The sequence below is a fragment of the Lactuca sativa genome, chromosome 8, assembly GCF_002870075.4.
Source record: "Lactuca sativa cultivar Salinas chromosome 8, Lsat_Salinas_v11, whole genome shotgun sequence".
Taxonomy (NCBI): Eukaryota; Viridiplantae; Streptophyta; class Magnoliopsida; order Asterales; family Asteraceae; genus Lactuca; species Lactuca sativa.
In genome coordinates this window covers 126,436,634-126,508,722 of record NC_056630.2, presented here as the reverse complement: position 1 = coordinate 126,508,722, position 72,089 = coordinate 126,436,634, and the positions used below count along the sequence as shown (strand labels likewise).

At 37.6% G+C, this 72,089-nt stretch overlaps 1 protein-coding gene and 1 long non-coding RNA gene across 8 annotated transcripts; both read left to right on the top strand.

The window, feature by feature from the left end:
* Positions 1-8,707: 8,707 nt before the first annotated feature.
* LOC111920120 (uncharacterized) lies at positions 8,708-12,459 on the top strand. Its single transcript, XR_002859715.3, has 3 exons — positions 8,708-8,940; positions 9,696-9,806; positions 12,204-12,459. It is a non-coding gene; the product is annotated as an uncharacterized LOC111920120 (long non-coding RNA).
* An 8,267-nt stretch (positions 12,460-20,726) lies between these two features.
* LOC111920119 (calcium-transporting ATPase 4, plasma membrane-type) lies at positions 20,727-53,569 on the top strand. Of its 7 annotated transcripts, none has more exons than XM_042897148.2 (9): positions 21,575-21,592; positions 29,668-29,775; positions 32,452-32,954; positions 33,038-33,611; positions 49,867-49,921; positions 50,096-52,260; positions 52,338-52,509; positions 52,580-52,878; positions 53,026-53,569. In XM_042897148.2, the coding sequence occupies exons 4-9, from the start codon at positions 33,537-33,539 to the stop codon at positions 53,320-53,322; spliced, it is 3,063 nt and encodes a 1,020-aa protein (XP_042753082.1). In that variant the 5' UTR covers positions 21,575-21,592; positions 29,668-29,775; positions 32,452-32,954; positions 33,038-33,536; the 3' UTR covers positions 53,323-53,569. The 7 variants fall into 7 exon arrangements, with proteins under 7 accessions (XP_023771465.1, XP_023771466.1, XP_023771464.1 ...); XM_052766218.1 differs by adding an exon at positions 49,021-49,314 and having other exon boundaries at positions 21,576-21,592; positions 32,452-33,611; positions 50,099-52,260; XM_042897150.2 differs by adding an exon at positions 49,021-49,314 and having other exon boundaries at positions 21,576-21,592; positions 32,452-33,611.
* Positions 53,570-72,089: the final 18,520 nt, after the last annotated feature.

The following is a 72,089-nucleotide window of genomic DNA, read 5'->3' as shown; positions in this document are numbered from 1 at the left end:
AATTGTTGTTAAACTATTTTCAAAATTGTGTTTAAACTACTTTTCTTTTAAAATATATCTACACTAATATATTTATATAAGTAGGACTTGAAGGGCTTAGGACCGATAGCTCGCCTTATTTCCTGTTCTTGTTTGATGTGGTCTTAGGGTATCAGTTGTCTGTCCGACTGTCGTTGATTTCTTAGTTATATAGCATATATATTTGTGTTAAGATATGAAAGTCTTCATCTTATTCAATACCTTTGTTATTCAAAGGCATGAAATCATACACTCTAGTTAACTATAATAGGTATAGTTAAGACTACTGCTCGTTACCTCTACTACTACTATACTCACTATAACTGCTATTATTACAAGTTAATGCACGTATAAGAGAACACTCTATGTACTATACTAAAAGTCTACTATACTATAACACAAGAGAATACACTAATCCAAATTTTTGTAATTCTGAATATCATTGTAATTTCTTTTTCAGTGATAATACATTTACTATTTTGTTATACTTTTGTACTATTCAATGTATGTTCAATAACTGTGATCCATAATGATGTCGCACAACTCTGCATTTCCGCCGCCGGCCGGGGGTGTAACTGATTGGTATTAGAGCTATTTTTTATAGCGAACTAGTACTTTCTTAGGAAATTACGACTATAGCCTAGGGATTATACTCTTAGGTTAGGTATATTCCTTAACCAATAAATATAGAGTTACATATATAAACTCGAACCCTTGATGAGAATACAACACAAGGTTTTAGGTCAAACACCTTGCCTATGTTTGTTATACATGGGCCGAACCACTACTAAACGTAGACTGATCACCTATATTTAATTACGGTTAGACTCATGCACACCTGAACTTGGATTTGGTAACTGATAGAATAAAACACTTGGAGATTCAAGGAGAATCAAGGAAGATCACAGTTCAAGATACAAAGGAAACACTTAGTAACCTCGAATACAAGTAATCTTTTATACTTATTCATTACATATCCTAATCATTCATAAACATCAATCATGTATGATGTTTACTGCAGAACACTAATTACTCGGTTATAATACTATATGTATATTCCTCTAAGATATTTATGAGTACAGGAAATACGCATGTTTATGGATCGTTACAATTTACGGTTTCATACAACCTCTACACTACAAACCTGGCTAGCGCAAAATGGATATTGTTAATATCATATATCCATATTCACCACCACTACTCATAATCATTCTCTCTGAAAACATGCGAGGGTCAGGTTATTCCACACCCTTATGGAACAGGTGGTTCCACATTCAAAATCTCATTTCCCTACCTCATCAAATTTTTCACCACCCACTCACATATCAATAACCGATAAGGAAGAGCCTTCTAGGAAATAGGTCTTAACCTTGCAAATGACACCCTCGATCATACCAATAGAAATCAAGAATCCCATATCCACTACTACACTATACTACCTTTCTATTGATCATAATGATTCATCCGCAGAGGTGTACTTCATATGAACACACCCAGGAAATAACATGTACGGTCTCACCCTTAGAAGATACCAATCTCATATATTATGAAGGCATTGTTATATGTACCAACACTAAAGATGACCCGACCATTTGGGAAATCAATGAATCACATCCTATAGCGGTGTCATTACAGACTCACCAACCCACCTCTCTCACAAATTGGCCAATGGAGAGCATTGTGCCTCTTCTAGTAACATGTGACGCTCACCTCGACCACTAACTCATATCAGTAAGTAAAAACATAAACACAATCTAAAAGACCACTAGAAGACTAGTTGGTTGGATGTTAAGTATCAAGTTAGACCGCCACCTAGGTGATCATAATCTCCACATCTTACACCATTAAATAAGGGGATACTCAGAAGGGCACTAATACCTTTAACATCAAGGCCTCCAAAATAGCATATATAACTTTTCCATCCCCCACCCCATTAAACATTTTTATTGGCTTTTGAAACATATGTTTATCATTACAAAAACAATGTGTTCCTTTGATATTCAACCTAGATTTCATTGGAATTTCAGCAAAGTTGCTAAGGATGTTACAACTTATGATAATAACAATGCTTACGTATATATAAGAGTGATATTTCACAACCAACAACTACTCTCCTCTAAACAATTTCTAATTGGACAAAACCATGCCTACACCAACACTAGAACCATCACCACCATTAGACTCACACAACATCAAAAGATGATTGCGCAAAAAAAGATTATCGATGTTTTGGTCACTTACAAAACCAACAGAAACATCTTCAAGTACAATGGAGAAGGGAATAACACACATAATAACAATAGGGGAAGTAAAAGGGCATGTACTTACGAAGAATTCATGAACTACAAACCCAGTTCCTTTTACAGATATGAAGGAATGGTTGGTTTAACCAACTGGCCTGAAATATATAGAATCATTATTCCAAATCAGCCTTTGTACGAGGACTGTCGGGTTAAATTTGCCACCTGCACATTTATGGGCACAACACTTTTCTAGTGGAATGACTATACCAAGGCCATATGCATTGACTCATCTTACAAAAATTCCCTAGAAGGAAGTAAACAAAATGCTCATGGTATAATACTGTCCGAGGGACGAGATACAAAAATTGGAGTAAGAGCTCTGGCATCTAACTATGGAAGGAGCAGAAATTGCAACTTGCAACACTCGTTTCAATAACCTCTCAACTATATACCCGGATTTTATAACTTCAGAATACCATAAGATCAAAAGATACATATATGGACTAGCTCCATAGATTCAAATGATGGTTACCACTTCCTGACCCAACACCTACGACGATACCAAGAGGTTGGCTTTCAGTTAACAGAACAAGTAGTATATCAAGGAACCATGGACAAAAAGGATGACACTACAAGGGTTGATATAAACAAAAGGAAACATAATGGTAGTTCTAGGGGAAACTCATAACAATCCTCGTTGAAGAATAAATATTGGTAGCCAAACATGAAAGCAGAGATTGCCACTTGCATGAGCAAATGCTTGAATTATGCTAAAGTCAAAGAAAAGTACCAAAATCCCTCAGGATTATTACAACAACCAGAAATACTCGAGTGGAAGTGGGAACATATTACAATGGACTTCGTAACAAAAATATCCAAGACACCCGGTGGTTATGACACTATTTGGGTAGTAGTTGATCGATTGACTAAGTCCGCCCACTTCCTGCCAATCAAAGAAACTGATAAGATGGGAAAGTTGACCCGGACCTATCTCAAGAAAATTTTCAAATTGCATAGGGTGTCAATTTCTATCATCTCTGATAGATATATTAGATTCACCTCATGATTTTGGCAATCATTATAGAAATCCTTGGGAACACGCCTTGACATGAGCATACCTTACCATCCACAAACAGATAGTCAAAGTGAAGGACCATTCAAACATTGGAAGACTTACTCTGAACGTGTGTGATAGACTTTAGAAGCACATGGGATACTCATCTGCCTCTGATTGAATTTTCTTATAATAACAGTTATCACACCAGCATTAAAGTTCCACCATTTGAAGCCCTATATTGACGCAAGTGTCGATCACCAATATGTTAGGTAGAAGTAGGTGATACCCAACTAGCAAAGAAACATGCAAATGATACACTACTTACTGGCCTATAAATCATACATGAAACGACCGAGAAAATCGTCCAGATACATGACATATTTAAGCCTACACGAGATTATCAGAAAAGTTATGTCGACAAGACGTAAACTTCTAGAATTTCAAGTTGGAGATCGAGTTATGCTGAAAGTCTCTACTTGGAAGCGCGCCATAAGGTTCGGAAAACGAGGCAAGCTTAATCAAAGATACATAGGACCTTTTGAAATTCTTGCAAGAATTGGTCATGTAGCCTACCAACTCAAGTTACCTCTTGAACTCAGTAACGTACACGACGTTTTCCATGTATCCAACCTCAAGAAGTGCTTATCTGATGATGCTCTTGCAATTCCACTCGTCGAAATCCAAATCAAAGTCAAACTTAATTTCGTAGAAGAACCTATTGAGATCATGGACCGAGAAATCAAGAAGCTCAAACTAAGCCGCATCCCCATAGTAAAAGTCCGATGAAACTCTAGCCGAGGACTAGAGTTTACATGGTAACGCGATGATCAATTGAAGAGTAAGTACCCCCAACTATTCAACAATGTTCCGTCCACTAAATAAATTTCGGGACGAAATTCTTTTAACACGGGAAGAATGTGACAAAGTCAAATTAAGTAAACGGTCGTCACTCGCAATCTGACGAACATCAAATGTAATAGGCTTGATTTGTAATATTTGACAATTTGTAATGAAAATACAATATTTTATATTAAAAATATAAGAAATATAAATTGAATTATCTAAAGAGTTAAAAATTTAGCCGCAAATATTTTGTATAAATAATAACCATGTATGTTATACAAGATTGGTTATCGATTATTTAATTGCAGACACGTCTTAAAATAACACCTATTATTTATTTGGTAATTTTTCGTTTTCGGTTACAATAATTATAAAAAAAATAATAAATAAATAAATTATATATTTTATAATTATAGATTTATTAGTTTGATCAACAATTGCGTATTTATTATAAAATAAACGTGCACATATATATTTATATTATGGAAATTTTATTAACTTTAAACAACAATATATGTGTATCACATATATTAAAGGACGAAATGATTTGCATGAATATACGAACATTTGAAGAACTAAGGGAGGCAAGTATTAATTTAATTATTATTAATACTAGGTGTAAGACCCGTGTAATAGACGGGTTTATTAAAAATAAAAATTTAATATCAATATTTAAACATTAAATTTAATATCAATATCAATTTTAGAGCTCTCATTAATTATGACATTTATTGCATTATAAATATATCAATTCTTTTTCAAGGAAACATTTATTTCTCAAAGTATTATAACCGAAATAAGTTATGATATGTGAACAAATAAGAAAATTACATGTGGAAATAAATAAATTCTAAAAATCTATTAAAATGTCATGTGTCCAAATCAATGAGGACATGACATGTGGCAGAAAATGGGTTTTATTTATTAGTATAGATACATATCTTCTCTCCTCTATCCTAATAAATGAAAATGATTTGTGACACATGTCATGTTTTCCATATACTTGGACACATGTCATTTTCTAAATTTTTTTATTTATTTAATATTCCACTTGTCATTAACCTATAATGACACCTAATTAATATTTTTATATAATCAGTTAAATATTCCTTAGTTTTAGCCTATATTGAAAGGAAATTGACTGCAACTTTTAATGCCGCTCAATTTGAAAACTAATACATCGAATTCGAATAAATGTTAGTGTATAATATATGGAATGTTGACTATTATAACGATTTAATTTTAGTATAACTTCAAACTTTGAATTTTGTTTTTCTTCTAATCATGGAATTTTTTCTATTTCAATTGTCATATGCAATTACCTGATTTATCTCTACCACAGTTGTCCTCTGTTTTGTGAATCTTTGTGTATGTGATGTTATATCCTTTTAATCAATCTTTTTGAATGTGTTGTCCGCTAGAGATGATAAACTAAGCTGCCGCTATTCTTGTAGACCATGCTCTCACTTCAAACTTTTTTTGTAACTTAACCCAAGGATGAACCACCAGCAGGTTGTCCTACTTCGATCAGGAAGATGATGTATTATTTATGTTTTCATTTTTGGGGCACTCTCTTTACAATTTTTTGTTTGACGGTCCGTCCTTAAAATCTTCTTACAGACCTAGGCAGTTGATTCATTTTTTTTCTTAAAGTGAATGGAACGAACGCCTCACCATCATTAGAAAGGGATCCTTTCATACTTCATCATCTCCCACAAATGTGTTGATCTCTAATCTTCGTTCCTGGTTTGTTGTTTGTCTCTGTTTCTCCGACAAGAAATAGCTGACCCCTTGCACTTTGTTCATCACTATCTCACCATCTTTTTAGGATGTCCAACACCATCTTTGTCATTGCTGACAACAAGCACGTAAACCCTCCTTACTACATGATGTTTCGATCTATAACTCAGTCCCGAACAATTAATTCGATGATATTAATTTGGATAAATTATATAGAAGTTTGACAAATAATCATATATGCAGGGAAGAAAATAACTGATGATTCGGTTCTTTTCTTCTTTATCACATGTGTTTTTTAAATTGAGAAAGTTTGAAGGTGCCATGGTGGCCATTCATGACAATCTATTATACATCAAGATGTGGTGGATTTTCTTTTTTGCAAATTGATTTTCAATGATGTGAGATAACCTTTAGCATCCTCTAAATAACTTTTACATATAAATGAGGCATTAACATTAGCCATGGATGAAAATGTTGTTTTTTAATCATTATGATCTACATTGTGTTACCTTTTTTTTTCGTAAATAAGTTCTAATGAACCTGATTGCATGGTCTAAATCATAAGATGATGACATCCGAATATCAAAAACCTCTTAAATCTATTTTGACTACAATTTTTTTATTTGAATCCCATTGACACTTTGTGAAGCACTGTAAGCAGCTTTAAAAAAATAGTATAAAAAAAACCCTTTTAATTATATGATTTGCATTTTTGCTCATGGATTGCTTACTATCAATTAAATTGCAAAACTTCCTCCTTCGACGTTGAACTTTTCATCAGTAAGACTATATTGAGTGTATTTATCTCAAAAATGTCCACATTTTTACTTTTGAGAGTGATTAAATTAAATGAGTTTTAATTTTCATAATTACAAGAATGGTACAATTATTTCTAGAAGACAATTTGTTAATATATAAATGGCTTACAAGATTTTTTTTAGTAAGAAGTTAACTTAATTTGTGCAGTCAGTTATAATTATGAATATAATTTATTGATATATAAATGGTTCACAATATTTTTTTAGCAAGAATTTAATTTGCTTTGTGCATTCAATTATAACTATGAATATAATTTATTGATATATAAATGAATATAATTTGTTGATATTTAAATGGCTTGCAAGATTTTATTGCACGTATTTCACTTTCATCCATACTTTTTAGACGTCATGTTAACAAAGCTAATTCATTTGCGTTAGTGTGTTTCTATAGTTTTTCACTATATTTTCGTACATGTAGTTCTGTTGACCTTATTTTTAGGATTGTTAAAATAACATTAAACTACTACCCTGTATGATTGTGTTTGTTATCATAAGTCTATCAAAAATATTATTCTAACTTTTATGTTTTTATCTAATTATTAATGAACTAAAATAAAATTGTTCAAAGTCAGTAATCATTTTAAATCTTATTTATATATAACGATCATAAAGTAATATATATATATATATATATATATATATATATATATATATATATATATATATATATATAAACAAAAACTATGTTGTTGTATGATGCAATTATGTGAAACAAATGATGATGTTAAGGGATATGCAAATATGATGTCGTGTCCATTCATAAATATAAGTAAGTTTTTATTTTGTTGAAAATTAGAATTATGTTCCTAGATATGTTTTCCATATACTTGGACACATGTCATGTTTTCCATATACTTGGACATATGTCATTTTCTGAATTTTTTTAATTTATTTAATATTCCACTTGTCATTAACCTATAATGACACCTAATTAATATTTTTATATAACCAGTTAAATATTCCTTAGTTTTAGCCTATATTGAAAGGAAATTGACTGCAACTTTTAATGCCTCTTAATTTGACAACTAATACATTGAATTCGAATAAATGTTAGTGTATAATATATGGAATGTTGACTATTATAACGATTTAATTTTAGTATAACTTCAAACTTTGAATTTTGTTTTTCTTCTAATCATGGAATTTTTTCTATTTCAATTGTCATATGCAATTACCTGATTTATCTCTACCACAGCTGTCCTCTGTTTTTTGAATCTTTGTGTATGTGATGTTATATCCTTTCAAAGTCAATAATCATTTTAAATCTTATTTATATATAACGATCATAAAGTTATATATATATATATATATATATATATATATATATATATATATATATATATCAATTATTATATAAAAACAAAAACTATGTTGCTTTTATTGGTTGAAAACGCAAGTATAATGGTATGATGCAATTATGTGATACAAATGATGTTGTTAAGGGATATGCAAATATGATGTCGTGTCCATTCATAAATATAAGTAAGTTTTTATTTTGCTGAAAATTAGAATTATGTTCCTAGATATGTTAAAACTATTAATTTTCATATGTTAACAATGCAAGGGCATAATGGTAATTTTTTTAAAAGGGCATAATGGTTTTTTAGTTGTGCTATCATAAGATGAAAATGAAAGTATGATGCTATTATGTGATACAATTGAAAGTATGTTATTATTAATGGATAAAAATGCAAATATGATGTCATGTTCATCTTCTATCCTAATAAATAGAAATCATTTGTTTCCACTTGTGTTCTAATGAAAATTAAATCTTGCCAACAAAGTATTACATTAAAAATTGGTGAATTTTTTCGATTTGATATTAATTCTTTTTAATAAACCCGTGTAATACACGGGTCTCACACTTAGTCTTCTAATAAAACACTCTTAAATTTGCCACTTGTCATCTTTTTAAACCCCAATCCTACCACGTGTCATTCTTTGGGATCCTATACATTATGTTTTCCCGCTCATGTATTCTTCAATCAAATCAAATGTTTCAAAACCCAAAAAATCAGGAATTTATATTCAAAATTTTCAATCATATCTTGCCCCAAATCTCTCCTTAAATTTCGATCACTTGAATCTCTCTACTGTTTAATTTCAAAATCCCAGTTGTAAAATCTATAAAACCTATCTTCTCACAATCTCCATTTTGGCTGCTGCAATATTTGATGCGGACCAAACAACCCCTTCTTCACCATAACCTTCATTTCAGGTACGCTTCATGTTCAATGGCCCTAAGTTACCATCTACGACCCCTTCTTCATCCTTCATTATTTCTCTGAGATGAATCCATCAATCCGACATTGAAATTCTAAGTTTGCAGACATTCTCATCATTTCCCTCTTTTCGAATCCTATCCAGATTTTGATTCGTGGGTGCATAAATTGATGTTGTATTTCATTCACAATATCAGAAGAGGTAGATTTTTGAAAAAAAATATAAGTTCCATTTCTTTTATAAATCAACAGAAGAGGGGCATTCATATGTTTAGGGTTCAAGGTTTCAGATAATCTTTACCAGTTGTGACTAATCTGTTGATTTTTTTTTCTTATTTACCTTCGAGGTAGTGCACTCCAACACAAACTGCGGCCACCTTCTCTTCTTGGACCCCTCTGTAATCAACTTTTTATTTTCTTCTTAAATGGGTTTGTTTCATGGATCCGGTTCTACATTTTTTCACAATAGGGTCTCTATCTCTCTGGGTAAAGTCTGTCTAACAGGGTGTGTGTGTATGTGTGTTTACAAGTCCTTAAAAGGGAAGACATTGAAGATCGAATAGTTGCATCCATGTTTGCTTCTTCACTCCTATGCCTTCTCCTCAATATATCGTTGTCACACTTATATGATTCTGCATGCATCATGTATTAGGCCCTCAAATGATTATATTTTGATTTGATCTATCAGCTATTAATTGATGTTAGTATGTTTTTTTTTTCCAGCAAGCTAACAAGAATGGTTCTACTGCAGGCTTCTCATGCTTAAGTTGAGAATTTTTTTGAAGCAAGACATAGCGAGATTCTTGTGCTTGGATTTTGGAGGTCGTGTTCATTCATATCAGATTACTTTTTCTCAGTGATGGTAAGATTTTGATTATTTATTTGTGATTCTTGAGTAATTTTCCTTCTTTTTTGTTTATTGCCTTGATATTTTTCGTATATTTGTAGGTAGATGCCAAAGAGTTCCAAAGAATATTTTAATTTTGGACTTAAAACTTTAAAAAACAAATTATTTCATCATTATATATTTTTTTTCTCATGGAAATTGCGAAAACACTAGCACGCTAAACCTCAACTTAACAGCTTCCAACAGTAACAATCATGTTTTTAGATTCCTACAGTGATTGCTTAAAGCTGTATGGATATGGCTTTCTATTATTATTATATATTTTTTCCAGTTATCCAACTTTTGATGGTTAGAGTGCCAAACTTTTTAGCTTTACATGAAAGAGCTGTAGTTTTTTTTTCCTTTCTATTTTGGATTCTTTGGAAACCATATTTTGTAATTGTAATATTTTTAGGGGATGCTCAAAACGTGTTTTTGATTATATGTCTAAAAGAATGTGGTTCATGGTCGACCATTGAGTTTTTTTTTTTTTTTTTTTTTTACCAGCAATTTTGAGAAATTTGTTATTATGTGGAATTGTGGATTAAAGGGTAAATAGCGCACTTTGGCTCTCAAAATGTGAAATCTCACAAACTTATCACTAGAACAAGCATTTGGTGACTAATTTAAATAAGTACTTACACAACTATAGTAGTTTGAATAATATTGGATTCTCGATCTTTGATGTATTCAACAATGCAGAGAGTCTTTGGAGTTAAAACTCTCATATTTATGGTACAATAGCTGTTATGCAGGGTAATAATAAGTGACAAAGTTGGATAACAACTCATAAGATGTTTAGACTTTAGACCTTAATGGCGATTGTTAGATCTTGAAGCTATCAAACCTCTATTTCATATTTACCTGTATATATTGGTTTAACGGTTTTTAACCAATACTTTTATGTCGAATTATAAATGAAATATAGTGGTAATTCTGCTATAAGTGCACAATACGTGGCTACTAAAGTTTCAGATAGAAATTTTGGTGTTGCAGAGAATATTTAGAATGCATGTGAAATTATATGTTTGCTAAAGATCATGTGTAAAAGATGTTAAAAGGTTGATCCTACAGAAAGGTTAACTATAGTTTGAAGCTCAAAGTAAGTGTTTGGTTCTTACAAAAGTAGAGATTATAAAATGATGTTGTTAAGAATTTGGATCTGCTCCTGAACTGCATGTTTTATGTGTTTCGCTTTAACTATTTGACAACTTGGTGTTGTTTGAATCTACTGTTATTGTAATCTTTGTTTATGCTTTGAACTCATTGTGTTGGTCCAACTTGCTGCTGGTCTTTGGTTCTTTTTTTTAATCTGTTGCCGTTCCAAAAATAATAATTACTCTTAAAAAGTTGGTTATTATAGCATCTTACTTTCTATTCTTCCTATTCCTGTGTTGTAAATAGTGACAAACTTTAATTAATTATTTATATTATTTCTTTTTTTTTTCACTTGTGGTAAATGAGATGTTTTTGCATGTTATATCAATCATGCATTCTAATTATCGATTAAATTATCTTTTTATTCCTTTTCTTTTCCGGTTGGATTTGCAATAAAGAGCACCAAACATTTTTTTTTTGTTACTTCCTCTAAATAGCTAAACTTTTTATATATTTGTTTTTTTTGCTATTTGTTGTAAATATACACAAACTTTTTATATATTTGTTTATTTGTTTTCTTTTATCATGTAATAAATGAAATAAATACAAAAAATTGTTTTATTTGGATTTTTTTAGTTTTTTTTTGTCTTGCACTAAATAAAATAAATTCCAAAAAGTTTATTTTTTTTATTTGAAATATTAAAGCATCTTACTTGCATTGACTATAATATTTCTTTGTACTTTATTTTGTTGAATATTTGTTATTATAGGCAAATACATCAAAGTATGTCGGTATTTTAGTTGGGTTGCACTTATTTCAAATAAAACTATGTTATTTCTATGATTGATTGTCTTTGTTTTTTCTTGAGTTTAATTAATTTTCCATTTCATTGTCAACATGGTCGTATTAATTTGAAATAACTATATGGTGTAACTCTTTATAATTTATTAATTGTTCTTATTAGGAAAATATGAAATATAATGCCCGGCTATATTTAAGTAGATCTTTTGAAAAACAATGGTATAATAGGAAAATATACAGTATGATGTCTGTCTGGCTTAAATGCAACAAATAGAATGTTGTAATAGAAACTAATGAAAGTAGGATGCTATAATACACAAATAAATCAAAGTGCATTGCTATATATGTCATTTAATATATATATATATATATATATATATATATATATATATATATATATATATATATATATATATATATATATATATGTATATATGTATATAAACTTAATTCTAATAACAAATTGTGATTAGGTGTATAATAATGGTTCATGGGAAATCGGAGTTGTCTATGAGGATTCTGTTTTTTCTCCACCAATTCATGATTCACAGCCGACATGCCCACCTTCATTGGTCATCAGAGTTTTATTTCATTTCACTTTGTGAACCGTGTTTTCCACGATTTTTATAATTTATACATTATTTTACTTTGTGAACCGTGGTTTTCACGGGTTATAACCTAATATAGTATACGTATAAATAAATGATAATTAGAGAAGATATTTTGAAATAGTAGATAGGTAAGAAAGTATCTTTGTATAAGGATAAAAAATTTGAGGGTAAAATGGATGCCATGATACGTGGTCATTTGTTGTAAATTACAAAGCAATTACTGGACAATTAATATCTTAAAATTGAGTATAAATAGAAACACATCTTACAAATTTTAAACGATACCATTTTATAGAAAATAATGAGAAAACATATATAATAGTTGCAAGACATCAATTTCAAATAAAAAAAAAGATCAAGGAACAATCGTGGGAACTTTTGCTTCGAGGGTGTGTTTCATAGCCTCTTTTTCGATATTTTATCAATTTTAGAGGGGAATACATGTTAACTTATTATATATCGTTATTATTCTTACGATATAAACATTGTTGTTATTTATGTTGTTATTACATCCATTTAAAATGGACAATATTTATATAATGAATTATTTTTTATACTATGTCGTTACTCGGTCTGTTTAAAATATATTATTTTTATACTACGTTGTTATTCTAAATGGATAATATTATACAATGTCGTTACTCTACATGTTTAAGAATGAATAATTTTCATATAGTGCATCACATTTAATTTTTAAAAGATAATTAAACTCTTTAATTATATATTAATATAATTGCACAACGAAACATTGGTCTAGCAACTTAAAATCTTAAAGTTAAGACTACAATAATTATGACTATGTAAATAATGGTTGAATGAGACATATTCATCATCTAAATTTAATACTTAGCCAAGACCTCTGCCCATAATCGTTAAATCTTAAGTAAGCGGGAGAGTCATGTATAGATCTATACGGGTTGACACCCCCACCCGCGGTTGCTAGCTACAACCATCGACGGTTAAGTCACGTGTGATACCTATCTAAACATTACGACGTCCGATGAAGCGTCGTGAGGGGCAATAACTAGTCAACAACTTGATCATGGGAACTTATTGTAACCTTGATAGTTACGTTTTAAGCAAACAATTATATAAGTTAAATTAATACTTATATACATTAAAACGTACTTTTGTCAAGAAAGAACTCTTTTAGCAAACATACTTTCGGTATAAAAGTACACTTCCAGTGAACATATTTTTATATAAAAGTATACTCTTTATATACATACTTTTGGTATAAAAGTACTCATTTAGTAAACATTTGTTTGATATAAAAATACATATTCAGTAAACATACTTTTGTTATAGAAGTACTTTTGATACAAACGCTACAAACTTGTGAACTCACCAACATTATGTTGACGTTTTTAAAATCACATATATTCCTAGAGAAACAAAAAATGGAAGCTTGCACTCGGAAGTCAACTCGTGAAGTCAAAACTACACATAGATCAATGATGCAGTTTTATTAAGTAGCCTACTGTTTAAGGTTCAGATTTTTGTAATTATGAATATCATTGTAATTTCTTTTTCAGTGATAATACATTTACTATTTTGTTATATTTTTGTATTGTTCAATGTATGTTCAATAATTGTGATCCATGATGATGTCGCACAACTTGACGTTTCCGTTGCCGGTCTGGGGTGTGACATTAGGTGTGAGCCATTAGAAGCACGAGATTTCTGGTGCTTGCTTTTCGAAGCTTGTTCAATAAGGAATTATTGATTATTTACAATCATAATCAAAAGATATGTAAAACCTTATCCCTTTATTATTTTCGAAAATAGTGGAGTACTCATAGGGTTCTTGATGTTCATTTGTTTGTTGCGTTGCAAATCAATAGTGAAAACATAGATCTTTTAGGTTGCATGTGAACTTAGTGTTAATTTTTTTCCGCCCCATATTTTTTTTGTAACCTATAAAACATATTAGCTCTTAATTTTGTGATTGGGATGTCGGGAATCACAAACGAAATGTGAATAACCATGCAAACATGCTTGACAACCTCGATGCCATTTATCATCTCACATTGATGTGTCGGTTAACCACACACACTCCATCAACAACAATAATTTTCGAGTTGTGTCATCAATTGAACTTTATAGTCCCGTATTAGTGTACCGGTTAACCACACACGCTCCACTGATTACTCATAAGGAATGATATGCGTTTTCATCGATTAGCATACTTTTCATATTTTTCTAAAGTAACTAGTGGGAATTTATAAGAAGGTTCTAGTACTTAATATCATTATACTTTTAATGATGTTATGTCCTATTGAACCCGTTCGACAAACGACTCTCCACCACACAGAAGAACGGTGGGTGAAAATGACTCCCATTCAATGGTCATTTTATAGGTCGTTTCCCCTCTTTATAACATGGTTTTGTGAGTGATGCCTACTATTGATTCAACTGAATTTTCTTATACATATAATAATGAACTTTTAATAATATACAAAATGTATTTTAAACTTTTTAAAATACAAGGTTTTAACTTTTAAGTATGTAAATTGAACTTTTAATTAATTAAATTTAAACTAATTATCATTTAATCTCTATCTTTTAATTAACTTTATTTAAATTAATTTAAATCATTTAGGGATTAAATATTTATTTTTTATTAAACAATTAATAAAATAATTCAAATTTAATCATAATCTAAAACCCTTATAGTTTTCGAAATTAGGGTTTGGGGTTATCTAATTTTAATTATTCAAATTTTAATGCTTTTAAAATAATAATTAAGGAAACAAGAAAACCTAAGGGAACCCTAGGATTTTCAAAATTAAGGGTGGAAGCTAGGGTGTCAATAACCATATCCTTTTGCAAAAATTCAAGCCTTTAGGGTGGGTTTAATTTCTATAAACCCTAAATTCTATCCATTCACTATTATGCACAATCAATAGAAAACAATTTAAGCTCTGATACCACTGATGAGTTTTATAGGTGTGACATCCCCATTTTCACGGTAAAAAAACGATTTTGTTTATGCTTGTTTGAAAACCAGAGTAACATTTTACATAAAAGTGTTGCGGAATTTGTTCCCAAAATAAGATATGATAAAGATTTATCAAAGCATTTCCGTAGAAATGTATTTCATTAAAAAGACTCGGGATGTCATGTTTGATACAAATCAAAAGCATAAACAGTACAATATAAGCATTACTACATTATTTTATATCTACATGCCTATATCAGTAATCCCTCATCCAAAACATCACATCTATACTCGAACGCCACTACCTGTAATACATGAAACTGAATGGGTCAGGCTTGGGAGCCTGGTGAGCACATAAGGTTTTTAACCCACAATAAATAAGTTATTTAATTTCATCAACCAACAATAACCTGATTACCCGTTCCCGTTATCCTCACTTTACGTCCCTAAACACCTATCATAAGGGACCTAGCATAAGGATCATCAGGATGGACACTACTGCTAAGGGGATTCCTCAGCAATAAATGTCCTTAAGGCAACCATGAGGGGGATGGAGTACACCGGTGAACACATCGTTCACAAACACCTACAAGTTGCGAGCCTGCTAGCGTTCCACTGGACTGTCTAGAAGAGTCCGTGGTCATCATCCATACTCCGCTAGATGATAGAATCAACAACAACAACATCGACGCCTCTCATCATTTTATCAGACATCGTCTATTACATCTACCCATGTTTTACCCCAACATTTTTATAGATATAAAATACATATACAGTTTAAATCATTTAAAACATGTATAAAAATATTTCATCAGCATAGACAACAAGTATTCAGACAATATGCACATATAGCACATAGTTTATATTAAATACTTCATATCTATGTGTAAAATGAAAGTGACTATGCACTCACTTGGTAAGGTGGTGATTCCGAACTCAGACAACGCTTTGTTACTCTTAAAACAATTTCCTTCGACAAAACCCAATATCAATACCACTATGGTTTAGTCTAACGTTAACCGCGACTAATTAATAGTCTAGCTATTATTACTATTATATAAGCGTTAAATAACACTCTTATATAACTCATAATAATAGCCCAAATAATTATTTTAAGGTCCTAATAATGTTACTATAATTAATTAGAAGTTATATTAAAAATAACATAGGCGTAACTCACTTAGAGCAGGTTTTTATTAAAAAAACCGGGCTTCGCTGGAGCAATGTTTCCGAGCCGAAAGCTTTTATTCTCGGAGTCGTCAGGCGCTCCGGGGCTTCCTTCTCGTGCTAGGGAGATTCCCTAGACTTGGGAGGGGTTTAAGGAGGCTAGAGAGAAGTTAGAGAGAGAAAAAAAGGTTATGGTGTGAAGAAATTATGAATGATTCATCCTTTATTTATAGGGATTTTATCGTACAGTAACCCCTAAGCTCCATCCGTATCTTCCGTGTACGAGCTCCGTTTTCTACATTATTTATATCCACGCGTTGGTATTTACGAGTACTACAACTTTCATTTAGACCTCGTCGGCTAATTCTCATTCTATCTCAGATTTAAAAAAATTATATCGTATTTATCGTGCTCGACGAGTAGAGATTAAGCTTCGTCCATATCTTTCGCATACGAGCTCCGTTTTCGACGTTATTTATATCCACGCGTTGGTATTTACGAGTATTACAACTTTCATTTAGATCCCGTTGGCTAGTTCTCTTTCTATTTCGGATTTACAAAACTGTATCGAATTTGCCGTGCTCGAAGAGTAGGGACTAAGCTTCGTCCATATCTTTCACATACGAGCTCCTTTTTCAACTGTGTTTTTATCTTTTAACTCCTATTAATGATATCTTCATTTCTTGTTTAGATTATTTTGGCTGAAAATCGACCGATCTAAAATTCGAATTTCTGGGCTGTGCACTGTTATGCTAAATCTTAGAAAAATCATAACTTCCTCATACGAAGTCAAATTTGGGCGTTCTTTTTATAGATGCTCTTGGTTTAACATATTCTACAAATTTCATTTAGATTGCTAAGGCTAAAAATTGTTCTATTGTAAATTCACTTTTTACGCTTCCCGGTGTCGTGCCGGTTTTACCGCGAAACTTCGGCGGGTCATAACTTCTTCGTTATAACTCGGATTTCGGCATTCTTTATATATCCGGAATCCTTGTTTTGACCACTACAACTTTATGTAAAGATATCGGGTTTATCTGACACTTTAATTTTGACGCTTATTTTTATCCTTTATTTATTATACGTTTATAAATAAGTAATAAGCACATAAATGCACATAATTCACGTAATACTCAAATAATTCATCTTTATTACTTCAAAAAGAGTTACAATAGTTGACCTAGACTATTACATCATCTACTACTGCTTAGCCCTGAAACACGGGTGTTATAATAGGTTATAAATCTATGCATGAGGCGGAAAAGTACTTAACTCTTAAGTTTACATGCAAACCTATTTAGATCTATGTTTTCTCTATTGATAGCAATAAACTATTAACATCAAGAACCCTAAAGGAACTCTATAATAATCGAAAATAAACATAGAGTTAGGGTTTAAATACCTTTTGATTATTATAGTAAATTACCAAACAAAATTTCTTCTTGAAAGCCTTGGAAATCAAGCACTAAAAATATGATGCCTCTAATGGATCACAACCAAAACCCTATAAATCCTATAATGAAGAGGAGAGAGAGGAGAGGGATAAAAATTTCGTTTCTAATCTTATAGGTAAAGGCATGAACGAAATTTGATGGCCTTGGGGTCGTATTTATAGTTTAGGTAACTTGCAGGCAAAACTATATTTGAATTAATTAAATAATAGATTTAATCCGAATTCAAATCATTTCCTTATCTACATCCAGAAGGCTTCTAGAAACCCTAGAAGAGTCTCCAAAACCGTCCACCCTTGGATGGTTATAGAATTGCCTTCTTTTGTTGAACTACTGAACAATTACAATTCACCACTTGTACCTTTAATTAATTCCAATTAGTCCTAAATTAATTCCAGATTAATTCTAGTTAATAATTAATTAATTCCAATTGATTTCCTATTAATTTATTAACCGTATAAATTAACAAATCCACTATTTAACTATTGATCTCATGTTAATCTATTAACTGACCCATTATTTGTTTCTAATTAATATATTAATCACATAATATATTAACAAAACATCTCTCTTTCTCTCTCTCTCTCTCTCTCTCTCTCTATATATATATATATATATATATATATATATATATATATATATCCTAATATTATTTCTAGCTATTTCTAGTTATGAGGGCAACCCAAAAAAAGATTTTGCTTCTATTTGCAAGTTTATGCCAATTTAGTTATAAGCTTATACACTTTAACCAACACATATTTCAATAGATTCATCACCAAGACCAAGGTTATTCTTCACACAATTTGTGAAAGAAAAAATGATAGATGTTTTTTAGTAGACAAAACTGCAACAATGGTACATGTGGTATGCATTTTTCTTGGATTTGGTCAAAAACCACAACTTTTTTTTGGATTGATGGTCATTTTGACCATATTTGTACGTGGATCTGGTCCCAAAAAATTAAAATGACTAAATTAGCATTATTAGATTTACTTTCTAATTTTTTTCCCTGTAAGTATTTTTATATATTAAATAAAAATAGGGGTCCACATACCCACCCTACTTACCTCTCTCTCTCTCTCTCTCTCTCTCTCTCTCTCTCTCTCTCCTTGATCATGTAGTAGATTCCTTTCCATAAGTCTCTTATTTTACTTTGTCTATTGGATTATTGTGCAGATGCTCACGTTCTTATGAAACAAATAATCCATCTAAAAATCCTTTTTTTTCCTAATAATTTTGCTTTACTTTATGTGGAGTTTTAAAAGAAATTAAGTCCACCTTTTCTTCTTGGAGTGTTTATGGGGATTTCTTCAAATCTTCATAAGAACTCATCTAATACACAATTGAATTTTGTAAATAATATTTCTGGGTATGTGTGCGTGATAGAAAACACCACCACCATGAACCTTTCTCTTTCCTCTTAATAAAACCCACCGTCCTACCATTATCACTTCTCTCTTCTTGCACCTTGACGCCTTCTTTGTTCGCGTTTATGTGTAATGTGACCCGATTTGAAGGTTCAATTGGTTTGCGGTGCAATCTGAAGCAAACAAGGAGGTTTAGGTGTTCTTAGAGGTTCCTTTTTTTTGGACAAAATCATGATTTCCATGGTTTTCGCTGCGGGAAAATCATCTAGGATGATAACTTGTCTATGACAAAAAAGATGGTCATCTAGGTTGATTCCGATAGCTTTTTCAAGACTTAGGGGAAACATATCTTGCTAGAGGGGGAAAAGTTTGTTGGTTGCCAGAAATAGATTCATGATGCCTTGACATACCTAATGCATCCACATAAAAGACCCAAACTATTCCATTAAAAACAAAAAGTTTACGAAATTATTGGTGGGATCTTTCTAGACGGGTTTCAAAATAAAATCGATTTAAGTGAGACAAAGTAAAGTTTTGAAGATGGAATTAACAGAAATAAGGAAGAACATATAAATACTAAAATCTCCTAAACTTTTTATTTTCCTTCAAGACAACGTCAGATTAGTGGTGGTGGTACAATTTCAGTTACGGTGGTGCTTGAGATTTATAGTAGTTTTTCGTGGATATAGCGGTGGTTCAATGTTTGGTGTTGTCCTTATGAGGAAGAAGAAGAAGAACACCGCGGGGGGGGGGGGGGGGGGGGGGGATGGGCCTATTTGTTTTTAATATTTATTAAATATTAAAAAATTATTAAAAAAATGAAAGAAGGCTATAATAGTCTTTTCAATTTGAGGTGGGACCTTTTCCACATACAAACATTGTCAAAAAGACCACCTATCAAAAAAAGTTGTGGTTTACACCTAGTACAAAAAAATGCATACTACATGAATGATTTTTGCACTTTTGTCTTTTCATTATCTTTTGAAAACAATGGATGAGAACTGAAAAAAGCTACATGCATTCTAACACAATTTCATATACCCCGACAACTTATGAACATTACTTCTCATAAGTCGGACAATTTCTTTTTGAACGTAAATTCAAATCTACTTCTAAACTACTACTCCTTAATTTCACCTCTATCCATGATTAGACTGGAACCGTTGACATCAAAGTCGGAGGACAACACCTAATACCATGCTAAACTAGAAAAATTGACCACGGCCAACTTTTAATTAATCTATATATAATACAATAATAATAATAAATAAATAAATAAATAATAATGAATAGAATAATATATGTTAAGTGCAAAAAGAATAAATTCACAAATAAACTAGGTTAAATGTATCATATCAATAATTTTAGAAAGCTCTAGACCAAATCCAAAGAAATAAGCAAACAGAGGGACCATTTTTGCAATTTTTTTTCTATATTATATAGATTTTCTTCTGATGCGGTCAAACTTCTCTTTTAGTCGCTGCAATAAAGACTAGAGAGGTCCAATGCGTACGACCTCAATCACACAGGCGAGAAGGGAGCGATGATACTGTAATCATATACCGTTAATCGAATCTTGGCCTAATCCTCATTGATATTTGAAATGGAAGACTCTTCGATGGAGTCTGATCTTAAAAGGAGGCATCTGTCGGAAGTCGTTTTGAAGAAGTGGCGCAAGGAACGCTTCCGTCGTACCCGGAAATACGAAAGCCGATTTAGCGAAACTGAGGTTCTGATCCTTTTCTAAACACCCACTCACACACTATCTCTCATATATAGATTCGTCTTATTATGTTAAGTATATTGCTGCCACTTCTACGGTCAAATTAATCGGACAAAAGTCGAAATCACAGTACAAAACTCTACCTAAATTAGTCAAACACAAATCAAAAGTTTCGGCTTTGGCCGTACGAAAATTTAGTCCCCAAATCTCTATGCTAAATCCTACTAACTAGTAATATTATCAAGAGCAAGTTACAAAAACGTACTATTTGGAACTGGGACAAAAACTTGATTTAAGAATCAAAATTGCAAAGATTTGACCGTTTTTACTTTGTTGTTAATAAAAGCCCATTCTAGGTCGGTTAGTAGACCTCATTTTTCCTTTCAACCATATAAATCTCATGTGTTCTCTATTTAACTGCCTTGTTGTGTGTATTGATCGTTTGCTGACAGGAGTGGCGTACAACCTTCTCCCTTGTCAAAACACACCGCCGACGCTTCCGTCATGAATCTGTCTTTGAAAAGCAAACTAATGTCCTCGAAAAGCAATCTCATGTCATCGAAAAGGGATCTACTCTAGCAGACCGATTAATCAATATCAAGGTTCTAATTCTTCCTTAAATACACTCTTTGGCATGCTGAGTTATCACTATAAACATACACGAACATATAAGAAAATCTGGAAGAAATTACTGAGATCGTTCCTGTATTTTGCCAAAATTTCCTGTTTGTTTGTTTGTTTGTTTTTTTTTTTTTTTTTCACTCGAGCCGTCCCTATGTTTTACTTTTGTTAGGGTGCAAGTCCATGCTTAATAGGAAATGACTATAATGCCCTTAATATTTTCTTTTTTACTTTTTTTTTATATATTTTTAATTAAAGAAAATGAATTAATTGATTTATTGACAAGTGGGACCCACTTGCACCCCACTCCCACTTACACCCCACTCATGTTACCACCCCACCACTGGTCACCAGCCACCATAAATCATCGCCAATTGCCACTAGCCTCTCACTTTCTATCTGTCATGGCTGGCTAATCGTCGGTATACTATGGTTGGACCACCGTCATTGGACCTCTGCCGCCATCTCTCTCTCAATTAGTTTGTCTCTTGATCTGACTCTCTCTACTAGTAATCATCGGATGTAACGGTGGAGGCAGATGAGTGACAGTTAGTTGCTGGCGGTGGTAATGTTGGCGGAGTTGTATTTACTGTACAGTTGTGATATGACATTTAGAATAGATTTTTTTGCCTGAATGTTTGGATTATTGTTAACTTTGTTAACCTTTTTAATCTATATTAGTATCTTGAGTAAATTACACGGATGGTCCCTATGGTTTAAGGCAATTTGCATGTTTGGTCTCTGATGGGAATATAAATTGTAAATGAAACAAGAAACAGATGAAATGCTGAAATGTGATGAATGAATGAAAGGAGAATGAACTTGTATTGATGATTCAATCCGAAGATTGCCCAGGGAATGATCCCTCTCTCACTGAAACAAATCTTCAGGAGCCAATACAATCATAATAACAAAAACATGACCTCATACTTTCTTATTCCCTCTCTATATATTCTCCTCTCTACATAACTAACTAATGATATTCTTTCCCCTTTTTACCCCTGGTCCCTTTCTAGAATATACCAATAACGGTTTAGGTGTGACAATTACTGTGGTCCCCTCTTCTCTATTTGCATCATTACTCCCTTCTTTAGAATGAGTCTTGTCCTCAAGACTCAACTCCGGAAACTGTCCCTGAATCATGATAGCATCTTCCCATGTAGCTTCTTCTTTCCCTTGTCCATCCCACTGAATCAGCCATTGCTCAAACTCATCTTGTTGATCTTTGATTAGCCGGGTAGCCAAAACCCGTTTAGGCACTAAAATCTCATCTTGATTCAATTCCAATTCTGGAGGGAAGACAGAATCTGCTGGGGTTTGCACTGCTTTCTTGAGGAGAGACATGTGAAAAACAGGATGTACTTTTGAAGTCGGAGGTAACTGTAATTTGTACGCAACCGGCCCTACTCTCTCAACGACCTGGAACGGACCAAAAAACTTGGCTGCCAGCTTGTGATGAATACGACGAGAAACCGACATTTGTCGATACGGTTTTAACTTTACATACACCCATTCTCCTATAGTGAAATGCACCTCTCTTCTTTTCTTATCCGCAGCTGTTTTCATCAACGCCTGAGCATGGGACAAGTGAGAACGCAGTTGCTTCAATGCCTCATCACGATCTTGTAATTCGATCGCAACTGTTGGCACACGGACTTCACCAGGCACAAATTGCACCACCGACGGTGGTTTACGACCATAGACCACTTCAAAAGGAGAAACACCAGTTGACCCATGAAACGTAGTGTTATACCAAAACTCTGCCCATGGAATCCACGAAGCCCAGGAACGAGGCTGATCGACAGCAAAACAACGTAAATACGCTTCCAAACAACGATTGATCACTTCAGTTTGCCCATCCGATTCCGGGTGATACGCTGAACTCATGTTCAATTGAGTTCCCTGTGATCGAAAAATCTCTTTCCAAAAATTACTTAGAAATAAGGGGTCCCGGTCACTTACAATGGATTTGGGAATGCCATGATGACGAATAACTTCATGCACAAACAACTCGGCCACCGATTTTGCGGAAAACGGATGTTTTAGCAACAAAAAATGACTGTACTTCGATAGCCGATCGACCACCACCAGAATCGTATCAACGCCTTTGGATTTTGGAAGACCCGTGATGAAATCTATAGAGAGATCCTCCCAAATAGCAGCTGGAAAGTCCAAAGGTTGTAATAGACCCCAGGCAATAGCGAACTAACTTTACAACGCTGACATACATCACATGCTCGCACAAACGCATTTACACACCCAATCATACCGGGCCAGTATAAATTGTTAGCCAAACGGCGGTATGTACGGTAATACCCAGAATGCCCTCCCGAAGCCGACGTATGAAACTCTTGTAGCAGTGCTGGAATAAATTTAGAAGCCCGAGAAATAACCAATCTATTCTTATAATAAAGAATTCCTTGTTTAACTGTGTACCCCACCGGATGAGGTGACTTATGCTCACATGCCACAATGAGTTTTTGTATTTCCGGATCAAGTTGTGCCTCTTGCACTAACTGTGCCCCTTGTACCCAAATGGGAGAAGATATCCCTTGACTGAAAACGCCTTCCTCTTCGCGACGTGACAACGCATCGGCAACTCTATTTTCCCTTCCTGGCTTATAACAAATATCAAAATTGAATCCCAAAAGTTTGGCCACCCAGTTTTGTTGATCCGGTGTAGTAATACGCTGGTGGAGAAGAAATTTAAGACTTTTTTGGTCGGTATACACTATAAACTTTGTGCCCAATAGATACGAACGCCAATGCTGCATTGCTAAGACCAATGCCATAATCTCACGTTCATAAGCAGACTTAGAAAGATTCCTGTCACTTAGAGCTTTGCTAAAATAAGCAATAGGACGGTTGTGTTGCATAAGAACTGCACCAATTCCCCTTCCCGAAGCGTCACATTCAATGACGAACGGAATCAAAAAATTGGGGAGAGCCAAAACAGGAGCAGAAATTAAAGCTTGCTTAAGTTCCTCAAATGCCTGCTGAGCCTCCTTGGTCCAACAAAAGCCTCTTTCTTGGTAAGGTCTGTTAATGGTCGAGCAATACTACCGTAATCTTTGACAAATTTACGGTAATACCCCGTGAGTCCAAGAAAACCTCTAAGAGCCTTGATATTTTTGGGAACCGGCCACCCAAGCACTGCCTCCACTTTACTTGGATCCATAGCAACTCCTGTACCATTAATGATGTGGCCCAAGTAATCCACAGCGGTTTGAGCAAAATGACACTTCTTTTGATTGGCTACAAACTGATGTTGTTGTAATATACGAAAAACCAACTCCAAATCAGCGAGATGAGTCTCCCACATGGCACTGTATACTAGAATATCGCCAAAGAAAATGACTACCTTCTTCTGCAAGAGGGATCTAAAAACATCATTCATAACGGCTTGGAATGTAGAAGGAGCATTCATCAACCCAAAAGGCATAACCAAGTATTCATAATGACCCTCATGTGTGCGAAATGCCGTTTTTTCAATGCTGTCCGGATGCATACGGATTTGGTTGTAGCCCGATTTCAGATCCAATTCAGAAAAAAATTTGGCACCTTGTAATTCATCAAGCAACTCTTCGACTACCGGAATAGGAAACTTGTCGGGAATAGTGACTTTGTTCAAAGCTCTGTAATCAACACACATTCTCCACGATGCATCTTTCTTACGAACCAAGATTACCGGGCTAGAATAAACGCTCTTACTTGGACGAATCATTCCCAAGGACAACAATTCCTTCACTTGATTTTCAATCTCTGTTTTGTGTAAGTGGGGATAACGATACGGACGAACACAAATTGGGTCCTGATTTTGTATCAAATTGATACAATGATCATGTGTTCGGATAGGAGGTAAGCCCGTTGGATTCTGAAAGATACCTTCAAATCTTGCTAATAATTGTTGAAGTGCCTGTTGATGATCCTGATGAAGCAATGCAGTTAACTGATTCGATGCCTCCAATGTGGAAGGTATGTGTGGCTGAGATAATTGACCTCCAGAACTCAGCCAATGGTGTAACGGAGTGTGTGAACGTTGGCCAACAGATAACCCATGAAGTGTGATTTCTTGATTGTCCCACTTGAATTTCATCCATGCATCTTTCCAATTGTGAGTCACTTCTCCCAAGGAATTCAACCAAGGCATACCCAATATCATGTCTGTGGACCCCGTGTCTAGCACTAATGCCGTAATCAAAAAAACACACAACCTGATCGTGATGGAAAGATTAAGACAGTGTTCAGTAACATGAACAATGAAACCATCACCCAACTTGATACGAATACCTGAAAAATTATCCGTAGAGAAATTTAAAGCGTCCACTAACTGTCTCGAAATGAAATTATGGGTGGCACCGCTATCAACTAACAGAATAACGGGAATACCTGTTAGAGCCCCTTCGAATTTGAGAGTTTTGCCACCAAAGGACAACTGAGAATCGCCGGCAAATTCTAGGGCAGAACACATTCCGTCAGACACGATCTCCTGTTCTGGATGTTCCAGTGCAGATGAGTCCAGCAAACGGAACTGGTCCTCGAGTGCAGTATCCTCTTCATCATCTCCTAAGAGTAAGATGTGTAATTGACCCTCAGCACACTTGTGATTTGGTCTATATTGTAACCCACAACGAAAACAGAGCCCCTTCTTACGGCGTTCTTCCCATTCCGTGCGCGTGAGAGATCGAATGCCCCGGTCTCGATTTCCAGATTTGGTGATGTCTGAAGGAACAGACGGAACAGATTTTGGTGTAGCTGTCGATCGGGTGGTATCCAAACGACTCGAAACAGATTTGGATCCCCATCTATTGAAACTGGGCTCTTTTGAGGCCGTTGGACCTACCATATTAGTGGGCATAGGAAAAAACCCATTGGAAACTCCAAATCGGTTCAAATAACGGAAGCGGTTCTGAGATACATTCCCCGACACCGGACGGATCAAATCCTCCACATCCTTGGCAACGTACATCGCTTCCATTGTTGTACGGGGTCACTGCAAACAAACCCAACGGCGAACATCATCCTGGAGCCCCGCCACAAAATATCCGATAGCTTGTCTTTCCGGTAGCTTGGGAACAAGAGAGCAAATACTCGAAATCATCAATATATTCCAGAATGGAATCAGATTGTTGAATTTGAGCGAGCTGGATATAAGGGTTTTGAACTTCTAATCCACTGAATCGTTGCAGAAGTTCCTCTTGGAACTGTTCCCAGGAAAGTAACGGATGAAGTTGAAGAACAATGGTAAACCAATGTTGAGCAACACCCACCATACTCAGCTGAGCTAATCGTAAACGAAATTGGGGATGCGTACCATTGATGTCGAAGAAGAGATTGGCCTTCTGGATCCATCCTTGAGGATCGAACCCATTGAACTCCGGAAGCTTAATTTTCTTCACCGACCAAGGTAACCCAGATGATTGCTGCTCAAACTGTGGAGGACGACGGGCATCACCACCGGAAGGGAACAAGGGCTCTCTTGTAGGCGGTGGTGGAGATGGAAAGACTAGACCAGATCCAGATCCAGTTTCAACGAATCCCTCAGAAACCGGCGTCTTCTCCAATTTGGCCATCCATGTCAACATTTGCTTACAAAACGTTATGTTCTCCTGTTGTTCCTTTTGAAAATTGTTGTTCAAATTTTCCATATTCACCTTCATCTCTCCCATGTCTATCTGAAGTTGAGAAAGAGTTGCATCATGATCGTCCAAACGTTGAGAGGTAGAGCGAGTCCCAGCCATGAATTCACCGGCGGCAGGTCAGGAGCAGGTCGGACCAATAATGGGAATATAAATTGTAAATGAAACAAGAAACAGATGAAATGCTGAAATGTGATGAATGAATGAAAGGAGAATGAACTTGTATTGATGATTCAATCCGAAGATTGCCCAGGGAATGATCCCTCTCTCACTGAAACAAATCTTCAGGAGCCAATACAATCATAACAACAAAAACATGACCTCATACTTTCTTATTCCCTCTATATATATTCTCCTCTCTACATAACTAACTAATGATAGTCTTTCCCCTTTTTACCCCTGGTCCCTTTCTAGAATATACCAATAACGGTTTAGGTGTGACAATTATTGTGGCCCCTTCTTCTCTATTTGCATCAGTCTCTAACTTATTTTTTTTAATTCGAAAGGTCTGTACTGTTTGTTTTTGTTGTGCGCTTGGTCCCTGTCTTACTTCTTGATTTTTTGATTTATTTAAATAAACACACCCAACCCCACTTCCACATCACCTTACCTTACCTACCCCACATTATTTAAATAAATTAAAAAATCAAAGGCAAAATAGTCTTTTTAGGTAAGACAGAGACCAAACGCAACAAAACAAACTGTAGGGACCTTCTGAGTTAAAACAAAAATTAGGGACCAAACGTGCAAATTACCCCAAACCATAGGGACCATTCGTGTAATTTACTCTAATATCTTATATAACATAAGAAACTCTTTAAAACATGATTCAATGTAATTAACTTTTAACTTTTTTTCCAGAAAAATGTTTAATTGACATTATACATAATAACTTCAAAAGTATAAAAGTTATTTATATTATAAGTACACATTTTAATGTTAAAAGTGGTTTGACTTTTAAGTAAGGGTGTCAATTTAGCATGATCCTTAGTATATTGTGGTTGGCAATCATTTGTATCTTTACTTAATTGGCTTTCCTATAAGCAACAACCATCGCATACCAATCTTTGAGTAACCCTCTATCCCTATAAATTTCATCAGTTTTTTCTATTGAAATAATTAGAACCTATTTGGCATTCCTAAGTACTTGGTCATATACCATATTCCACTAAGGCCTTTCAGATGTGAATTTTTAATTTACATCTCATTTGATACTTTTAAGAAAATCTCCAACCCTACATCAGAATTTAAATATCACACTAAATTTAATGTTAATTTATTCTAACCTAACACTAAATTTAACATTAAATATAATGTTGGTGAATAATACAACACAAAAAATAGTCTTTTATATATATATATATATATATATGAGTGTGTAACACCCGACGTTTTAACATAAGGTACATCTGAAATTTTCACTTTTACATTTATAATTGCCTTGGTGTACACTTGTATTAATAATCTAGTACTAGACATGGTTTACGACTACTCAAGCCACCATTAAACTCAACAATGGATTTACGGTTACACTAACTACCATTTTCTCTAATAACAATTCTAATAGACTTAAAACTACTAAAACCTACCATTTTCTCTATTAACAACAGTAATGGACTTATAACTACTCAAACTACCATTAGAACGTCACATGGTACTCATTATGCGACTTTCTGTACTCCTCAAGTATTACCATAATATAACTCATATACTCAAGACCTCAACACTATAATGTCATTAAACTCTTTTTACTCAATGGGATTCTTTTCTAAACACCCACTCACCCACTTTCATATATAGATTCATATTTTTTATGTTAGATATATAGTTGTGACTTATGACGGTGAAATTAATCGGACAAAAGTTGAAATCACTGTACAAAAGTCTACTTAAATTGGTCAACACAAATCAAAACTTTCAGCTTTGGCCGTACGAAAATTTAGTCCCAAATCTCTATCTATGCTAAATCCTAGTAAGTGATAATATTATTAAGATCAAGTTATAGTTTTGGTCATGGATATACTTGATTTTTGCAACTTTGATGCCAATCAATTTTATTGGTAATTTTGGTTTGTTATTTGAGGTTTTTGTAACATTTTTTCTGTTCATCTTCAAAGTAAAATGAGAAAATTAGTCGGTGAGTATAGTTGTTTGCAATTTTGGTTCCCAAAGTATAGCTATACTATTTGGAACGGGTATAAAAACGTTAAAATAACCTTAAATAAGGACCAAAATTGCAAGAGAAATTTTTCGGACCAAACTTGCAAAAATTTGACTATATTATAGGACCAATTTACTTTGTTATTAATAAAAACCCATTCTAGTTATGTTAGTAGATCTCATTTTTCCTTTCAACCATATAAATCTCATGTGTTCTTTATTTAACTGCCATGTGTATGTTAATCATTTGCTCACAGGATTGGCGTACATCCGTGTCACTTATCAAAACGCAAGCCCGACGCTTCCGTCGTGTATCTGACTTAGAAAAGCGATCTACTCATGTAGACCGATTAAGCAAAACCAAGGTTCTAATCCTTTCTTAATCATTCTTTGGCATGCCTATATATAGATTCATATATTTTTTTTATGTTAAATACATAGGGACTGTTAGGCTAGTGGGAATTATTCGGACATATTGGTTTAAAATATAGAGGTTAAGTTCAAATGAGAACACTATTTAATGTGAGAACACTACTTTATGTTACTATTCTACTATGAATTTAATATGTATCGTATTGTAGTAATTATAATATGAATATATTCAATTTTATATTGCTATTATACTATAATATATATATATATATATATATATATATATATATATATATAATAATTTAGTAAATTCTAATGTGAATGTTAAATATGTGATTGTTCATATATTCGGTGATGAATAATGTCATAAAGTTGTACATATAAAATTTAAATGTGAATATTAATATGTGATTGTTCGTATATTTGTTGATGAATAATGCCATATCGTTGTATATACAAAATTCATAGTAGAATAGTAACATAAAGTAGTGTTCTCACGTTTTCACATTAAATAGTGTTATCATTTGAACTTAACCATATATATATATATATATATATATATATATATATATATATATATATATATATATATTCCTCTGTAATCATGTTAATACACAATAATACAATTCAATCTTTTACAAAGTCTATTTTGGTATTAGAGCCAGCTAACCCTAATACTTCCAATACCCTACGTCGATCTTCTTTCCCTCTTCTTTTTTTTTTTGACAAAATTACATAAATGGTCCTCATGGTTGACAAAATCGACCAATTATGGTCCTTATGACGAATTCTTTACACAGACGGTCCCTGTGGTTTCAAAATTTTGCAAAGACGATCCTTTTGACTAACGGCGTTAACTTTTTTATTTAAGTCCTATGTGAAATGACATATTTGCCCTTCATGCATAAGGACGCTTTATGTAATATGTTTCTACCACAGGGACCATTTATGTAATTTTCTCTATTATTTATTATTTTTTTATTTATTTTAATTATATATTTAAGGATTTAGATTTGTTTAAATTTATTGTTTAATATATATATATATATATATATATATATATATATATATATATATATATTATTTTTTAACGTTTTGCTCAAATTACTTTTTCTAATCTTTTTGACATTTTCTTCAAATAAATTTATTAATGTTTTTTATGTTGACATTTTATTCGAATATTATTTATTTATTTATTTATTTTTTTGACGTTATGTTTGAATACATTTTTCAACATATAGTATGTTTATATTTGTTAAAAGATTTCACGACTATTGTAATTATAATTCGTAACTTAATTCACTTTTAATTATTTTTTCATTTTTTTTTCTTTTATCAGGTTATATAATTATTATTTTTTAATTCAAATATTTAACTATATAAGGTTATATAATTATTATTTTTGTAAGATAATTTATTAACATTTTTTATAAAAAAAGTGTAAAATGTTTGTTAAACGTGAATATGATTAATATAGATTAGGTAGACATAGGCTACGCTGAGACCGCCTCAAAATGTTGCCAAGAACGTCTAGGTCATTTCACATTGGATTTAAATGTAATTATTTCGAGGGTTTTTTTTTTTTTTTTTTTTTTTTTGTTTTTGTTTTTTTTTGTTTTTTGTTTTTAGCAGTGTTATAAAAAACACAATTAGGTCTCGATTAATCTCAGTTTAATCCCTAAGCGCTACCTGACCGATTAGAGGCCCTTGCGTTGTGATTTTTTACAACACTGCTAAAAACAAAAAAAAAAAAAATTCACTCAAAACAATTACATTTAAATCCAATGTGAAATGACTTGGTCGTTCTCGGCAACGTTGTGAGGCGGTCTCAGCTTAACCTATGTCTACCTAATGTATATTAATCATATTCACGTTTAACAAACATTTTACACTTTTTTGTAAAAAAATGTTAATAAATTAGTTTACAAAAATAATAATTATACAACCTTATATAGTTAAATATTTGAATTAAAAAATAATAATTATATAACCTGATAAAAGAAAAAAAATGAAAACATAATTAAAAGTGAATTAAGTTATAATTACAATAGCCGTGAAATCCTTTAACAAATATAAACATACTATATGTTGAAAAATGTATTCGAACATAATGTCAAAAAAATAGATAAATAATACTCGAATAAAACGTCAACATAAAAAACATTAATAAATTTACTTGAAGAAAATGTCAAAAGGATTAGAAAAAATAATTTGAGCAAAACGTTAAAAAATGTTAGCATATATATATATATATATATATATATATATATATATATATATATATATATATATATATATATATATTAAACAATAAATTTAAACAAATCTAAATCCTTAAATATATAATTAAAATAAATAAAAAAATAATAAATAATAGAGAAAATTACATAAATGGTCCCTGTGGTAGAAACATATTACATATAGCGTCCTTATGCATGAAGGGCAAATATGTCATTTCACATAGGACTCAACTGAAAAAGTTAACGCCGTTAGTCAAAAGGACTGTCTTTGCAAGATTTTGAAACCACAGAGACCATCTGTGTAAAGAATTCGTCATAAGGACCATAATTGGTCGATTTTGTCAACCATGAGGACCATTTATGTAATTTTGTCTTTTTTTTTCTTTCAACATCATCCTGTTAAAAAAAAACACATGACATTGCTCACAGCTTTCTCTTCTTCTGAGAAGACCACCCACAACTCTCACAAGTTTGGTTTTACTTTATCCCCAAACAATTATGGATATTGGAAGACGATGATACAACCCTTCCCGGTCACAAACAACCTCTTTGGCTATGTTGATGGCTCAATTCCGTGTCCTCTGATCTTCATCATATCCTCCACTTCTTCTGGTAAGGAAGCTGCTGCTATGGTTTCATCATTGACACCCAACCCTGATTATCTAATCTGGGTATTATCTAATATGGGTTTCAATGATGCTCACGTTCAAAAGTTAATCCTATCCACCATATCTAAAGCATCTTTTCAACATGTTTATGGTACTACATCTCATGATCTTTGGCTGTCTCTTGAGCGTACATATGCTCCTCACACTTCTTCACGTGAATACATTCTTAAAACTCAACTTTTGAAGATTGCAATGAAGCCTGATGAGTCCTCCTCTACTTAAGCATAAGAATACTCAGGTGCACTAGCCAATATTGGCGAACCGGTAAAAGAAAAAGACCTAGTAATTGTTGTTATATCCGACTTGAGGGAAGAATACAATGGGCTAAAATCTACCTTGCCGGCTAGGTAATTCCCGATTGCCTTTGTTGAACTCCATGGTCTTCTATCAGACGATGATTACATGGTCAAGAAGACATTCACAGAAGTGTCACCAACCCAAGCCTTCACAGCTGCTACCCTCTCTCGCCAACCTACTCCTTCTCCTGCTGCCGGACAGTCCATGACACAAACTGAGACACTTTAGGCTGTTCACTAGCTTGCACAACAGCTGGGTCTACAACTTCAACCAATAAACCCACAACCTGCACAAGCTTATTACACCAATCGATTGGGAAACAACTGAGACCGAAACAATCGGTCAACAAACAACCGCAATTGGTGCAGCTTCAACAACTGTCAACAGGGAGGAGGTAATCGAAATCAATTTAGTTGGGCATCAAATCAAAAACACTGTTTGTGGTACTTGTAACAGGTGCGATATTGGATATGTCCCGTCCCAATGTCCAAATCGTGACCGCTCACAAACATCCGCTACTTGGCTTCCGGATACTAGTTCAAGTAAATCATGTCACTCCGGATCTCTCGAGCTTTGATCATTCGGAGGCATACCATGGTGATGACAATGTTGATGTTGGCAACGGTAAAGGTTTACCCATTCTCCATATTAGCTCCTTACAGTTTCATTCTCCAAATAAAACCTTATCTCTTAAACATATACTTTATGTCCTAGAAATTAAAAAAACCTTCTTTCTGTTCAGAAGTTTTGTCATGCTAACAATGTTTATCTTGAATTTCACTAGTCTTTTTTTTTTTTTTTTTTTTTTTTTTTTTTTTTTTTTGTGAAGGATGAGATTACACTATTCTCCTCACGGGTCCAAGTAATGGTGGTCTCTATTCTTTCCACCTTCTGCATATTCAACCTGTTTCTAAAGTTGCCTTCTATGTCACCCGTGCTTCCTCCACCACTTGGCATCAACGATTGGGGCATCCTCATCTGCAATTGTTGAAGTCGATGATTTCTAGATATAGTTTACCTTTACTAAATAATTGTGATACTTCTAGTTGTGATTCTTGCTCTATTGGCAAATCCTCAAAACTTCATTTGTCATCTTCTACTTATAAAAGTACGTATATTTTGGATTTACTTTTCTATGATGTTTGGGGACGGCAAATCCTCAAAACTTCATTGGTCATCTTCTACTTATAAAAGTACGTATATTTTGGATTTACTTTTCTATGATGTTTGGAGACCCGCTCCCATTGCTTCCTATGATGGTCACCGTTACTTTCTATTATGTGTTGATCACTTTTCTCGCTTTATGTGAATTTTTTCTTTAAAATCCAAATCTGATGTCTCTGATACTTTCAAAAACTTTCTTGTCACTGTCGAACGACAATTCCAAATCAAATTAAAATATGTTCAAACGGACTGGAGAGGTGAATTTCAGAATCTTTCTCATTTTTTCTCGTCCCTCGGTATTACTCGTCTTTCATGCCCTCACACGAGTGAACAAAATGGACTCCTTGAGCGACGTCGCCATCATGTGTTGAAACTGGTCTTACTTTACTTACCTAATCTCGTGTTCCACAACATTTTTGACATATTGCTTTTGCCATAGCTGTTTATCTCATTAATCCAATGCCATCTCGGTCAAATTCCAACATCTCACCTCTTGAACATGTGTTTAATCACAAACCAAATTTTTCCTTCCTTTGGGTGTTTGGTTGTCAATGTTATCCATATCTTCGCCCATACAACAAGCACAAAATGGATTTTTGATCCCTACCATGTGTTTTTCTTGGTTACAATACTTCTCATTATGGTTATCTGTTATGACCCGGGATCTAGACCTCATGATTGGACCAGTGCTAGTGCTTGAAAAAGCCGTGAACTCCCCTGTAACCTAGCCTCCTGTTTGCAGGAGACTAAACTAAGCTATTAACCTAATATTACTCTATTGATTGTTTTCAAATTCCAGCATATCTTATTTCATTAATGACTACCCTTTAAATAGGGATAAACAAAAGACTCAAATCAAGAAAAAAAGACTTCTAGAATCGACTCAAATAATAAAAGATCCTAATTGCCAAAATTAAAAACGGAAACAAGATAACTTCCTAGAATATAAAATACTTATTATCTATTAACTTAAAGACCTATCAAGTATGATTCATAACATTATCGGTGCTACGATCCCCTTTCGGATAGGCCTTATATAGCCCAACACGTTTGTTTCCACGGACAATCCTTCCCATACAAATTTATTGCCCCTACCTACCCCATCTTACCCACTCCAAATCCTTACATATCATCTTATCCTACTCCCGTGTAACATCCCAAAAATTGAGACCAAATTTTTTTTTTGTTTCAATTATATTGCTTATAATATTTGTTTGAGGAAAACATTACTGATATTAAATTAATTTATAAACCATAATTACATGTTTCAAAACCATATCATCAAATAGTAATAACGTCAGAGTACAATCCTAGAAATCTCAAATGCGGAATCATGTGTGTGTGATGCACTGCTACCCTGCAGACTCCTTCCCTTTCGACGAAGAGGTACCTAAAACCAAAACTGAAAACCGTAAGCACAAAGCTTAGTGAGTTCCCCCATCATACCACATACCATATAATAGTGTCTATTCCTCGGTATCTTTCAACCAGTAGCCGGGAACTAACCTCCCCTTCAGTATCTTTCAACCGATAACCGAGAGATAACTTCTCATTCGGTATCTTTCAACCGGTAACCGGGAGCTAACCTCCCCCTCGATATCTTTCAAATGGTAACCGGGGACGATTTCACCTCTTACCGCTATCACATAATAATGTAACATGATAATATTACTAGGCATGCATGGGTACTATCCACTCCTTCGGTATCTTTCAACCGGTAACCGGGGGCTATCCCACCCCTACCACTACTACACATATATCATAGCATCCTAGCACATAATATAACAGATAGCAACATGCCATATAATTATCACAAATACAATTATCTCTACTATAACTCTTACTAGTGGGCCGGTCTTGGTGCCTTAGACCCACTTCTACTAGAAGGTAACTCACCTTGATGTCATGTAGTGTTTGCACTGTCCTCGGTATGGAAATTAACTCTTCTCGATTTCTCAATTCCTACACAACATCCTCTTTTCATTAGTATTTCATACTCATAACCCTTACAAGGGTCACTCAAGTCCAAGTCAAAGTCAAGGTCAAAACCCTAGTCAAAGTTAACTTTGGTCAAAGTCAACATCTGGTTGACTAGACTCGTCGAGTTGGTTCACCAACTCGTCGAGTCCCATCGTCCATGAAAAGCTACAACTTCGTCCCTACTCGTCGAGTCTAGCAAGAGCTCGACAAGTTCGCCTTCAACAACACATCAGACCTTCTTCAACCGGCTCGCCGAGTTCATCTTCATCCGTATAAAGGAGTTCAGTCTATGACTCGCCGAGTTCCCCTTGAACTCGTCGAGTCCGTCTTCATGTGGTTGGGACATTGCCTTGAAGTCGTTGATTCCGCTCATACACTCGCCGAGTTCCATGATTTCCAGGTCCCTAATGAGCCTAGAAAATTGAGTGTTCTTCTACCTTAGCATCTGGTCCATTAACAAAAGGATTTGACGGGAAATACGACCCGACTCGCCGAGTCCCATGAACGACTCGATGAGTCCCTCTTTGTCCCAAACTATACAGTCGATTTTAATCGGTCTTAATGCATCTATACCGTAGATCTGACATCCTAGGGTCCATATTATATGTGAAGTTACAAACTTTACATTCATGCATGAGCCATTTAGCTCAAAAGGCCCTAAAATGGAGTCTTCAAGATGCATGGGGCTCTCATGGCAGTAAAGTTGGCACCTTTATGCCATGAGAACCGTCCTAAGGTTCCAGATCTGAAGTTATTTCTCTACATAATGACCCAAACCCGAATGTAACTTAGAAATGCCCCAAAAATGACAAGATTCAAGCCCTAAAGAGGATCTAACAAATGGAAAGTCAAGGTTGAAGCTTTTTACCTCAAATGAGCTGGAAATGAAACACAACCAGCTTCAACTTGAACTCCCAAGCTCATTCTTCCTTCTTAAGCTTCACAACCACCAAAAATGCACAAAAATGACACAAGAATCACTTAAACAAGGTTAGGGTTTCTCTGAGTTGGAAGGAACGATGGGGGCTGGTTTGAGGCAGAATAAGTCGTTTAAATAGGGTGCAAACCCTAAATATTAGGGTTTCATCCATACAGCTTCTATTCGTCGAGTCGGTCCCCCGACTTGTCGAGTAGGTCACTAAATTCCCGGTCAAAATCGAGTTTACTCGACGAGTTGGGCCTCCAACTCGCCGAGTCCCAGAACAAAACATGAAATTACTTGAATTTAAATATGTATCAGGAACCGGATGTTACATCCCGATCTCGCCATATCAACAAATACACCACCACCTATAACACCTAACTCGACACTATCTGCAGCTCCACCATCTCCAGCCCAACCCCGTCTTTTATATAGCTATCATAGACGTCCCAATACACTTACCCCCATCCCATCCAAACGTACCTTCTTCTACCCAAACCCTACCACATTCTCAGCCATCCAACCCTCACCCTAATCCTAAACCCACTAAACCTTATAATGCCACATGTTACAACACCCAGATCTCCTTTCCTTTCCTGAAACCGAACCGGCCACCTTTACCGTTGCTAACGAACACCCTTAATAGCGTCAAGCTATGGCAGAGGAATATTCGGCTCTTTTATGAAATGGTACTTGGTCTTTAGTTCCTCATGTTCCAAATTCTAATGTTGTTGACTGCAAATGGGTCTAACTCAAACGGGACCAAACCGGACTCATTAAGCATTATAAAGTGCGCCTGGTCGCTAAAGGGTTTCGTCAGCAGCAGGGTCTTGACTATCAACAAACTTTTAGCCCGATTATCAAATCCACTACCATTCGGGTTGTTCTTTCCTTGGCGGTTGCACAAAAATGGCCCTTGCGACAAATTGATGTACAAAACGCCTTTTTACATGGAAATCTAACTGAGACGGTCTATTTGCAACCTCCAGGCTTTGTTGATTCCACAAAGCCTAATCATGTTGATCTTTTTCATAAGTTCTTGTATGGATTGAAGTAAGTCCCCGGAGCATGGTTTCATCGATTGTCCACCGTTCTTCATGCTCTTGGCTTTCATGGCTCTAAAACCGACCGATCGTTGTTTATCTACTCCTCCAAAGGTGTTCTTTTATACACGCTCATCTACGTTGATGATATTATCTTAATGGGAAATAGTATGGTTGCCATTGACAGTGTCGTGCAAAGTCTTAGCCGAACCTTTGCTATTCAAGACTTGGGGCCACTGTCATACTTTTTGGGAATTGAAATTATGAAACATGATTCTTAAATGCTTTTCTCCCAAAGAAAATATATTCTTGAGATTCTTGAATGAACCAACTTATCCAACTCGAAGCCAGTGCCGTCACCCATCACTACTACATCCAATCTTGCTCTTAGAGATAGCCCTCAGTTTGATGACCCTATGAAATACCGCCAGACAGTGGGTGCACTTCAATATGTGACTCTTTCACGTCCAAATATTTCCTTTGCAGTTAACAAGGTATGCCGGTTTATGCATTCTCCAACTCAAAATCGTTGGGTGGCAGTTAAACGAATATTACGATACTTACTTGGCACGGTTACATATGGGCTTTTGATTAAACAAGACTTTTGGTACACGTCTACATGCTTAACATGCTTACACTGATGCAACTTCTAATCCTCTTAGTGTCTTCTCTGATTCGGCTGGTTGCTCGGATGACCGCCGATCCACTGGGGGATATGCTATATATCTTGGGTCTAACCTTGTCTCGTGGTCAGCCCGAAAACAAAAGACCGTCTCTCGGTCATCTACAGAGTCTGAATACAAAGCCTTAGCCAATACAGTTGTTGAACTCACATGGCTTCAAACTTTATTGCATGAACTTCCTACTTGGTATGTTCCAACCTTGTGGTGTGACAATCTAGGCGCAACATATGGAGTTATAAAATCTGCAAACTACTTTCTTTTTGTTAAGTTAATCAATTACTAAGCAAATATGGTATAGTATACTAGTATTTCGTAAGGCGATCCATTACCACTAAAATAACATTGTACCCGTGTGAGTTAAGGAGTCCTCTGGAATCCATAAATATCTCATCCCAAACTTGAGCTGGTATTGGTAGGGGTTGTATTAGACCTGTTGGGTGGGTAGATATCGCTTTTTGAGTTTGACAAACACCGTATGCCTGAACATATTTTTGAACTTATTTTCTCATGCCCACCCAAATCCATTCAGTTGTTATCCTTTGGTAAGTTCTAAGTTTACCCGTGCACCCGCCTATCAGTGAATCATGGAACCTTTTCCATAACTTGGGAATTAATTCAGATTTTTGTGGAATGACCATCCAACCCTTGTACATCAGTCTTTCCCTATCAATCGTGTACCCACATGGTGTTTTCCTCTTCCTCTTAAATCTTTCATTACTTGCTGAATGAAGGAATCCGCAACAATTTCTTTATCCAAGTCTTCTAACGGAATTGACTGGGAGGAATTAAGAGTGCCCAATTCTGTCGTTTGGGTGAATTCATGAGAGAGAGGGCATTCGCCACTTTGTTGGCAGCTCTTGGTTTGGTTTGTACTGTATTTAAAAGTCAATGAAGGAATCCGCAACAATTTCTTTATCCAAGTCTTCTAACGGAATTGACTGGGAGGAATTGAGAGTGCCCAATTCTGTCGTTTGGGTGAATTCACGAGAGAAATATTGCCCATTGGATCTCACCTGAGTTTATAAACCCATTTGCAATCTATAATGTTGGCATGAGGAACTGGAGGAACAAGAGTCCAAGTGCCATTTGTAGTGAGAGCAGTGTATTCCACTGCCATGGCATTGCACCACTCTGTAGACTTTCTAGCAACCAAAAAAGATGTGGATTCAGTAATAGAAGCAGTAGCATGATAGGCCAAAGGGCTATAAGGGGTGGTCGGTTAGGGGGGCAAGGGCGTGGAGCAGGAGGTGGCGTGGCAGCTGGAGGTGAAGGTGGCTCGGCAAAGCTAGCGTCTGGGGTGTGTGGCGGAGATGCTGCAGGAGTAGTGGTGGTAGGAGTGGTAGGGGGTGCGGTTGGTAGTGTTTCATTAATAGTAGTGGTAGAAATCGGATCAGGTGTATTAGGTATATAACATGGAAAAGACGAAACATAGATAGGGGTAGGTGTAGGGGTAGGTGTAGGGGTAGGCGTAGTAAGAGTTGGTGTTTTGAACGGGAAGACATTTTCATTGAATCGAACATGGCGAGCAATGTAGATTCGATCCTTGGAGGTGTCAAGACACCGATAACCATGGTGAAATGGACTATAATCAAGAAAAGTACAAGAAGTGGAGCGGAAATCCATTTTATGTCTGTTATAGGGGCATAGGTGAGGCAAACACTCACAACCAAAAACCCGAAGAAAAGTGTAGTTTGGCTTTTGATTGAATATATGTTGATAAGGTGATCTGTTTGATGAGGTTCGAGATGGTAGGCGATTTATAAGGTATACTGCTGTCTCAAATGCAAATTGCCAAAAACGTTGGGGGAGGTTGGCATGAGCAAGAAGTGTGAGACACCAGTTTCAACCACATGAGGATGACGTCTCTCAATAAAACCATTTTGCTCACTAGTATGAGGGCACGACTAGCGATGAATGATTCCAAGGGATGAGAAATACGAAGAGAGATTGCGAAATTCCCCTCCCCAATCAGTTTGAGCACTTTTCACTTTAGAATTAAATTGTCGTTCAACCATTTTAACAAAATTGATAAAGGTTTGAAAAACATCAGATTTATGTGGTAACGGGTAAAACCACATATAACGAAAGTGGTGATCAACACAAAGCATAAAGAAACGACAACCATCAAAAGATAAAGTTGGTGCAGGACCCAAACATCACAATAAATTAAGTCTAAAATGTTATTACTTTGAAAAGATGAACTAGGTAATGAAAGTTTGGAAGATTTCCGTAGTTGACAAGAAGAACATAAATCTAAACATTGTTTTGTGGAAACAGGAAGCGAAAAACTAGAAACGATTGTATTAAAAACTCGTTCATGTGGGTGACCAAGGCGGCGATGCCAGACACTTGAAGAAGCTTTAATTGCTGTGAGAGCGATCTTTGGTATTGGCTTCAGACTCAGAGAGTAGAGACCATTATTACTTGGTCCCGTGAGAAGAGTGGTGCGAGTAAGTTTGTCCTTCACAACAAAGAAAGAAGAGTGAAATTCAAAGAAAACATTGTTGTCATTACAAAATTGTTGGACAGATAAAATATTTCTTAACTTCAGGAACATGAAGGATATTAGAAAGATTAAAGGTTTGATTGGAAGAGTAAATTTTTGAAGATCTAATGTGAAGAATAGGGAGAGAATTACCATCACCAACATGAAGAGAGTCTGGACCACGATAAAACTCAGAAGTGTCAAGATTGGACAGGTCTGGTGTGGTATGAGAGTTTGCACTTGTATTAGGGAACAAAGTAGTGTTTGAAGTGGAGACGTTATCAGCATAAGTGGCGAAATTGGCTTGTAGGTTCGATCTTGTAGGGTTGCTAGCATCTTGATTATTTGGACACTGAGATGGTAGATGACCAATGCCACATCGATTGCAATTACCAAACACAATGTTTTGCGTGGAGGCCCAAGCAAATTGCCTAGAAGAGCTCAAATTGTTGTTATCACGGGATCGATTTTGGAAATTTCCACGTAAGTTATTTCCATGCGAGTTGCCTTGACGATTGCCTCGATAGTTGTTTGTGGGTCGTGAAACATAAAATGCTTGAGGAGTTGCACGGGCAATCAGGTTAAGTTGGAAGCCAAATTGGGACGCCATATTATGTAGAGATTGAAGTTGGCTTTAAAGGTTACTGATGTTGGGTGATGGTGTTCCTGTTAAGGCAGTAAACACATTTGGCTTTGAAGCAGGGACATCAACAAGATTTTTATTGATCATGTAGTCATGATCACTAAGCAAAGCATGCAACTCGATGAAAGTAATAGATGGGTGACGGGCTAGAAGGGTGGACTTGAGTCCATTGTATTCTTCACATAGCCTGGATATAACAAGAAGGACCGGATCCTTGTCTTTAACATGCTCACCAATGTTGGCAAGTGCAATAGCATATTCTTCTGCACGTGCAAGATAGGTAAGAGGAGTTTCATCGCCTTTCATGTCAAGTTTTAGCAACTGAGTTTTCAGTGTGTACTCTCTAGAGAAGTTGTTTGGAGCATAAACACGTTCTAAATGTAACCAAAGATCTCGTGAGGTAGTACCTTGGACGTGTTGGAAGGAAGATTCTGATATGGTGGAGATAGTGAAACCTCGTATCTTATTCAATTCAAATTGATATTACATCAGATCACTATATATAATTGAATATTACATTTAGGTACCCTCTACTTATTATAAATATAAAACACAGTCTAACATTCTCCCGCAAGTTGAGGGCGGGGAACGACCTGCAACTTGGATCGTAAGAATTGGAATCTCTGAGAGGATAAAGGCTTTGTAAAGACATCTGCGATCTGATCACTCGTAGATATGAATTGAACATTTAGTTGACCTCATGCTACCTGTTCATGAACAAAGTGAAAATCAACTTCAACATGCTTAGTGCGAGCATGAAACACAGGATTGGCTGAGAGATAGGTAGCTCCGAGATTGTCACACCAAAGAATAGGAGGAGATGTAACTGATATGCGAAGCTCACGCAAAAGAGCTTTCAACCAAATCAACTCTACAGCAATATCAGCAAGCGCTTTGTACTCGGATTCAGTTGAAGACCTTGAGACCGTCTTTTGTTTACGAGCAGTCCAGGAGACAAGATTTGATCCCAGATAGATTGCAAATCCCCCAGTGGATCGACGGTCGACCGGGCAGCCAGCCCAATCAGAATCAAAATAGGCTTGAACAGGTGACGAGGCCGAATCTTGCCAATGAGCATCTGTAAAAGCCTGTAGAGAAGAGCTTGACTGGTGGCGAATCAAGAGACTAAGATCAGTTATGCCCTTCAAGTAACGCAAGATAAGTTTAACAGTAGACCAATGGTTTTCTGTTGGAGCATGCATAAACTGACACACCCGGTTGACAGCGAAAGCAATATCCGGACATGATAAGGTGACATACTGTAAGGCTCCAACTGTTTGACGATATGTAGTAGGATCCAATAGAGGAGAGCTATCATCAGTAGTCATTGACTATGACTGAGAGGAACTCATCGGAGAGCAAGTTGGCTTGCAATCAGAGAGACTGGACCATTGAAGGATCTCAAGAATATATTTCCTTTGAGATAGTACAATGTTTTGCTGATGATGAACAACTTCGATGCCCAAGAAATAATGAAGTGGACCAAGATCTTTAATGGCAAAACTGGAGCTTAGACGATTGATAATGCTACTTATAGCTGCTTGGTTGTTACCGGTGATGATAATATCATCCGCATAAACAAGGACATAGGCAAGAGTGCCACCAGAATTGTGAATAAATAGAGATGGATTAGTTTTAGATCCTACAAAACCAAGTTGAAGTAGAACTGTGGATAGCCGAGTAAACCATGCCCGTGGGGCTTGTTTGAGCCCATAGAGAGACTTGTGCAGAAGACAAACATGGTCTGGTTTGGTTGGATCAACGAAGCCAGGAGGCTGTTTCATGTAAACTGTTTCTTGTAAGTCACCATGTAGAAATGCATTTTTCACGTCTAATTGGCGTAGATCCAATTTGTTGGCCACGGCAAGAGACAAAATAACCCGAATGGTCGTTGATTTGATGACAGGGCTGAATGTCTCATGATAGTCAACTCCCGGTTGTTGATGAAAACCCTTGGCAACAAGGCGTGCTTTGTAACGAGTGACATTTCCCTGTGGATCCGTCTTTACCCTGTATACCCACTTACAATCAATGAGGTTAGTATTTTTAACATAAGGAACTAGAGACCATGTGCCATTATTTTGAAGTGCTTGAAACTCCTCATTCATGGCAAGACGCCACTCTGGTGATTTGTTAGCAACGGTAAACGAAGTGGGTTCGCTTAATGAAGGGGAAACACGAGTAGAGGTGTAAGCAGATGGATCAAATGCAATTTTACGTTTGGGATTTTGACGCAAATTAGGAAGCCGAGACCGAGGAGGAGGAGGTAGGGATTGTGATGTAGGGGCAATAGGTAAAGGAGTGGGAGAGGGTGATGGATCAGTGGAGATGAGATCAGGAACCACTATGGGAGGTGGTGTGGGAAAGACAAAAATATAGGGATTAGGTGAGGGGGTGGTCGGTGGTGGAGAGTAAAAAGGGAAAACAGTTTCGTTGAAACGAACATGTCGAGCAATGTATATGCGTTCGGTTTGGGGATCAAAACAACGATAGCCATGATGTATAGGGCTATAACCAAGGAACACACACGGAGTAGAACGAAAATCAAGCTTGTGGCGATTATAGGGACGAAGATAGGGAATACATTGACAATCGAAAACACGAAGAAATGAATAATCAGGTTTTCGGTTGTAAAGTTGTTGAAAAGGAGATTGATTTGATGAAATCCTGGATGGTAACCGATTTATAAGGTAAATAGCAGTTTCAAAGGCAAACTGCCAAAAGCGTTGTGGGAGATGGGATTGGGCAAGAAGGGAAAGACCAGTTTCAACAACATGGCGATGACGACGCTCAACAATCCCATTTTGTTCACTAGTATGAGGAAAGGAGCGTCGATGAATGATGCCACGATTTGTGAAGAAAGAAGTGAGAGAACGGAATTCACCCCCCAATCTGTTTGTACATTTTTCAGTTTGGTGTTGAATTGACGTTCAACCATTTTAGTGAAATTCGTAAATGTAGAATAAACATCAGATATATGCATAAGAGGATAAAACCACATATATCGAGAATGATGATCAACACACAAGAGAAAAAATCTACATCCATCAAAAGAAATTGTGGGGGAAGGGCCCCAAACATCACAATATATCAAATCCGGAACTTTATTGCTACGAAAAGAAGAGTTATGTAATGAAAGTTTGGAGGACTTGCCCAATTGACAAGAAGTACATAGAGAAGAATTGAGTTTTGTAGAAACCGGTAAAGAACAACTAGAAATAACATAATTAAAAACACGATGTGGATGACCGAGACGTTGATGCCAAATAGTAGAGGAAGATTTGGTTGCTGTGAAGGCAATCTTAGGAATTAACTTGAGTTGAGGGAGACGAAGCTAGTAGAGACCATTATCACTTGGACCCGAAAGAAGGGTAGTGTGTGTAGACTCGTCCTTCACAACAAAGAAAGAAGAATGAAACTCAAAGTAAACATTATTATCACGACAAAATTGTTTAACAGATAATAGATTCTTTTGAATCTGAGGAACATGAAGAATGTTTGTAAGATCAAAAGTTTTATTGGGTGAAAAGAGTTTTGATGAGCCAATATGAAAGATAGGAAGAGGATTACCGTCACCAACATGGAGTGAATCATTACCATGGTATGCGTTGGTTTGATAAATCAGGGGTGACATGACTATTAGCACCAGTGTCAGGAAACCATGTAGTTGCTGATGTGGATCCAACATCTGAACAGGCTGCAAAATTTGCTTAAGGGTTGGACCTCTGAGAATTAGTAGACTGATTTGGACACCGAGATGGTAGATGGCCTATACCACATCGGTTGCAATGACCATACACGGTATTCTGAGTTGAAGCCCACTGAAATTGTTGATTGGGAGGGTTATTGTCACGACCATAGGTAGAATATTGGCCTCGTGAGTTGCCACGAAAGTTTCCCCGACGGTTGTTCCGGTTACTTGGTGGTCGGGATGCATAATTAGCCTGTGTTTGTGTGTTGTTAGAGCCAATAGGATTTAGTTGATATCCTAACTGAGAGGCTAACAAACTTAAGCTGTTAAGTTGAGACTGAATGGTTGTGATATCAGGTAAGGAATTAGATGGAGTTCCTCCGGTAGCAGCAACAAAAACTTGTGGCGAGGCAGTAATAGGAACCGTGGCTGATTTGTTGATCATGTAATCGTGATCAGATAAAATACCATGCAGGTCACTGAAGGTAATCGGTGGATGGCGGGCCAGAAGATTCGATTTTAAACCGTTGTATTCATCTCGCAAGCCTGAGATTGTAAGCATAACCAGATCTTTGTCCTTCATGGGTTCACCAATATTAGCAAGGGCAGAGGCATATTCCATTGCTCGGCTAAGATATGTCAGTGGAGTTTCATCACTTTTCATCTTTATGCGAAGTAACTGTGTTTTTAAGGTGTATTCATGGGAAGCAAAGTTTGGTGCATACGCACGTTCTAATGAAAGCCACAAATCTCTAGAGGTCGTACCTTGAACATGTTGGAAAGATGCTTCAGAGATGGTAGATAGAATTATCATTCTTACATGTGCATCATTGGAAACCCAACGAGGATAACTAGGGTTATTAGTTATTGCATCTGCTGTGGTAATTTTCTGTTCTGGACATTTGATGGTGCCATCCACATAACCGATCAAGTGATAGTGATTAGGAATGGTTCTAGCATTGCCTTCCAGAAACCATAGTTGGTAGGAGAAAGAGTGAATGCAAATTTGTGGGTATTGTGGGCGGTTTTCTCTGCAACAGTGAAGGCAACGATAGCAGCCATGTTTTGATTGGAAGAGAAATTGAGATGGTGGAGAAGATGTCGCCAATTTAGGGTTGGAGGCGGCAGAGGGAACTTGGCTCTGATACCAAGTGAAACCTCGTATCTTATTCAATTCAAATTGATATTACATCAGATCACTCTATATATAATAGAATATTACATTTAGGTACCCTCTACTTATTATAAATATAAAACACAGTCTAACAAAGATAATGATCATACGAACATGAACATCGTTAGAGATACAACGAGGGTAACTAGGGTTGTCGGTAATTGCATCTCATGTGCCGACTTTGGGCTCTGGGCATAGTATTGTACCGTCAACATAACCAAACAGATTGTTGGAGATAAGAAAAGGTTCGATCATAGCCTTCCAATACCCATAATTCGTGGGGTGAGAGGGTAAAAGCAAACTTGTGAGAGTTATGAGAGTTTTTCTCTTGTGTAGTGAAGGTAGTTATGGTTTCCATGAAGCTTCTTGATGGACCAACGATTAGGGTTTAGGCCGTATCAAAGACTGCAAACGTGAGCGATGGCTGGTAAGTGGTAATAGCGTTTTAGGCTTACTTGGCTCTGATACCAAGTGAAATCGTGTATTATTAATTGTTGATAAAAATTACACGATCCTAATATATATATTGAAAGATACTATTAGCTAAATACAATTAGGTACCCTCTAATATAAAACAATGTATTAAACTAAACCAACTTAGTCTAACAGTCTTGACAACCGGACTAAAGATTTCATGAATATCAATACCCTGTTGTTTAAAATCATTGGCAACGAGACGAGCCTTGTAGCGAGTGATTTTTCCATCTTGGTCTCGTTTTACTCAGTATACCCACTTGCAATCAATTACCAATGACCGAGTACCATTTTTGACAAGTGCGTTGAACTCTTCAGCCATGGCAAGACGCCATTCAAGGGTTTGATTGGCGGCTGTAAAGGAAGTCGGTTCAAGGATTGGTGTGGAGGATGAGACCGTGTTCAAGGCAGCTGAAGTATAACGTTGGTTGGGCTTGGGGTTTGGCCGAAGGTTAGGTGGCTGAGAGCGAGGAGGCGGCGGTGGAGGTGAGGGTGGTGGTGTTGGGTCACAAGGGGCGTTAGGTGAGGTTGGAGGACTGTTTTGGAGGGAGGGAGAAGGGGTGAAGTTAGCGGGTAGGGAATTAGGTGGTGTAGGATGGTCAGGTGAAGGTGGGTAGTTGATTGGTGTTGGGTAAGTTGAGGTATAAGGATTGGTGTTAGTAGTGGTGGGTGGGTTAGGGTAGGTTGAAAGGGAAAAACATCTTCACTGAACCGTACATGACGAGCGATGTAGACTCGTTCAGTAACGAGATCCAAGCACCGGTATCCATGGTGAGTTGGACTGTAGCCCAAAAATACACATGGTGTGGACCTAAAATCCATTTTGTGTTGATTGTATGGCCATAGGTGTGGGAAACATTAACATCCAAAAGCACGTAGAAAATTATAGTGTGGTTGTTTCTTGAAAATGATCTCAAATGGAGATTTGTTGGAGGAGATACGAGATGGCATGTGGTTGATAAGATACACTGTTGTTTCAAATGTGATTTGCCAAAATTTTTGGAACATGAGAGTGAGCAAGGAGTGTAATGCTCGTTTTCACATTGTGTCGATGTCGACATTCGACAATACTGTTTTGTTCACTTGTATGTGGACAAGAACGTTGGTGTATGATGCCAAGAGATGAAAAGAAAGGGGAAAGATTGCGGACTCCTCTCTCTCTCTCTCTCTCTCTCTCTCTCCTCAAATCAGTTTGAACAGCTTTGAGTTTAGTGTCAAACTGTTGTGTTTGGCGCAACACTTGTACTGCATCTTCCAACCTCTTCTTCTTTTTTTTTTTTGCTTAAATTTTTATTATATGTTGTTGAAATTTTATTTCACTTTTTTATTTCGTTTTTTTTGGTTTATTCTTGTTGATTTTTTTTTTTGTTTTTTTTATATTAAATAATGATAGATTCTTGATGAAATGTCATTATTTTTTACTAAATATCTTTATTTTTTTTGTTGAAATATCATTATTTTTTTATTGAAATATCATTAATTCTTGCCGAAATGTTATACATTATTAAATTTTCCGTATTAAAAAACTATTTTTGATTTATAAAATTAGTTTATTTTAATTTTTTAATATCTGCAGTAGTATGCAGATGTTAAAAAAACAAACACGTTTCTTATTACAGTCTGCAACCGTTTGGTCCACCTCTTCTACTACAGAGGGTAGAGGGTTGCAAAGGTGGTCCGCAGACTTCATGAATTTTTGCTTCAGAAAATCAAACAGCACCTAACATGACAAGATCTTTGTTTTTTTACCTGTTCTCCAATGTGTGTTGGCCAGGGCAGTGGCGTATTCTTGTGCACGAGTAAGATAGGCGATTGAAGACTCATTGCCTTTCATCTCAATCTTGAGAAGTTGAGTCTTCAGCGTGTACTCTCTTGATGATTTGCTGGGTGCATATGCTCCTCTAATGCAAGCCAAAGTTCTCTAGATGTCGTATCATGAACGTGTTTAAAGGAAGCTTCAGAAATTGTTGAGATGATTACCATTTTGACATGTGCATTGTTGGAGATCCAATTGAGATAACTAGGGTTATCATTAGGAGCGGCTTCAGCAGTTGCTTGAATAATTTGGGTTGGACACTGAACTGTGCCATCTACATAGTCCCTATTTATACTAATCATAACTGAATCCTAAACAAACACAAAAACTTAATAAAAGGAATGTTTCTTAAAATACCCCCGGTACTAAATTTGTCCCAGAATTCTCAATTAATCAAACATCTTTCTGGGAGTGACCACTTCAAATAGTTCTTCCTGTTCAATCTGTATGCCTACTGAATCTGTTGTAAATGGTGTAGTGGACTTGAGATTCTGACATAATAAACTTTTCTAATACATAGGTGCAAGTATATCTTCTCATGCATCGTCATTTTTTCACACGAGTTTGCACACTGCAGATAGACCAGCGAACTATGATCAACTCTTCTAACTATATATATATATATATATATATATATATATATATATATATATATATATATATATATATATATATATATATATATATATATATATATATATATATATATATATATATATATATATATATATATATATATATATATATATAGGAGATAGTTTGTCCAAGATCTGTCACTAAATCATTGTGTTTTCACCTTGGCAGGAAAACCTGAAAGTAACCTTTTTAACCATTAGGGCAGCAATGCGCTATATGGATGGTATGTTCTTAAGCAACTATGCATATTTATTCTGCAGACTGTAGCATAAACTGAAGTGCACTTGACCTTGTAATTCTTTGTAGATTGATCTTAACCTTTTTTTTTTTTAAACTTTATGTGATCATCTTTGTAGCTTTTAAGCTCTTACTCTGTTTTTTTTTTCTCCATGTATAGCAGGAGAATTATCCTTGAATCCTAAGTCAACTGCGAATCCTTTTGATTTCATCAAAAATCCAGATAAACTTGCATCCATGGTTCATGATTCATCTATACCACAGCAATCATCCTTGAATCCTATGTCAACTGCCAATCCCTCTGATTTCATGTTAAATCCAGATAAACTTGCATCCATAGTTCATAATTATGACATAGAGACCTTGCAAACCCTTGGAGGAGTTGATGCAATTGCAGAAATTGTAGATGTCTGGATGCATGAAGGAGTGGAATCAAGTGATTTATCTAGCAGACAAGATATATATGGCATCAACAAGTACAGCAAGAAGCCTTCCAAGAGTTTCTTAATGTTTGTATGGGAGGCCATTCATGATCCAACTCTTATTATCCTTATAGTATGTTCCGTTGTCTTAATAGGCATGGGACTTGTAACCAACGGCTGGCTAGATGGGCTGGGAATTCTCCTGATTATTTTATTAATTGTCACCATTACTGCTGTGAGTGACTACTACATTCAATCCTTGCAATTTAAGGATGATGACAGCAAGAAGAAGAAAAAGATTTCGTTTCAGGTCACTAGAGACGGGTGTACACAAAAGGTAACCGATTATGAGTTGGTGGTTGGAGATGTTGTCCATTTATTCATTGGTGACCAAGTTCCAGCCGACGGGATATTCATATCAGGATTCAACTTTTTGATCGATAAGTCCAGCTTGACGGGTGAGACTGATCCTGTCCACATCAGCGAGAAGAAGCCTTTTCTATTTGCAGGAACTATAGTGCAGGATGGCTCGGCTACAATGCTTGTCACAGCTGTGGGTGTGAAAACCGAATGGGGAAAATTGATGGAAACATTAAATAAAGGAGAAGACAAGATTACTCGTGTGTTGCAAATCAAGGTGAAAGATGTTTCCACAATCATTGAAAAAATTGGATGGGTGTTTTCCATATTGACTTTTTTTGTGTTGACTGTGAGATTTCTTGTCGGAAAAGCAATGCGAAATGAGTTCTCGAGTTGGTCGTCTAATGATGCTATGTCTATGTTAGGTCATTTCACCACTGCAGTTACTATTATTGTTGCTACTGTGACAAAAGGAATACCTCTGGCACTTACACTGACCCTTGCCTTTGCAATGAACAAGTTAAGGAACGTCAATGCACGTGTAACAAATCCATCTGCTTGTGAGGCTATGTGTTTTTGTACTTGCATATGCACAGATATGACCGGGACTTTAACAACAAACCGTATGTTTGTTGATAAAATATTCGTATCTGGTGAAACAAAAGACGCTAGAGACAGTGGAGGTCAAGTTTTATCTTTGGGATTGTCAGACAGTGTGTCATCTGTGCTCCTGCAAGGTATATTTAAATGTACAGGTTCTGAGGTGGTTGATGACGAAAGCGGTAAAACTTCTATTTTGGGCACCCCGACAGAAACAGCAATATTACAATACGGGTTAGATCTTGGTGGTGATTTCAATGCCATAGATAGTGATATTAGGATGCTGAAAATAAATTCTTTCAATTCCACCCAGAAGAAAATGTCTGTCATTGTTTCTCTTCCTGGGGTTCGGACACGTGCGTTTTGCAAAGGTGCACCGGAAGTAGTGTTAGGATTATGTGACAAGATGATCGATGTTGGTGGAGAGATTGTTCCCATGTCTGAAGAGAATATAAACTTTATCACGGATGTTGTCGATGAATTCGCAGCCGATGGTTTGAGAACTCTTTGTTTGGCTTATTTGGATGTGGAAGGCAGCTTTGGTTGTAATGATGACATGCCTGAGGGTGGCTATACATTAATTGCGGTATTTGGAATCAAAGATCCACTTAGACCGGGTGTAAAAGAGGCGGTTGAAACCTGTTTAGCTGCTGGAATTTCCATCCACATGGTTACTGGTGATGATATCAGGAGAGCTGAAGTCATCGCAAAGCAATGTGGGATACTCACTGATGAGGGCTTAGCCATAGAAGGTTCAGATTTTCCAATCATTCCTAGATTAGTTCAGGTAATGGGTAGCTCATCACCAACAGACAAACATGAATTCGTGAAGCGTTTGAAAGACATGTCCGAAGTTGTTGCAGTTGCAGGCGAAGGCACGATTCGTGCTCCTGCTTTGCAAGAGTCGGACATCGGATTTGCCATGGGGATAGCAGGGACAAAGGTTTATTATACTCTTAATACTAAAATCTCAAAACCATTCATATTTATCGAAAATCTCAAAACCATTCATACCTACAGGTCGCGAAAGGACAAGCTGATGTCATTCTGATGGATGATGATTTCGCGACAATTGTGAAAGTAGCCAAATGGGGACGCGCCGTATATGTTAATTTTCAAAAGTTTGTACAGTTCCAGTTAACAGTGAATATGGTTGCTCTCATGATCAACTTAGTTTCCGCATGCATCACAGGTGAGTTGGTCTTTTTGGGAAATTAATCCGTAGGTCGTTCATTTAATTATTAAGCTCTTAAAAACCTCAGGGACAGCACCACTTACAGCTGTCCAATTGCTTTGGGTCAACCTGATCATGGGCACTTTGAGTGCACTAGCATTGGCCACCGGGCCACCAAATGATGGTTTAATGAAACGACCTCCTGTTAAGCTTACCGAAAGTTTCATCACCAAGATGATGTGGCGGAATATCATTGGTCAAAGTATTTACCAAATGGCTGTCCTGTTTGTTCTCAATTTTTCCGGGAAGCCAATCTTGAATCTCCATGGGCCGAATGCGACTGCGATCCTTAATACTTTCATTTTCAACACGTTTGTCTTCTGTCAGGTTACACATCTTTAAAGATATCTATGTTTCTATGAGCTGTATGACATATATATATATATATATATATATATATATATATATATATATATATATATATATATATATATATATATAATGAATGGTATCGGTTCCTTAATATTTTTGCAGGTCTTCAATGATATAAACAGCCGTGAAATTGATGATATAAATGTTTTCCGAGGCATGTTCAGCAGTTGGATATTCATGTGTGTGATGATATTGATAGTTGTATGTCAAGTAACCATAGTCGAGTTTCTTGGGACTTTTGCAAGCACCGTGCCACTAGATTGGCAACTGTGGGTACTTAGCATTGTGGTCGGCTTGGTGAGTATGCTGATTTCAGTTGTTTTGAAGTGCATTTCTGCTGTCAAAGAACCATATGATGATGGCTATGAGATCCTCCCTGCTGGCCTAGAAAGTGTTTAAAGGAAACCTCAAGAGTAAATGCTTAGTCTTCCTTTCTTTCATTTTCTTAAAAACTATTACGAATATCTCCAAGAACACAAAATAAAGCTTATACGTGTAGTCATTAGCTGTCATCTCACTGTATATATGCTGTCATATTAGTATTAATATTTTCCTGTAATAGCTCCTCAATTAGCTCCATTCCATGTATGTATTATTGGCTATAAAAGCCACTGTAAAGATCAATAAGTGTGCAACTTCCGTATCATCAATACATTTATATGGTATCACAGCCAACCAAAGCTCCCCTGAGCAACTCTCTTTCCCTCTTCTAAACCCTAAATCACTCATAAATTAACAATGGCTACAACCATTCAATTGACTGCAGCCACCCACTTTCCTATCAAACTCACATCTGTTAATTTTCCTGTTTGGCACAAACAAGTGGAATCTACCCTCATCAGACTACAACTCGAAGCATTCATAGATGGCAGTAAAGAACCGCCAAAGAAACAAATTGAAGACAAAGATGGAAAGAAGACAAATCCAGAATACTTACCTTGGTTTCGACAAGACCAAATTCTGATCAGTGCACTCCTTGGAAGCTGCTCTGAATCAATTCAACCGCTCATCTCTTCTGCCAGCACTGCTCGAGAAGGCTGGGTAAGACTAAATTCAAGCTATGCTAGCGCCTCGAGGTCACCTATTATTTCCTTAAAATGTGAAGAACCCCAAAGGAAATCGATCAATCACTGATTTTCTTCTAGATATGCGGTCAATTGCTGATGACCTAGCCCTAGCCCAAAACCTAATTTATGAGGAAGATCTCATGGTGCATATTCTGTCCCAATTAGGCGATGAATATGCAAACATTATCGCAGCCATCAAAGTAAGAGAAACCGCTCTCTCCTATTCTGAATTGCTTGAGAAGTTAATCGATTTTGAAAGAGGACTCAGAGAAACTTCACAAAATCCGATACTATAACGACCATAAAATTCGAGCCAAATTAAAACATTTTAATTCATTCAAAACCATTAAGTTCATACATTTGTTTTCAAAATAGTTTAAACATCAGAGCATTTCCCAGAACCACATCACATAAATTATAAAACACGAGGAGCGGTATGATCACGCCTTCGCTTTGCCACGGTCTCCTGAAGTACCTGAAACAATACATTGAAACTGTAAGCCCGAAAGCTTAGTGAGTTACCCCCAAAATACCAACCACAATACCATACACATAACATATCATATCATAAACAGATCAACCATGCATATCGAGTCTACAGTGTGATTGGTCCGCCTGCACCAGACCTTCAGTCCACCCGGTCCACTCTCTCTCCGAGTCTACAGTATGACTGGTTCGCCCGTACTGGACCTTCAGTCCACCTGGTCCACTCTCTAAGTCTACAGTATGATTGGTCCGCTCGCACCGGGCCTTCAGTCTGTTTGGTCCACTCTCCGAGCCTCGACACGTCTGGTCCGCCCTCTTGGGGCCTTCAGCCTATCCGGACCACTCACCGGGCCTTCGGTCTAACCGGTCTGCCCTGGGTATGTTGGCCTACAGCACAAAGCAGGACACGCCTCAACCCAACCCCAGTCCAACAACCATGTGCACATAAACATATAATCATATAGCAATTCACAATTAAACAACCGATCTAGCCGATCACATAACATAGCGACATCCTAACCATGATACCGACCTAACCGGTCACTAACATAGCATCATCCTATATACCGGGATACCGACCTTAACCAGGTCTCTAACATAGCATCATCTTAAATACCAGGATACCGACCTTAACCATGTCTCTAACATATACCATCCTAAATACCAGGATACCGACCTTAACCAGGTCTCTAACATATACCATCCTAAATACCAGGATACAGGATACAGACATAACAAAGCAATAACATAACAAACAACTACTCGGATTCCCATCCGATAAAGGGTCGGCCTTGGTGCCTTAGACCCTGTCGATATAGTGAGGATAACTCACCTGCAACTGCCAACTTGAAGAAATAAGACCACGCTGCTTCGACCACCAGCACGAACTCCACCACTGATCATTACCAAATAACCAAAACAAATAAACACCACTAATTACCAAAATACCCCTGGAAGACAACTGGTTAACCTTTGGTCCAAGTCAAAGTCCTCAGTCAAAGTCAACCTTCCTGATTGACCCTACTCGCCGAGTCAACCCGTGACTCGTCGAGTTCCTATGCTTAGAAACTCCCATGCCATGACTCAACTCGCTGAGTTGCCCCAAAACTCGTCGAGTCCAACAAGCTCTGAGTCCCTTCCTGCTTAACTCACCGAGTCATCCCTCGACTCACCGATTCACAACTCAACCAGAAAAGGTTAGGACTTCACGACCAGACTCGCCGAGTCCAAGAATAGACTCGCCGAGTCCAAGACAATATTCAACAGACTCACCGAGTTGTTCTTCCAACTCGCCGAGTCCAAGCTTATCATCATACTCCTCGCCGAGTCACCCATGCGACTCGCCAAGTTACTACGCGACTCAAAGTCTGATCCTTAGCCCGACTCACCGAGTCATCTCCCAGACTCACTGAGTCCATTCGTGACATCTTCATTCAGACGATTACAGGCCATTCCATTGCTTCCAATACATAGATCTGGACTCCTAGGGTCAGATTCACACGGAAAGTTTCCAACTTTACGTGTATGTAAGGCTCAACAAGCTCCAACAAGCTAAAAATGAAGGTTTAAGGCAAGGACACTCTCAATCAAGCCCCAAAGCTATCACTTTCCTGATTCATGAGTCAAGACCAGTCTAGATCTATAGTAGCAACCACAGATCTGAACCCCATACTCGAAAAGAGACCCATATATGACAATTTGGCCCTAAAACTTCATCTATGAACAATCTAAGCACAACAAGGTCAAGGCAACAACTTTTTACCTTCAATCTGATGCCAACAAGCAAAGAATGCAGATCCACTTCGCTCCTCTATGACCCCCCCCCAACTCTTGCTTCAAGTATCCTTCTTCTCCAAGCTCCACAACACACTAAACTCCCTCTCACTCTCAAATTAGGGTTTGGAAACAATGGGGAAAGCTTCTGGACATCAAAGGGGGTGCTACAGAGGCTGTGGTGGGGCTTAAGGTTCCTTATATAGGGTGCAAACCCTAGAAATTAGGGTTTCTCATTCCATCACGGACTCGTCGAGTCCAGCCTCCGACTCGGCGAGTCCGGTCACTTAACATGTGCCCGACACACGCTTAGACTCAACGAGTTGCAGCTCCTACTCGTCGAGTTCCTCTTTTCCAAACTTACACTTTACCCCCCTGAACTCTTGATTCTGACTTGGGATGTTACAGATACCCTCCCTGATCACCGCCAACTATACTTCTCGACAACCAGGCTGCTAATCCTCACCGGGCCTCCCTCGTCGTAACCAAAAATTTAACTCCAATACCTAGTAATGAGGCCCAAATCGTCCTCCATGGGCTAACTCTCAATCCAACAACAATCACCAACCACAAAATCACAGCTCCACTTACTGCCATTATTGCAATATTTTGAAAACATCTCCATCACTGCCAACTCAACCCCATTCCCTGTTGCAAATGTGACCACTGTAGGCCCTACCCCATAGCAATCATCACTTTTGACCCCTCCAATCTCCACTCTGTCTCAGAATACGGGGGACTTGATGAAATTCAACTAGGAAACGGTACAACACTACCAATTTCACACATTGGCGTACACATAAATACACCATTTACACCTCTATCTTTATCTGATATTTTGTGTGTTCCAAACTTAAAAAGAAACCTTATTTATGTTGCTAAACTGTGTAAAACTAACATGGTTTCTGTTGAATTTTTTTCCTCTCATTTTATTGTGAAGGATCTTCGCACAGGGGCGTGTCTACTACAGGGGGAGAACATTGATGATGTCTATCACACCACCATCTCATCCTTACGTCAACTAAACTTCATCACTACCAAAAAGTCTCTCGATTGGCACCACAAATTAGGCCATCCATCTATCAAAGTATTCAAAACAATTGCTACCAGTCTAGGTCTTAATTCTAAAATAATGTTGAACTCCAATGTTCATTGTTCTTCCAGGACGGTTAATAAAAGTCACAAATTGCCCTTTGGGCCAAATTCTTTTGTTGCCACCAAACCTTTACAACTAATTTACTCAGAGGTATAAGGTCCAGTTAAACAATCCATTGATCACTTCACTTATTATGTCATATTTTTTTACTTCTATTCCAAATATGTTTGGCTTTACCTAATGCAACATAAGTCTGATGTTGCTAAATTATTCCCTCAATTCAAAATATTTGTTGAAAAATTCTTTAATCAGCAGATTGTATACATTTTCACAGACAATGAGAGAGAGTACATCGACTTACTCCCTTTCTTACGATCTCATTGAATATCCCACTACACAACCCCACCACATACGCCTGAACAGAACATGATATTCGAAAGGCGTCATCGACTCGTAGTTGAAACGAGTCTGTCCTTGCTCCATTATGCTAAAATTCCACTGGAATACTGGTCCCATGCTTTTCAAACCGCAGTCTACCTTATAAATCGTTTACCTACACCTATCCTTGCAAACAAAAGTCCCTATCAGCTTCTCTTTAATCAAACTCCATCCTACTCCAAACTAAAGCCATTTGGCTGCCTCTGTTACCCATGGCTCAAATCATATACCACCTCCAAACTTCAACCTCGTTCCTCACCATGTCTATTTATTGGCTACTCCACCTCTAAATCTGCATACAAATGGCTCGACCTCACCACCAACCGTCTTTATCACTCTCGTCACGTGCAATTCATCGAAGATAGCTTCCTATTTCATGAGCATTCACATTCCTACTGTTTGCCCACAACTCATGAATTTCAACCCAATTCAACAATTACTTCCCCAGTCTCAACCACCTCATCCTCTACACCAATGACTATCCCTATCCCACCTCACCCACAAACATCCTCCATCCCAGATCCACCAATCTCACCTATAAACCACCCTCAATCACCACCTACCACCACCACACCGCTTACTGACCAACACTCTACCCCTTCCCTAAATCACATCAATCCTAGTCCACCTCTACCCATACTTACCTACTCTCGTCAGCCACACCACCCATCCTCTCCTTCCCCATCCACTCCCTCTCCTACGACAACATCTGAATCACCTCCTCTCACACCAAATATATCCCCAGTTCCACTACCTTCCCCTCTTCCTATAAAAAGAGGTCACAAACCCAACAAAAAATACTTCAACTCCAATTTTATCAACACTACCACTCTTCACCCTATTCCTCCAACTATTGAACCCACCACTCCCAACCAAGCCATGAAAGACCCTAAGTGACGTGCCGCCATGGATCACAAATTCAATGCACTCATGCAAAACGGAACTTGGGAGCTTGTCCCTCCCAACACTCAACAACCAATCGGTAGTAAATGGGTCTTCCGTGTCAAACGAAACCCAGATGGTTCCATTCAAATATACAAAGCCCGTCTCGTTGCAAAGGGATTTCTTCAACTATTTGGAAAAGACTACTTTGAAACCTTTAGTCCTGTTACTAAACTTGTCACCATTCATACCATCCTCTCAATTGCTCTCTCCCAGAACTGGCAACTACGATAAATGGACGTCAATAATGCTTTCCTACATGGCACTCTCCATGAATAAGTCTTCATGACTCAACTGCCTGGCTGTGTGCACCCTTAATTTCCAAATCACATCTGTAAGCTATAGAAATCTCTCTACGGGCTTAAACAAGCACCAAGAGCATGGTACATGGAACTTACCCAAATTCTACTTAATTTTGGTTTTCGTAAATCAATGGCGGATGCTTCCTTTTTTATCTACAATAATAATGGAATAACATGTTATTTCATGGTCTATGTGGACGACATTGTCCTAACCGGAAACAATCCCTCTTTTCTCACTCACTTCACTAAAACTCTCGCCACTCGGTTCTCCATCAAAAGACCTTGGACCTCTTTACCATTTCCTAGGGATAGAGGTCATTCCAACTCCCAATGGCCTCTTCTTCTCCCAACATCGGCATATCCAAGACCTCCTAACTCCATTTTTCATGGATGGTGCAAAAGATGTCGCTACCCCCCTTAAATTCGTCAATTGTTCTCACACCTGTAGATGGCTTCCCAACCGTCGATCCAACACCTTACCGGAAACTTGTGGGCTCCTTATAATACCTCGCATTTACTAGACCTTATGTGTCCTTTGCGGTTAATCTTCTCTCTGAATTTATGCATTCACCCACACAGACCCATTGGCAAGCGTTAAAAAGAGTCCTTCGCTACCTTAAAGGCACCATTCATCATGGCCTATTTCTAAACAAAGGATCTAATCTAGATCTTAAAGTCTTCTTAGATTCTGATTGGGGCGGTGTAACCAATGGTGGCCGATCTATGGCAACATACATTATATACCATGGATCCAACATCATCTCTTGGCGTTCAACACGTCAAAAATCAGTCTCTCGTTCGTCAACCTAGGCTGTATACAAGGCATTAGCTAATGCTGTTGTTGAAGTCACATGGGTTCAACATCTGTTACTCAATCTTGGTCTAAAATCCACTACACCACCTACCTTGCTTTGTGACAACACTAGTGCCATGTATGTATGCGCTAATCCAGTATATCACTCCCAAATGAAGCATGTTGTCTAGACTACCATTTTGTGCGTGAACGAGTGCAAGACGGCTCGTTACGTGTTCTACATATCAATTCCTCCGATCAACTTGTTGATGCTCTCACCAAGCCTTTGGGGTGCACGGTGTTTCTATCTCTTTGTTCCAAGATGGGAGTATCAGATGGATCCTCCATCTTGCTGGGGCGTATTACGAATATCTCCAAGAACACAAAATAAAGCTTATACATGTATAGTCATTAGCTTTCATCTCACTCTATATATGTTGCCATATTAGTATTAATACTTTCCTGTAATAGCTCCTCAATTAGCTCCATTCCATGTATGTATTATTGGCTATAAAAGCCACTGTAAAGATCAATAATAAGTGTGCATCTTTAGTATCATCAATACATTTATAAAAACCTTACCTGCATTAGACATGATTCTCCTCCATATACTTTGATGCTTATGACACTATAATGGATCATAAAACAAAATGCATACTTTTATGATATCCAATGCATAAAGTATGTTGGTTTCTGGAAAACATACATGGACAAAAAAGTTTTAAAAATAGACTAATCTTTTGTATCACACATTACCTATTAAAAAATCTTGAAAATGTTAGCCGACCACATCATTGTATTCTATTTTATATTGTATTGGCCCATTGTATTCGTGGCCCATGATACTATTGTATATATTATAGTTTGATAATGCAAATAGGCATGCCGATTATGACTCAATATGGTATCAGAGACATAACCCTCAACCCTATCCGATTTCTGCATCTTCTTATCTTCTTCTTCTTCGTGTTCTGTCTTCTTATTCTCCTTCTTCTTGCTTCATCTTCATGACATGCGACAACAGTTCTAGTACTAAACCTCCACATAAAGCCTATGGTATAACCAATATTAAAAACTACGTACCTCTCATTCTCGATCTCACAGCCCGTAACTATGAACCATGGAGCGATCTCTTTCATGCTCACTGTATTGCGTATGGTGTTGCTGACCACATCGACTCCACCTATGACCCTCCAAACTCCACCCCCCCCTTCGACTACAAAATGGGAAGAACTCAACCAGATCGTAAAACTATGGCTTTTCGGATCTGTATCTCAAAAACTCATCACTTCTGCCTACTCCATTGAAGCAACAGCTAGCAAAATATGGCTGAACTTACATGCCCTATTCTATGATGATGTCGAATCCACAGCCATGCATCTAGAGAATGAGTTGAGAAACATCACACTAGGGGACTCAACTATTCATGAGTACTTTGAGAAAATCAAGAAAACAACAAATTTACTGGAGGGACTTGGCGAAAAGATGAAAGACCGCACTGTTGTTCTTCATGCTCTAAACGGCCTCCCGAGCAAATATGACACTGTTGCAGGTGTTATTCGGTTCTCCAAACCCATACCCACTCTCTCTGAGATGAGATCCATGTTAATAGTTGAAGAAACGAGAATCAATAATTCCCGTCTCACTGTTCAGTCTCACGAAAACCACAACTCCGCTCCCTCCCTTCTCCACGTTGCCACTTCATCTCCGTTGCCAACTCGTGGGGGGTGGGGGCGGTTCATACCGTGGGAATTCCTCCCGTCGTGTAGGAGGTCGTCACAACTATCTCCGTCGTCAACAGGGTCCTCCCTTCGCTGCAGGTCCACCGCCTCACACCAACCAATATGGGTGGGTATATATTCCACCGCCCACTTCCGATCATCACTCATGGACAGCGTACGGTCAAAACCAACACCCGTGGGCCAACTCCCACTCCTTTTTACAGTCGGCTCCTCAAAACAGCCAATTCTGGGGAAAAACCAACTCCACTAGCCCAGGTCTTCTTGGAAGCAGGCCCTCTACGCCATCAACAAGTACCCCACAGGCCCATATGCAGTCTTCTGGCCCAAATCAGCCTCCCTGGGCCTGGTTAGGCAGCGATCAGCCCACATCACTTCCGCATTTGTTCAATACCATGACATTAAATGACTTGGGAAATAGCGGATGGGTCATGGATACTGGCGCAACTGACCATGTTCACACAAATAGAGGTATACTAAATTCCGTATCTAATAATCATTATTCTCCTCGTGCTATTTATGTCGGTAATGGTTCTGTAATACCTGTTGTGATATCGAGACATTCCATTTTTCCTGTCCCAAATATTTATCGCACTCTTCACCTACAAAATGTCCTCATTACACCAAATATTATAAAAAAATCTCATTTCTGTTTGCAAGTTTACTACACATAATAACTGTTCCATTGATTTTGATCCTTACGATTTTACCATTCTTGATTATCAGACTCGTCGTCCTCTCATCCGTTGTGATAGCCCTGGGCCTCTTTACCTTGTCACCAGCTCCACAAGTCATGCATTCACCACCACCTCGTGAAACACTTGGCATCAATGACTAGGTCATCCCGACGATCAAGTATTGAAGCATTTACTTTCAACTAGTTCTATTTCTTTTCGTTTATCAAAAAATAGTGTTACTTGTCATGCTTGTCAGCTTGGAAAACATATTAGGCTTCCATTTCATTTGTCTAATTCTACTATTTCTGAACCTTTTGAGATTATTCATTCTGATGTATGGACATCTCCTATTTCTAGTAATGGTGGTTTGCAATATTATGTTTTGTTTCTTGATCATTATACCCACTATCTTTGGGTATATCCCATACAACACAAATTTGAAGCTTTCAAAAATTTCTACACTTCTCTAATATTATCAAAACTCAATTTGGGGGTATCATCAAACAACTCCAATGTGATAATGGGGTGGGGGAATACAATAACAAACATTTTCATGACCATCTTGCCTCCTGTGGCCTTCTTTTTCGTTTCTCCTGTCCTCACACCTCTCAACAAAATGGAAGATCTGAACGCATGATTCGCACCATCAATAACATGATGCGAACTCTTATGTTTCATTCTCACCTGCCTCCATCTGTTTGGCCCGAGGCACTTCACATGGTTGTCCACCTACTTAATCTCCTTCCCTCTACTTCTATATCTAATGAAACTCCTCATTACCGCCTCTTTCGCCGTCATCCCACATATGACCACTTGCGTATATTTGGTTGTCTCTGCTTTCTGCAACTTCACACCACTCACAAACTTCAACCCCGTTCCACACCATGCATTTTTCTTGGATATCCCAATCATCATCGGGGTTTCTGTTGCTTTGATTTCTCATCTCGAAAGATCATTATATGTCGTCATGTTACCTTTGATGAGTCTATCTTCTCGTATGATTCAGTCACCCCCACCGAACCTCCCTCTTATGATTTTCTGTCTGATTCATATCCTTCCCCTAATCTCCATCACATATTACACCCCATAACTCCCGCACCCAACTCCCCTACTACTCCCCATACATATGATACCGAACCAACCCCACCCCCATTCACCTCCATCTCCTCCTCACGAGGATCCACCTCCATCTCCACTCCCCCATCCTCCTCCAACTCATCACATGCACACTCGCTCTCGAAGTGGCATTGTAAAACCCATTGATCGCTTAAACCTCCACTCCACCTCCATTTCCTCTATCCCGAGGTCACACATACAGGCTTTGCAAGATCCAAATTGGCATAAAGCCATAAATGAGGAATATAATGCTCTTATTACTAACGGTACTTGGGTTCTTGTGCCACGTCCACCGGGAGCCTATGTGGTTATTTAAACAAAAATTTAATGCTGATGGTTCTTTATCTCGCTATAAAGCGCACCTTGTGGCGAATGGTCGTAGTCAACAACAGGGGATCGATTGTGATGAAACATTTAGTCCGGTGGTCAAACCAGCAACTATTCGTCCTGTTCTCAGCCTGGCTGTTTCCCGACACTAGCCCATTCATCAGCTTGATGTGAAGAATGCTTTCCTTCACGGTCATCTTCAGGAGACAGTGTACATGCACCAACCCCCAGGATTTCGAGACCTGCAACATCCAGGTTATGTTTGTCATCTACAGCGGTCCCTCTATGGTTTGAAACAAGCCCCTAGGGCCTGGTATCAGCAGTTCGCTCAACATGCTCTTCACCTGGGTTTTCAGCTCAGCCTCACTGATTCTTCACTCTTTACATATCATCATGGCTCGGATATTGCATATCTCCTTCTATATGTTGATGACATTATTCTGACTGCCTCCTCTCCAACTCTACTTAACTCCATTATGGCTTAGCTCAGCAACGAGTTATCTATGACTGATCTTAGGGCTCTTAATTACTTTTTGGGAGTATCTGCCACCCGCTTGTCTCACGGTCTCTTTCTCTCTCAAAAAAAAATATGCAACGGAGATACTTCAGCGGGCCAATATGCTCCAGTGCAATCCAGCTCGTACTCCCTCTGAGACTACTCATAAGTTGGATGCCAATGGACCTCTTGTAGAGAATCTGTAACGACCCAATTTTCACGTCCAAAAATTTCGTTATAAAACATTCCATAAAAGCATTAATAGTTAAAACATTGTTTGATTAAACCATTTCACATCGAAAACCAAAATGAAAACCACAACATTCGATCAATCAAATATCAGAGTATCAATCCCAGAATAAACTCATAACTGCGGAAACAAGAGAGTGTGTGTGTGTGTGACATGCTGCTATCGCGCCGGCTCCTTTCCCCTAGCTGAGGAGGTACCTGAAACCAAAACTGAAAACCGTAAGCACGAAGCTTAGTGAGTTCCCCCACTGTACCACATAGCATATAATCTCATAACATACACATATTGTCAAGCATATCTGGGTGCCCGACCTACCCCCTTCGGCCCTCTCGACCGGATATTGCCTAGCATATATGGGCGCTGGCCTCCCCTTCGGTCCTCTCGACCGGATACTGCCTAGCATATCTGGGTGCTGGCCTCCCCTTCGGTCCTCTCGACCGGATACTGGGGAACTATTTCTCCCCTCTACTACTACTACATAACATGTATCACAATATCATAATCTATCTAACATGGCTGGGTATGACTACCCCTTCGGCCCTACCGACCGGATATCTCGGGGACTATCTACCCCTACTGTCACTAGCACATAGCATCATATCATACTAGCACATAAACACAACACAGGTAGTAGTAATCCCTAGATGAATATCACAGAGACAATCATCTACATACAACTCCTATTGGTGGGCCGGCATTGTGGCCGTAGACCCACCGCTACTGGAAGGTAACTCACCTCGAAGTAGCTGCTGATCTGATCGGGAACTGACTGTCTACTGCTGCTGTTGCTGCTCCGGAAATCCTCCGGCTGCAATTCCCACAACATACTCAATCAAACACTGCTAACTGTCCTTTGGGTAAAATGACCATTTTACCCCTGATCATGCCCTAAGTCAAAGTCAGAGTCAACTTTCAGTTGACCCGACTCGTCGAGTTGGCTTTCCAACTCACCGAGTCCCTACCCAAACGATTGTCCTGAATCCCGTTTCTACTCGTCGAGTTAGGCGACGACTCGATGAGTTATCTTTCTAAACTGATATTCAAGTCCTTCATCCTACTCGCCGAGTTGTATGAACAACTCGTCGAGTTCATCTTCATCCGATGAACACTTATGTTAAGACTCGCCGAGTTGTATGAACAGCTCGCCGAGTCTATCTTCATCCGAAGAACACTTATGCTGCGACTCGCCGAGTTGTATGAACAACTCGCCGAGTCTGTTCTTGATCTAAGGAGATTGCCTTGAACTCGCCGAGTCAGGGCATTGACTCATCGAGTTCCTCCATAGATGAGTTCAGCTTCCGATTCACTGAGTCACACCCCGTGATTCACTGCTCACTCGACACTACGAAAAGGGGACAAACTCGGAGACTCGCGAACCGACTCGCCGAGTCGTTACCATGCAATTACTATATGGTCAATTCTGCTTGAATCCAGTCCATGTCATTTACAGATCTGGGTTCCTAGAGCATGAATGACACGTAAAGTTTCCAACTTTACGTGTAGATACTCACCAATGAGGGATTTAGGGCTCAAAATGCCTCAAAAGGGTAGATCTAGGGTGAACAAGCAACATAGGTCCATAAAGGTAACAGATCTGAGCTCCTGGAGCTCAATCTTGCCTAGATCTAGAGGCCAATCAACTTATTACAACTTATATTGCACATACAAGCTTGGGGATTGGCTCAAGAAGGACTTAAATGAACTAATAAGCATAGAAACATGGGGAAAACGGGTTATACCTCAAAGGAACTGCTGAGAGAGCACAAAGATGCTTGGATTCCTTCCCTTCCTCTTGATCTACTTCCCTTTTGCCTCAAAAGCTTCAAGATCACACAACAATTGCTTCAAACTCTAAATGAACAACTTAGAATGAGGGTTGGAAGCTCTGGGGGGTGAATGGGGGCTGGCTTGGGGCAGATATGTTGTTTAAATAGGGTGCAAACCCCTGAAACTTAGGGTTTCACCCAACAACTGTGACTCGCCGAGTCCAGGATATGGACTCGCCGAGTTGCCAACTTAAACGTGTCCCGGGTCCCGCATCTACTCGGCGAGTCGTACCTATGACTCGCCGAGTCCAAGGCTAAAAGAAGAGAAATACTCAAATAAGATTTACGTACCAGGAACCAGTTGCGGGTCAAAGAGGTCATCAATCCTCGGGAGCGGGTAACGGTTCTTCACCGTTACCTTGTTCAGCTCCCGGTAATCTATACACATCCGATGCGACCCATCCTTCTTCTTCACGAACAAAATCGGGGCTCCCCAGGGTGAACTACTCGGTCGAATGAATCCCTTGTCTAACAACGCCTGCAGCTGTGTAGACAACTCCTGCATCTCAGGAGGAGCCAACCGATACGGTGCCTTGGCTATCGGGGCCGCACGAGGAACAAGGTCAATCCTGAACTCCACCTGTCGCTCCGGAGGTATCCCAGGAAGCTCCTCCGGGAAAACATCTGCAAAATCTCGAACCACCGGAACCTCGCTCACTGTCGCCTTACCCGCCTCCCGGGTATCCATCACATACGTGACATATCCTGCGCATCCCTGCTGAAGGTAGCGTCTCGCCCTTGCTGCTGAACATATTGCGGGTCCATACTGCGGCCTCTCGCCATGAATCACTAACTCTCCCCCGCTTGGGGTCCTGACCCGCACTAGCTGCTGCACGCAATCTATCACCGCCCCATTAGGGCTCAACCAATCCATGCCAATAATCACCTTGTTCCCACGCAGCGGAATGGGAACCAGGTCTACTAAGTAGCACTCCTCGAACAGACGCAATACACAATCCCGAAACACCATCGATGCTCGCACCGATCGATCATCAGCAATCTCTACCTCCAGAGGGCAATCCAACATACCCGAAGACTCAAGAAACTTCTGGCTAAGCGCAAGGGACACAAATGATCGGGATGCACCCGAATCGAATAACACCTGAACTGGGATACCGTTCACATGGAACGATCCTAAAACATATATATACATACGGAGCACATATCAATATCATAACATCATAAAAATAAAAGAGAGAGAAAGAATCATACCCGTCACCACATCGGGTGCGGCGCGTGCTTCCTCGGTAGTCAGCTGAAATGCTCGGCTCCTCACCACCGGAGCCTCTGCCTTGCCCTGCCAGCCATCCGTGATCCGCAGGGTCGCTGGAGCTGGCGCCTTCACCGGCGCTGAAACTGTTAACTGGGGGCAATTGGCCTTCTTGTGGCCCCTCTGGTTGCAGTGGAAACACAGCAACTCCGATGTCTGAATAATTGCTGTCGGAGCAGTGCAATCCCTGCTAAAGTGCCCAGGCTTGACGCACTTGTAGCAGCCTGATGATCCCAACCGGCACGCTCCCTCGTGCGTCTTGCCGCATTTCCTGCAGCGTCCCCGTCCCTGCTGGCCTTTCGGCCCCGCATCTGATCCCTTGGGCTTCTTCCCCGAAGCCCCTCCTAACTGACCCTCTTCTGCCTTCCGTTTTCGGATGTGATCCAAATCTATCTCCCTCTCCCTCGCCCTGGCAATCATGAAGTCCAGGGTAGGGCAAGCCGAAAAGCTAACATGCTCTCGGATGTCAACTCGTAGCATGTCATGATAACGGGTCCTCCTCATATCCTCGTCACCAGCATACTGGGGTACCAACAAAGCCCTCTCTCGGAACTTGGCGGTGATCTCCGCCACAGTCTCCGTCGTCTGTCTCATGTCTAGAAACTCCCTGGCTAGCTGCTGAAGCTCGACAGTCGGCGCAAACTCTGCCCTGAACCTGGTCACAAAGTTCGACCAGGTCATTGCCTCGATAGCTGAGGCTCCCAACGAGTCACCCACTGACTCCCACCAATCCCGGGCTCGGTCCCATAAACACCCTGCTGCATACCTCACCTTCGACCCCTCGGGGCAGAAGCTAGTCAATTGTGCAGACTCGATGTCTGCAATCCATCGCCTGGCAGCAATGGGGTCTTTCACCCCATGGAAATCCGGCGCACCACTGCCCTTGAAGTCCTTGAAGGACAGTGTGCGAGATCCCGACTGGCAAGATGCCATATCACTCCTGAATTCCCGAAGGCGATCCTCCATCAACTCGATGATCCCTTCCTTGACCGACCCAAAGAGGATGGGGGTCGACTCAAGGATGCCTCGGGTGATCTCTGACGCGATGAACTTGCGTAGTCCCTCATCTACCGGCTCGGAACCTGATCCCGAACCTGACCCCTCTCCTGAACCGCCATCTACCTGATGGGTTTTGGTCATAAGACATTCTATGTGCTCATACAAACCCTAATGCTTGGATCTAGGTTTCTCTATTGTACATGCTTTGAATCCAAGACTATAAACCCTAATTCTAGCATATGGAAATCGATATTAACATATAATTAGGTTTAAGATATTACCATGATTGTTATGTAGTAATAACAATCCCAGTTCCTCCTTGAATTGACTTTGGAAGGCTTAGAGTCACAAGTGTCACTCCTCTAATGGCTTACAAACACCAAGAGCAAATGGAGAAGGTATAAAGAGAGAGGAAAGAGGTAGGAATTCATCCTTAGGACTTCTTGGGAAGGCTTAGACGAATTCATGAGCCTTAGGGGGTTTATATAGGTGTAAAGATTAGGGTTTTAGTCCTTATCCTTATCTAGTTGCTTGCCCACCAAGCAACCATAAGATAAGTCTTAGAAACCCTTATCCTAGTCGAATTCTAAGGCATTATCTCCTTAAATTCGTTCACCCATTATTTAAGATAATCCTTACCTTATTTTATAACTATCACATAATTACAATTCAGCCCCTCTAGTTTAATTAATTACACTTGATCACAAAATTAATTCTTAATTAATTATTGACCAATATTAATTAAACAAATATGATTTCTCCTTTAATATATTATTCTTATAACATATTAATAAATCATAATAACCTCTCTCTCTATTTATTTCTCCAATCAAGTTGCTTTGGTTAAGGCAACCCAAAAGGACCATGCACCATCGGGTCAAGTACATACCAAAATAGTTATGGACTTAGACACTAATCCAACAGTCTCCCACTTGGATAAGTCTAACAACTATTCTGCATATGACTTCGGATCCCGATCTGCAATCGTAGCTTTCCAAAGCCGCTGTCAACTCTGATCATATCAAATACGCGTGTCCTTAGATAAGGGATCATATATTCCTCCATTCTAGATATCATATGAGATATGATTTCAAATCATTCTCTTTTTACTATATCTCGATTCCCGATTTATGACGACTGACTAATTGAACAAATCAAATTAGCCCTAACCCGGCCGAGCATTTACGTTTGTCATCACAAAATCATCGAGGGGCCCAAAGATATCGCTTTTATTCTACTTTGAATAAAAGGAATGGATAAACTTTGATACAATGCTCGCTTGCACTCACTAACCAAATCACACACAACAATATGTTTTATAACACCAAGTTACTAGTGCGTTTACATATTATCAATGTGCAACCGATTCGCAAGATACAACTCACACATCTCAGTTTCAAGAATATAAGATGTTATCGTCTCACCAATCACTCGTGATACAGTCCATGGAGTGACCCAAGTGAGCGTGGGTTTAATCCAATGCTCAAATCATATTCATAAGCACTCATGAACGTTGCAGCAAACATTTGCTTATGTCTAATACTCTTTTAGACAATCCACACACCAATTCACGACAGTCTTCATTCATATCTACTTCCAACATATGAACGACTGTGGCCCGTTTGAATAATTCGATTATTCTTAATAAACTCAATTATTCTGGAAGTCAAAACATGCAAATGTGAAACACAAGAATAATACTAATCCCATATAGCCTCAAACCTTTGAGTATAAATAAAACGCCTTTTATTTATCACCATATTGATTACTCATTATTTGTCGTTTCGGGTAATCAACTTCTTACTTGAATTACAACACTTGTCCCATGCTCCTAGCATGCACACAATGTTTACCTATGGTTCTTACTTTGTGAATTAGATCACATTGAACACATTTCCAATCATTCTCATTTCATAACTCCAAATACTTTTCATAAGTGAAAGAATATCAAATTCTTGCTACTTATAGAATATGCTAGATTCTAACATTTTATGCAATGATCTCTTTTGTAATGTCACTGCACCAAAGTCACAAAGACTATTGCCAATGATATTACAAAGTCTTCTATCGGAGATTGTTACGAGACAATTCCTTAGATATGATGTCTCTCACTCAAAGTACATTCCTTTGAACATCCTTTTGCATAAGAGTTTCTAATCTAGACATAGATTTTCAATATTCAATTCCCTAATATGGACACGCTTCCATATTTTCCATATGACAACTCATTCTTAATAGAATCTTATCTATTCGTAATGATGTCGATATGGTCCATCCAATACCATGCTTCCAACTACTCACAAGCGACCAATCCTCGTCAAACTTTGGATTGTCCTTTGATAGTTGTTTAATTATTTGCAATCGATCCTATACTCGAAGCGTATGGGACACGATGCATAATGTTTTATTTGCTATGTTCTCAAAATTCGAATTGTGAAGAGGGATGCCGTAATCATAATCGAAATTTTAAGAACACACTATGTACCTTTGACTAAATTTTATTAACATTCCACAACCTAAGCCTTTAGATTTGAAATGAAGCATAACATTCTCTCCCTTAATTATAGCAAAACAACTTTACAACCCTTACGACTTTGCAAGGTATAACTCTTGTTTTCTATAATTAATATTGCCAACTTGCAGTACGTGCCTTAATAATCATATAATCATAACATTTATGCTCCCACTATCATGATGATTATTATAAAACATAACACTTATGCTCCCACTAGCTTCGACATGTATTCAGAAACAGCTTAACTTTCAGAAAAACAATACTTATTGAATTTCTTAAGTTCATGTTTCTAATACTTAGTGCTTTAATAATCTTTTATCAATGCTTCTTGAACTTATACACCTTTGCCTTAGATAGTTTATATGTGTGTGTAAACAATTGCCAAACCTCACAATTCAAATTATGGAAAGGGATATCGTAACCATAATCGAATTCGAGAATGCAATTTTACAATCACTATCTTCTTAAAATCTTTCTTAGTGAAAGCATTTCCTCACAATCATTTTCATGAAGGAGGAAATCTTATGACACTTAGATTTAATGGTGTATTTGTTCCTATCCATGTGAATTTGTCAAAACCAAAGTTTACGACAAATTCAAACTCATATGGATCGAACTTTCTTGATCTCGATTTCTTGCCTTATGGTAGCACAGCTGCCCACCACGTCTTCCAAGTAGTTAAGCAGCTCACCTTTTCCTATCAATGTACCTTTCATTGATTAAGGTTCCTTGCCTTTTATGCGTTCAAAATGAGAATTCATAGAACTCACATGCATAATTAACTCAATTGGAACAGCACAGAAACCAAATAATGTCAACACGATAGGTTGTAAACCTCAACTCGTGCGCTAGTGATGATCGATAAGGTCTATTTGATTTGTTCTTGAAGCCTTTCAAGACCAATAAGACTCCCACTGACTCCTTGACATATAAGATTCTCTTGTCAATAATCATTTCTTGACAAACAAATATTCAAGAGTTAGTGTATCTTTTATTAAAACAAAACACTTCATAACTTTGGTCCTAGTTGGTCTATGTCTTATCCAAGACATCA

Excerpts from the sequence above, each read along its gene's own strand:
- LOC111920119 (XM_023915696.3), top strand. The coding sequence starts at position 20,871 with ATGGAAGACTCTTCGATGGAGTCTGATCTTAAAAGGAGGCATCTGTCG. Across the intron at positions 21,593-29,667 it reads ACCGATTAATCAATATCAAG|GATTGGCGTACATCCGTGTC; the intron begins GTTCTAATTCTT and ends ATTTGCTCACAG. Across the intron at positions 29,776-49,866 it reads ACCGATTAAGCAAAACCAAG|GAAAACCTGAAAGTAACCTT; the intron begins GTTCTAATCCTT and ends TCACCTTGGCAG.